This window comes from Xyrauchen texanus, chromosome 48, assembly GCF_025860055.1.
Source record: "Xyrauchen texanus isolate HMW12.3.18 chromosome 48, RBS_HiC_50CHRs, whole genome shotgun sequence".
NCBI classification, from domain to species: domain Eukaryota; kingdom Metazoa; phylum Chordata; class Actinopteri; order Cypriniformes; family Catostomidae; genus Xyrauchen; species Xyrauchen texanus.
The window spans coordinates 1843718-1904325 of record NC_068323.1 but is presented as its reverse complement, the minus strand read 5'-3'; the positions used below and the strand labels follow the sequence as shown (position 1 = coordinate 1904325).

General features: G+C 38.3%; 1 protein-coding gene across 1 annotated transcript; it reads left to right on the top strand.

Moving 5' to 3' along the window:
- The first annotated feature begins 9042 nt into the window (after positions 1 to 9042).
- Positions 9043 to 52658, top strand: LOC127640008 (NACHT, LRR and PYD domains-containing protein 3-like). Its single transcript, XM_052122381.1, has 15 exons — positions 9043 to 9092; positions 9420 to 9506; positions 13589 to 13666; positions 20453 to 20551; positions 27089 to 27173; positions 30087 to 30282; positions 30398 to 32222; positions 32966 to 33136; positions 38260 to 38430; positions 44712 to 44885; positions 45897 to 46070; positions 46574 to 46747; positions 47685 to 47837; positions 48777 to 48836; positions 52394 to 52658. Exons 2-14 carry the CDS (start codon positions 9484 to 9486, stop codon positions 48817 to 48819), a joined length of 3366 nt encoding a protein of 1121 aa, XP_051978341.1. The 5' UTR covers positions 9043 to 9092; positions 9420 to 9483; the 3' UTR covers positions 48820 to 48836; positions 52394 to 52658.
- Positions 52659 to 60608: the final 7950 nt, after the last annotated feature.

Genomic DNA, 60608 nt, shown 5'->3' with positions numbered 1-60608 from the left:
CCAACACTATCTAGTATTGCTATATTCCATCAATGCAACATATGGATCTCCATTCTCACATTGTGACTTTGTGAGCATTTTCTTGATGGTCTGGACTGTTCTTTCTGCTTGTCCATTAGACTGAGCATATCCCGAACTAGACGTTTTGTGCTCGAATTCCCAGTTTTCTGCAAAACATTTGAATTTGCGAATGGCATATTGAGTGTTGCATATGGCACATTGAGATACCATTTTCTCAATTTGAGCTGACATTCCTGGCCAATAAATGATGTCCCTTGCTCTTTCCTTACATTTCACCATGCCCAGATGTGACTCATGAATTCGGTCCAGCATTTCATTTCTCATTTTGTTTGGAATTGTGAGTTTTTTAGCTTTAAACATCAGTCCTGATGTGTAACTGAGTTCTTCTTTAAATGTCCAATATTTCTTTGTGAACTGAGCCTTTCTCAGCAGGCCATCCTTTCATGATGTAGTCTTTCAACATCTGTATTTCAGGATCATCAGCTGTTGCTTTTCTGAAGTCTTGAAGTTTCTTTTCAGATACAGGTAGCTCAGGTGTGACGCAGTTTACCTCCAACTCTTCTTCAAGCAGGTCCTCGATGTGTTCATCAAGGTATGCACGACTCAATGCATCTGCTATATGCATCTCTTTGCCCGGCTTTTATATTACTTTCAGATTGTACCTTTGCAGTCTGAGCAACATCCTTTGTAGTCTCAATGGTGTTTGGTGTAGTGGTTTTTGAAAATGCTCTCAAGTGGCTTGTGATCACTCTCTACATAAACTTCTCTGCCATATACATATTGGTGGAACTTTTCACATCCAGTATACGATAGCAAGTAGTTCCTTCTCAATTTGCGCATATCTACATTGATAGTCTTTGAGCTCTTGAGCCATATGCTACTGGTCTGTGATCTTCTAGCAAAACTGCACCCATTCATTTACAGCTGGCATCTACTGACAATGTTAACGGTTTGTTGACATCGTAGAATTTCAGTGTTGGTGCATTCGTTGTTTTGAGTTTCTGAAAACTTGTTTCTTGCTCTTCCCCAGATCCATTCAGCATCATTCTCCAGCAGCTGTCTAAGTGGAGCACTTACTTCTGACAAGTTGGGAATGAACTTGGCAAGATACTGCAACATACCCAGAAATCTTTGTTTGTCTTCTGGTGGAGATAATTGAACTACGGCTCTCACCTTCTCTTCATCTGGTTTCAGTCCTTCTGCTGTCAAAACATGACCGATATACTTAATCTGCGAAGTTCTGATCTGACACAATCCATAAAAGAATACCCTCTATTGCCAATTATTTGATTTCACATTATGTTCATCTGTTTAATAAAAGCAGTTGTAATGTAATATTTATTAGAAATTTTGTATTTTAGCACTGTTGTGTGAATGTTTTAGGAGGTCTTATTACAGGGTCTCATTCTAAAAAACTGCATCATGTTCTGACAGTGATAATTAACTCATTAGTTATTGCCATCTTTTCCAGATGTTTCCCGACTGCCCATCAACTTGACATGACTCACCTGCTCCAAAACTCAGTGGTTCCAGCTCCAATACAGGACACCTTTCAAATGTGTTATATGAGATTCTTTATTTTTCTGTTATGTCAGATTTATTTTAAGTTACAATGTCATGAAATAAAAGTGCAATACAACATTTCAACTTTAAATCAAGTTTGTTGTCCTTATTGCATGTCATAATATTGTATCAGTTGTCTGGGATGGATACTCCTTGTCAGGGTATTCAGTTCATATGTCACCAACACATGAAAGTCAAAAGAAGGCGAGGAAGACACTCTGCTTTATTATAATAATGTAATTGTGTTTATGAAGATGCTGTGTGAAGATGTTATGTCTGTATAGGAAGGAAATACATTTAAATGGGATTTCTTAACAGGCAACACATTTTTTATGTAATTTTCTTTCTACTCTATTTTATAAGAAATGTGTAGTTATAGAAAAGTGCATCCTAATAATAACATTTAGATTTTTTTTTTCTCCATAAATAATCAGTTTCAGTTTTCAGCCCAGTGTGTCCAAAATTGTTGGTTTCAGACAAGAATTTTCTTGTCAGTGCATCACTTCTTAAAAGCCTTTAATTATTATGAATTGAATGTTTTCGTTTGTTAGGGCTGAAAAACGAAATTCAAATTTTCACTTAAAAATTACCAAAATTCTAAATATTTTTGAATTTTAAAGACAACCTGGTCTCATAGAATCACATTACTATACTTACATTTGTGCAAAAATCACTTTTACATGCCTCATTGTACATATTGCTGCAGATTTCTGGGGAATTGAATACGAGAGTTGCTGCAAATTAATGATTTTATTCACATTCACTCAAATCAGATTAACACTTCATAAACACTTTTCATTCTGTTTCCCACACCAATACATCTTATTACATCGAAACATTTTTACTAAAACAAAATATTTGAAAAACTGTATATTTTAATGCTTGCATTTAATCACCGACTACATATAAACGCTTATTTAAATGTAATTAACTTGCACAGTGGCGCAACTGAAAGGGTGTTGGACTTTGAATCCTGAAGACTGGAGTTCATATCCAACAAAGCATTCGACTTAATCGCAAAATAGCACAGAAGTGCGTCAGCTATTGTTTGTTTCATCTCACATTTGCTTTTTATTCTCTCTTCATTTACTGACCCTCATGCCATCTCAGATGTGTATGATGCAAGGAGACGGACGATGCCAAGATTTATAGTTAAAAAGTAGGCCTAGTTCCAGTGCCTATAGAAGTCATAATACCTAGTCATCAAGATGTCAAAAATCCTTAATAAAGTCATCAAAAATGTTTAGCATTTGTCACATTACACCCTGGAAATGTATATAAATGCAATCTAACCTTTGTCCGATGTATTTACACATAACATTCAACATCAAAGTGAAAATAAAGTGAAAAATTCGGAACAATTATAAATTCATTGTAAAATACGTTGTTTAGATAAGTGATCAGCCCCCTAAGAGTAACAATTCAAACTTGCTCGTGTGCAACCAATTACCTTCCAGATCATATACCTGGCTAATAATGCCCCCACCTGACATCAATCATAGCAGATTTAATACCTTAGTATAAAACCTGCTTTTCCATGAGGATTCCATTACTAATAGTGAATGACAAGGAGGCACAGGTTAGGAGAAGGGTACAAAAACATTTCAACTATCCCTCTGAGTACCGTTCATGGCATTATTAAGAAGTGGAATGTGCATGTGTATAGCAGCTTTATGAACAGCCCACTTAGACTGGAAAAGCCATCTAAATGATATGTTAAGCGATCAATCACAGTTGGATTTGTCATTACAAGATGTTTAGGGGTGGGTTATCAGAGATGTCTCATACCATTATAAAAGACCGACAGGGGGTAAGAAATAATTTATATAATGGCGCAAGACTCTGGGAGCGATTGCACAGAAAACACATGGGGAAATTGCTAATTGTTTGGGTACAGCACAGAAAACCTTATTCCATAGAATTTCACAGACATCACTAAGTAAACAACGTAGAAAATGAAACTCTGCTCGTGGATATCCACTTTATTTTCAGCTCCGTGCCTCAAATGAAACTTTTGATTTCACACCTAGCAAACTTGGGCAAATCCTGCGGTTATTTCTGCCTCAAAAACACTTGTTGTATTCATGCAGAACCTTGTGAACACGACTCCCGGGTGGACTGAGGAAAAGTCATGTGTGCTTTTACTTGTGGAAGTTTCATTAAACCAGCCAATCGGATTTGCGCTGATTTGATCGAGAAAGCGTTTTCCCATTTTGTGTGGCATGTGCATCAGACACTTAGAAGACTGTCCGTGGGTGTGGCATCTGAGGCTGAGACTATTGAAAAGGGAAGCAAGAGGTCAAAGGCAACTTTGAAGGATTTACAGGCTGAGATGGATCGGTCTGTGCATGTGACAACAGTCACCCAAGCTTTACACAAAGCTGGCCTGTATGGATTCTGATGGCATGTGGCAAAAGGTTTTATGGTCAGATGAAACAAAAAATTGACTTCTTGGACTGAACTCCATGCACTATATTTGGATAAAACCAAACACACCACTCCGCCCAGAACATACTATACCTCCTGTGAAGCATGGTGGTGGCAACATTTTGTTGTGGGGGTGTTTTTTCTTCAGTGGGTACTGGGCCATTGGTCAGGATTGAAGAGCAAATTGATGCTGCCATGTACAGCCAAATTCTTTAGGAAAATGTTCTAAATCCAAAAGTAAAACTGTGGATGGACTTGAAGAGAGCACTTCATCGCCACTTACCCCACAATTCGACTGAACTCAAACAATTCTGCAAGAAAGAATGGGCAAATATTCCCCAGTCTTTGGTGCACAAATCTGGCAGAGACATATACAGACAAACTGATGGCTGTCATTACAGCAAAAGGTACAGTAGCTCTATGAAGTATAATATCCAGGTGTATGATCACGTTTCAAACCCTGTTGTCCTAGATTTCATCTTTTATAAATTCTTGGAACTGTGCCATTTTTTTTCATTACTTGAATATTTGTAAAGGCAAAGTTTGTAATTAAAGCTGGAAATTTACATTTATTTTTGAATGGGTTTTATTTTCAGGCTGTAATACCAAAGTGATATAGAGTAGATATTGTGCGAGTAGTTATAGTGCAAGATTTGTCAACTAAAGGCAATCATTTTGTGACAGCAATATGCTTTTGTGTAACAAATTAAGATCATGTAAATTAAGATAAGAGCCTTTAGCTCCTGCAACAGGGGGGGATTTTTTACACAAATATGTTCCTTTCACTTATTCCACAGTTATTAAAAAATCGTTTAATTTAATCACCTTAAACAAAACTGAAAATGATGAGTATTTTGTCTTAAAATGAATGTATTAATTTCAGAGATTTTCATTTGCTAAACAAATTTGCAATATTTTAAAATATATCTCAAACTCATCTGCTGAATGTCTTATTAACATTTGAGACACACTTGTTGACATGCGTCTTATAGACATTGCAGATCAGCAAACAACATATAATATCATATATGTCTGACATTCATGTCTTCCAGAGACTAAAATGTTCACGCTTCAAAAGGACGTCAGGGTGATGAAGATACGTGAGCAAACCAACTGAAGGGAAAAATATTTGTTGTTGAAAATTAAGTGCGTTTGAGAGTGTGTGTGTGTGTATATATATATATATATATATATATATATATATATATATATATATATATATATATATATATATATATATTCCATTTTTGCGTGTTTTCTGAAAAACGCGAAATCGAAAGTATTTTGTCTCTTTTGTCTAGGCCACGACGATGAAGAAACAACAACTTCATTACTCATAAACCACTGCCAACACTTTCTGTTCTTTTTATTTTGGTTTACATCATTCAAAATGTATTTATTTATGTATTTATTTTCCTTAATGTCGTTAATTTTTGGTGGTTGTTTTTTGATCATGCGAAATCGAAAGTAAAATATATTTCCGGTGTTGTGCTGAAGTCGGTGTCCTCTCTGAATGTGCGTCTAGAGGGCGCTGTTCAGTAAGTTGTCGTGTGAGAGTCATCACGTGACGCATTGAGGGGGAAACAGCAGGGTCACTATATCTCTCAGTACATTAGAGATGACTGAAATCTGTTACCTCTCTTTAATTTCTACTAAATGTGTCTTAATGTTCACCAAACTCATTCATTTGGATAAATGTTTCTGCTAAATTACTCATTAATGAAAATGATGTGAATATTCCAGGGTGAAGAGTTCATGGAAGAGTGGAATTATTTTTCCCTCATACATGTTAGTTTTTTCAAAGACATCTGGCATGTATACCTAACATTAATTGGTACAACTATACATTGTGCTTGTTTTGGTTATTTTACTTGAAAAACAGTCATAGTTTAAAGACTTTTAACAAGTATTTGTTTAACTTTTGAGGTTAGAGTCTCAGAATCAGAATGACACAAGATATGCTGTTAGACACACAGACACGTGCTTGAAGAAACACTATAATATATTTAAGAACAGATGACAGAAAGTTAGTCTTTGTACATGTCTGATGAGCTGTTTGTTTTGAGGCATACAGTCTCGTGAAACACACGTATGAAAAGGGTTCTCCATTATCTATATCTCAGTGATTATTATCATCATTAGAAATATTATGTTTACATTTAGAATTGTTTTTAGATCTTTATTTGTGTTAGTAATTTCCTTGTCATAGACGGATACTTGCATGATGGTAATTGAAAGGTGGTTATATATGTTTTGTGTTTTTTATTATTATTATTTTAATTGCTTTTTAATTTCGTTTGAAGTGCAATTTGAATTTAGAAATGTCTTTGGTTTAAGTTTTTAATTTTTTAAATAAATGAATTTATTTAACAATGCAAAATCACAAGGGTCTGTGTATCTCAGCGAGTATTGACACTGACTATCACACCTGGAGTCGTGAGTTTGAATCCAGGGCGTGCTGAGTGACTCCAGTCAGGTCTCCTTAGCAACCAAATTGGCCCAGTTGCTAGGGAGGTATTTTGGTCATGCCATGTTTATACCAAGCCATGTATATACTAAGTCAAGTTTATGTTCATGTTAATTGTTCATGTTTTATGATTAGTTTAGTTCATGTCTATAGTTAGGGACATATGTAATAAAATAAACTGCACTTGGGTTCTTCATCTTCACGTTATCTTGCCAGCTACTACGCTACACAGACGCGGAGGCAACTGAGATTAATCCTCTGCCACCTGGATTGAGGCGAGTCACTACGCCACCACGAGGACATAAAGTGAATTGGGCGTTCCAAATCGGGGAGAAAAAAAGCAAAATCACCGAAGCAAGAATATTTACTGATCCCTCAGCTGGGGGTTGACGAAGTTGAACAACACAATTTTAATTGCACTTAATTTATATTGTAAAGGTACAATATACATTTTAAATTAAAGTCAGCTGAGTAATTTCAGCAGTATTGTAGATGCCGTAAGCGCCCCCATTAGGGTACAAAGTGTTGTAGGGTATCTCGGTTCAGGTTTGGGGAATGTACAATTAATTTTAATGATCGTAATCAATGATTAATCATACGGTTTGAACTAGATAACAATACATACTAAATCGCCCCAAAAAGGGCTTATATAGTCCAAGAGTCTGCTTCAGATATATATAGATAATTAAACACAACGAATTACAATTAATTAGGAATATACATCGTATGCAGACAGGCTATATTAATTTTCAGAACACCTTAAGGGAATTGACCCGTATCGCAACTAACCAGTTCGTCCAGCAAACCGCTTTGCTAAATACTCTTGATCAATTCTCCAGAAGGTTTATTCTTAGTTATAAGCTTACTCATCAAAAGCACGTTAACTTACTTTGATAATATCAGCTCGTAGCTTAAAATCGCACATTAAAGAGGCTTTGCTTTATGACCAACAAACACAGACAATCAAGCGTATAATTGGGTTTAATAAAAGACACTAGGATATATCACAAACATTTAACATAGAATAAACAAAGTAAAACAGGAAGGAAAATAAAGAGATTACAGGGAGCAAACTTGTTACAACAGTTAAACCTTAAGAGCCATCCAGGAAGTTACACACTTTAACGCATTTGAATTTAGATGAAATAATACTTGCACAATGGACCTTTGTGTCGCTGAACAAGACTGCGTGTTTATTGTGCCCTCGTTGCGTCCGTGAGATGGAGGATTTCTCTTGGTGCTTCCCGAGTGTGGATCGCTCGCGGGAAATTCAAAGCATCTTAGGAGTGGGTGTTGTTGTTGCTGAGAGAGAGTCCTTTCACCCGGAGGGTATCGGACTGCTCCAGAAACATAAAGTGTTGAGCTTTGTCCGAAGACAAATAAAAGACTGAGATAAACGTCAAATAAAATAAAAGACATGTCTGACGAAAGAAAAGCAAGAGAGCTTGGAGAGAGAAGAGACAAAGGACAAGAGCAGGACAAAAGAGGTAAGAGAGCGATTCAATCCTCGATCCTGACTTTTAAAGTAGGGAGGTCACACCTCCTTTGGGAGGACTGACCCAATGAGGCTCCTCCGTTTTGGGCGCGAAATGGTTGCCTTTGTCCTGTCAAGGCTCGTCATTTGCATAATTTACGACCGGGTCAGGATCGTGGCTTGAAGCACTCAAAAGATGGAAAAACATAGCAGAATACATTTCTAACGTAACCTTATATTTATATTCAGCTAGGGCAAGTCGTAATTTAATTTGATACCAAGAAACGTGTATTTGGTACACTTAAAAGTGAAGATATATTCTTAGACTCTTTATATAAGCCCTCAGAGTTTAACTAACACAACTAACAATTTTAACTAGTTTGATGTCACATCAGAAATACACAAGCATACGGGGATAAACATATTTCCTTCAAAATAAGACATTTCTGGGTTTTAAATGGTAGGAACGCATTGTGTCTTTCAACTTTTCACATTCCTTTCTCATCTAAGGAGAGGGGTGTGGGGCGAGTAACATGTGTGGGGGGTTTTATAACCCTTCGCAACAATGTGTGCATTGCATTCAGAATCAATGAGTTCATGTTTCTCCGTCCATACTCTACAGTGTTCTTCTATACTTAATGCCATTGGCAATGAGGCAACATCTGAAGAGTTGAGCACCTTTCTGACCTATTTTATATTACTCAAGCTCATTTACCAGAGTCTTCCTCATTGATGTCAGCTGTAAAACATAATGAGGGCTGTCAATGTCAGTTTCCTGATGAACCTCCATCTAAACATGGTCATATACCACAGGAACAAATCTTTATAGGACAACACTGAAGAGATTAGACATCACCTGAATGAGTTTGATGAACATTGGACAACTTTGTTTAAATTAAAGAGGAGTGAGAGGGGTAAGCGATTTCGGTAACCTCTAACCTACTGTCAGATCTGGTGACCCTACTGTTTCTGAAGAAATCTGTTCTCATTAAACCGCCCTGCCCCCTCAACACACCTTTTGTTTGCGTCACTTGTCAGTACGTGGTGATGCTCACAGAGCACGAGCACCAGAAGCGTTCTCACATGAAAACTTAACAGTGACCTCTAGTCAAAGATTTAGATACGTCACCGGTTAAACAGGTAAACTTGCTTTTAACAGTCATACTATGCTTTCAGTGTTCAAGTTGAGATCGTTTGAGCTCTTTTGCTCTCATTGTAATCGTACAACATATTTAAAAGAAACTAGGACAAACATTAAGCGCAGTGTTGACCATCTTTATTTCCTGCATTGATTTGTGAAGTGAGAAGAATGTTATTTCACCCTCTGTAATGATCCATACTCAGTTTGGTTACACTACATGACACTGTAGTTGTTTTATTTTTGTTTTAATTGCTTGTTGCTTAACTCAACAATCTTTAGAATTGATCTATCATGTATTTAACTATGCAACATATTGTCTTCTCCAGGTCACACCTAAAGAGAAAGTGCAGCACATTGCTGAAGTAATGTTAGAGGAGTGAAGAAAGCAAGATGAGTCTCCCAGAGAAACAGAGGTGAGACCATGATTGTTTTTTAGGGTACAATGATGTCATGATACCAAAGTGTATGAAGATATCTTGTATGAGATCAAAGTGTGTAATTAAAGTGCGTTAATATTTCAGACATCAAACCTGATACATAAACTTCACTGCATTGCAACTGTGTGTGTGTACAAACCTTAAAGGGACAGTTCACGCAAAAATGCATTTTTATTTTCTCTCATGAAATTCTCTCATCATTTACTCATCCTCATGCCAGCCCAGATGTGTGTGACTTTCTATCTTCAGAACACAAATGAAGATGTTTAGAAGAATATTTCAGCTCCCATGGTCCATTCAATGCAAGTGAATGAGTACCACATTTTTGAATCTCCAAAAAGCACATAAAGGCAGCATAAAAGTAATCATTAAGACTCCAGTGGTTTAATCCATGTCATCAGAAGTGATGTGATAGGTGAGGGTGAGAAACAGATCAATATTTAAGTACTTTCTTACAATAAATCTACACTTTAACATTCTTCTTCTTTTGCTTTTGGCAGTACTCATTCTTCATACGTTTCGCCACCTAGTGAGCAGGGAGGAGAATTTATTGGAGAAAATGACATAAATATTGATCTGGTTTTTTACCCACACATATTATATTGCTTCAGAAGATATAAATGTAACCAACAGAGACTTATGGATTACTTTTATTCTGCCTTTATGTGATTTTTGGAGCTTAAACATTTTGGTACTCATTCACTTGCATTCAATGGACCAAATGAAACATTCTTCTAAAAATCTTAATTTGTGTTCTGAAGAAAGAAAGTCAAACACATCTGGGATGGCACGAGTGTGAATAAATTATGTCAGAATTTTCTGTTTTGGGCGATCTATTCTTTTAAGTTTCCAATTGTTAACATCATTAGTGTTCCCACACATCCTAAAAAACTGAATTTGGAATACAATTTTCCAGTCAAAAAAGTAGAAAAAATAATTCTGGAAAAATGTAAATATAATAGAAGAGTTTGACTGTGTTGCTAACAAGGTTTTTGCTACATGTATAAATACATGATAAAGATCGAGATTGGGAATAAGAGTCAAATACACATTTTGTCACTGTCGGTGGCTGCATATTTTGTGAAATGTTTTGCCTTGAAAAGAGTGGAAACTCTGATCATGAAATACATTATTTAACATTTAAGTATAAATTGTTTGGGATTTTGAGATAATTTGCCCTATTTTGATTAGATCTTTTGGACCCTAGCAACCCCAGACACAACTTAATAATTTATTTTAACAACTTAATACATTTTTTATATGCCAAATATGATTTTTTCAAAATTAAGATTTTCTCTCTGTGTTGAGAATTCAGTGGAAAGATCTGAAAATCATGTTGAAACCATCCTGCAGTTTTATTTCATTCATTCATTAAAAACAGTCTGAAACTCTGATAAACAGATATATCTGTGTTGCTTCAGACGCTGATGATGGTGTAAATCAAAAACATTTTGTTTCGTGCACTTTGGCACTTTTTGCAAACTCTTGATAAAAATTGTGAAAGATTGTTTCTATGGACATTATTTACCAGCTTTTGCTTTCCTTGTATTCAATAATGAAAGGAAATGCAGAAGTTGTCAGTATATGCAGAATATTTGGTACACTAATTGTGTAACTGATGGAGTTGGCCCAAAAAGACTGACATGCGAGGGGAAATACCCATTTTGTGAGGAACATGGGGATTGCACTTTGATATATGTGAATAACTCTGAAAATACAATTTATTTTGCTTTGATTTATCATGAAGAGAATTTACTGAAATCATTTAAAATAAAAAAACCTAGAGTAAGAAAGTAAGAAAGAGAGAAAGTGAGAGAGTAATTCAATCATGTGATGTTGGTGAGAAGGAGAGAAACACTTTGTAACACAGTTTCAGTAGATCAGCAGAGATAAACACACAGGAATAAAGTTCATGTACATAATCAGTTTTCTAGGGTCCAAAGTTCAATCGAGAGATGCAGGAAATAGTTTGTTTAACTTGTCACTGTTTAACTTGCACAGATAATAAAAGACAGTTTATATTGAAGCAAAAGAAACTGTGATTGGGGACATGATTTATGCAAGTGCCACTGCTGGTGGTGCAGAACTGATCAGAGGGCGTCCCAAAGGGAGAATTCATTTGTTTTGCAGAGTGATGGAGGGGTGTCTTATTAGGAATACTTCAATTTGATCTGAGAGCTCAGCGTTTGCTTTCATTCCAATGTGAGCTTGTCAAAGTTTACTCCATATAACTGACACATGCTTGCTACGACTGCTGTGAAACACTGGATGTTCTCTTCAGGAGTTTAGACCCATAAAGATGTCTTTATATTCCTTCAGACTCGAGTTATGCAAGTGCAACTGTTGACAGTGGGCAGTGCTTCGATTAGAGCAGTCAACAGGATTTTCTATGTGGCTTTTGTTTTTGTTCTTGGATTCTATCTCTTACAGTTGTTAAATACATTAATTTTAAATAGTGTGTAAATACTTTGAAGAAATATTCCAGCATAGGCCACTTAAAAAGTGCATCTTGTTTTATCAATATTTAGATGGCAGATCCCTTTAAAACAGTGGAAAGCATTCTGTTCAAATTCATCAGTGATTGATGTTACTCAGTATGGACTCTTGAGAGAGCGAGCATATTCAATTTTACACATGTACCACTTTGATTTCATCTTCTTTGATTCTGCACTCGCATAGCATCTGTTGCAACTATTCTGGGCCCCATTTACCAAAAGCATCGTAAGCTTAAGTTGATCGTAGAGACCAATGGTTTCTATGATCTAATTAGTCTTACAGTGCTTTTGGGAAACACAACCCTATCCAACTCTGCTGAAAATACAGGCTCATCCAGTATTCTGCTGCAATTACAGACATCTTCATCAGGAGCTGATTTGGGATTTCTATTACCCATGACTATAAATACGTTGAGACTTTGGGTGGGCGGGGCTTCCACTTTGTTTTGTGACCATGCTGCTAAAATGACTCATGCTACTTTTTTATGTTAAAAACTTCTTCCTTGATGTATTTACATTTTTAAAAACAAAAAATAATGATACACATTAGGGCTGCACGTTATGGAGGAAAAATGCGATATGCGATAAGTTGTTGGATAATGCAATATTCAATATGGAATACGATATTCCTTTAATGACGTCTTCGGAGTGCACGGAACATCAACAAATGACCGTCAATCCCAGTGATTGCAAAAATACATTCAAACTGTGCATAATATATACAGATTTATCACAAGCTATGTAGCAGATGTTAAAATTTATATTTAAATATTTGTATATGAATAAGCATACAAATGTAAATTTTACCATATTTTGGGATATCCTAATGTCTGTTTTGTGAAATTTTTACTCTAATTCATGTTCATACTGATTTCTTAATTAGTTAATTCAATCTGGGAATTTCCTCCCCTGTCTCCCCTCATCTTCACGAAGGTCGCGGAGGCTGCCCTTGCTCCGCTAAGGGAAGTGGGCGTACGCATACTAAACTACCTCGATGACTAGCTGATACTAGCACAATCTCGAGAGTTACTGTGTGCACACAGGGACCTAGTGCTCATGCACCGTTTGGGGCTTCGGGTAACCTGGGAAAAGAGCAAGCTCTCCCCGGTTCAGAGCATCTCTTTTCTCGGCATGGAGTTAGACACTGTTTCATTGATAGCATTAAATTCAACATTAAATGAAGGTGCAAAGGTGATGTAGAATCAACCTCAGATATCATTGTTGATTCACTGACATAAATAAAGATTTTTTAAATGTTCATGTCGTTTCAACAAAAGAGATGTAGAATCAATATCAAAGCATAACATTAATTAAATGACATTAACATTTATTTTTTAGTTTTTTTATCTTGTCATTGTTTCAATGGTTGCACACCATCCGGATATTGAACCAAAAGCCTAGAAACCATGTTTTCTCTGATTCTTTGGCCCATGCAGAGCCTAATCTCCCAACCATTGGTGTAAATGCTGTTTGCAGCTTTATTTATCCATTTGCATTGCTACATTTTCAAATGAGACTGAGGGTATCTGCTGTAGGTAAATTGTTTTTCCTTTTTGCACTCAGTGTTGTGTCTTTGAAGAGTGATCATTCGAAAGGTGGAGTACCGAACTTCAGTGAGGAAACACCATCAGCTACCAAAAGGTATTTCATGCATTTCTAATTATTTGTAATATGCACACTGTTAATTCCTTTTTTGAAATGTGTAATTTTCTTAACAGTTTCTCAAACATGGAGGCTACGTTGAGTCACTGCGTGTGTCAGAATTTAAATCAGTACTACAATTTACTTGTCTTTTGAATTATCACCTGTAGAATTTACTACAATCATTAAAAATTCCAATAGCATTACCAGAATAAGTCATTCAGATGATGTGGTTGAGAGGAAAGAGAAAAACCCTTGAAACTCAGTTTACACAGTCAGCAGATAAAATGTAGTGTTACTTTAAACAAGTTTATGGAAGGCTGAAATAAACACTGGATTATTGTGGAGAATTTGTTTGTCTATGGGTGTCTACGCTTGGTCCCCATATGTTTTTACTGATCGGATTTCTATCCATTTGAATAAGCACATTCCATTTACACTTGGCCACATTTACACTACACACATTTCTGAAAAATTAATATAATTAGATCTTAAAGTTCCACGCTATATGAGAGGAGTTCACTTCTGTGATTATGCTAATGCCTGAAGATGTGGTTTATTATTTGATTCCAAGTGACTTTGCCCTGCGCATGCACATTGTATTTTTGCCGTAAGGGCTTGTCATAGTTCAGATATGTCCATGCATTTCAGCTGCACTCAGAAATGACAATAAAATTCTGTCTCTCCTACAACATGCATCCATATTTTTATTTATTCGATATTCTGTATTGCACTACGCAAGCCCAATGCAAATACTCTGTAGCAGCTGTAATGTTTTATATTTTCCCTATGCTGAGTGCTGACGTTTGGTTGACGTTGGGGAAGTAAATTTTGCATATGTGGCTTGAACTGCCAGATGCATTTATACTTGACCGAGTTTAGAATGGAATGTGTCTCAAACCACCTCTTATGTATGAAGATTAGAGGTGGGGGATAAAATCGATTCAGCAATGCATCGCGATTCGTACTCTAACGATTCTGAATCGATCAGTTTAATCATGGTAATGCATTGGTGCGTGCCAAAGACAGATGTAGAAACAAAGACGCGAGTTAAGTGAATACACTAAAGTCAAGTGCACAAACACGACTGTTTGCAGACCAGCTGTATCAAACACATGCCCGAATGAATCTACGATCTCGAAATTCTTTCACAAAACCACACACATAGCAACGGGAGAGTTTATTTGTGATAAGCCAACAAACAACATGAAAGATGAGCTCACACCCATTATTTCACTGATTTGCACACAAAGGGGGAAAATACAGAAGAAAAGAATTATGCGGCAGCGGTTCGGAAGATGTTGGTGATATTTTCATTTGATTTTTTTTTTCCCCAATGCCTTTCTCTACTCTTGTGCACTCTTCATTTCATTGGCTTTTACGTTATTGCTGGTCATTGCCGGTCACTCGCTTGTCAGGACAGTGTGCACACCTGATGATAAATGTTTGAAGAAAATGCATCGAGAATCGTTTTATAATCAAATCGTAATCGAATTGTGAGACAAGTAAAGATTCACATCTCTAATGAAGATGCTAATTACTTTGAGATCTCAGGCCTGGATGAAGGTAAACTACCTTCAGCTAAACCTTGCCAAGACTGAAATCCTTGTGATTTCAGCCAACCCGTCTGTTGATCACAACCTCCACTCATCTTGGTTCAACTACACTAACACTAGTCCAAGCCTCAGACGACACACCCACAGTCCATGTTCTACATCTGATGCAAATGGCACACAAAACTGGATAACGCTTTCTTGATCAACTCAGTGCAAATCTGATTGGCTAGTTCAATGGAATTTCTGTGATCAGTCCATCTGGAAGCCGATTAGTGTTCACAAATTTCTGCATTGATGCAATGAACACTTTTGAGTACAAAATAATCACATAATTTGCCCAAGTTTGCCAGTTAATGAAATCAAACCTTTTAAAGATATTCAGAGTTTTGTTTGAGACTTTCTACATTTGTTTTCTATGCAGTCGATCAAAGATGCTCGTTTGCCATTTATATAAATTATTTCTTCCCCCTATCTGTCTTTTATGATGGCATGTTACATCTCTGATAACCCCACACCTAACCACCCCATAAGGACAAAATGACTGATTGTTGCTTAACATAAGCCACTACAGATGGCCCAGAATCCAGCAACGGGTCTGGTCTTCAGCATGTAAATATTTGTATGGGGGAAAAGTGCACGTCTTCCCCTCAGGGAGCTGCCTGCACACTTACCTGTTTGTACCTGTCAACACACGGGAAAAACTGGCTCAAAATGAGATTATAAAATCTCACAAAGGTATTGGGTGTTGCCCAGCCCGCTGCTCTACAGATGTCTGCTAGAGAGGCGCCGTTGGCTAGTACCCAGGAGGATGCCACACTCGTAGTGGAGTGTGCTCGTAGTCCCAAAGGAGATGGTACGCCCTCGGCCTGCAATGGCATCCATGATCCAGTGGGCAGTGCTCTGTTTGGAGACAGTCTTCCCTTTCCACTGTCCACCAAAAAGCTGCTCAAAGCATCTAAAGCTGTCCGTATGGTCCATGTAGATAAGCAAAGTGCACACCGGACACAGCAATGACAAGGCTGGGTATGCCTCCTCCCAGGGCAGCGCTTGCAGGCTCACCACCTGTTGCCTAAAAAGGGTTGTGGGAACCTTGGGCACGGTCGGCGTCTCAAGACCACGCGAGAACATGCTGGACCGAACTCCAGGCAGATGTCGCTGACAGAAAATGCCTGTAGATCCCAGCCCTCTTGATGAACGTGAGCGCAGTCAGGTGGGCCGTCTTCAACGAGAGAGTCTTTAACTCAAATTACTATAGAGCTCAAACGGGGCTCTCCACAGACCCAGCAGGACCACGGAGAGATCCCAAAAAATAATGAGGCTTGGCCTAGGAGGATTCAGGTCGTGCTTATCCAGGGACATAATGTCCACCGCGCCGTGGTGTGTGGCTATAGCGGCCACAACACCTTCAATGTGGAGGGGGAAAGCCGCCCCTCCAGCCTCTCCTGCAGGTAGGAAAGCACCGACCCGACTGCATATCTATGGGGGTCTTCACCTTTGGAAGAACACTAATTCATGAACAAATGCCACTTCAAGGCATACAGCTACCTCAAAGAGTGAGCCCTGGTCTGAGTGATAGTGTCCACCACCACCGGTGTTAGGCCACTTAGGTCTTCCATGTACCAGCCAGGGGCCAGAGATGGAGATTCCAGAGGTCTGGGAATGGGTGCCAGATGGGTGCCATCCCTGAGAGAGGATGTCCACCCTAAGGGGAACTCACAAGGGAGGGGCTTTCACAAGGAGCTTGAGCTCCGAGAACCAAGTCTGGGTGGGCCACCAGGATGACCTGTTCCTCGTCCTCCCTGACTTGCACAAAGTATGTACAAGCAGGCTCACTGGGGGAATGCATACATGCACATCCCCCGGGGCCAGATGTGTGCCAGCGCGTCTGTGCCAAGGGGAGCCTCGGCCATGGCATACCAGAGTGGGCAGTGGTAGGATTCCCGGGAAGGAAACTGGTCTACCTGCGCTTCGCCGTATCGACTCCAAATCAGCTGGAACACCTGGAGGTGGAGTCTCCACTCTCCCCTGAGCATCACCTGCTGTGACAGCGTGTCCGCTGTGCGGTTGAGGTCGCCCGGGATGTGAGTGGCCCATAACAACTTCTGTCGCTGCTGACTACAGAGGAGGATATGGAGGGCGAGTTGTGACATGCGACGCGAGAGTAAATCGCCTTGGTGGTTTATATACGCTACTGCCGCCATGTTGTCCATCTGGACCAACACATGGGTTCAGGTCTACCGCTGTGAATCATTAATGATGCTGGACAGATGACAGAATGCGCTTCTGAGTCAGCATCTTGAACGGGAGTCTGTGCAGGGTTCGGTTCAGCACTCGCAGGTCCAAGATTGACTTGCAAACCACCGCCTTTCTTTGGCAAGATAAAGTAGGGGCTATAGAATCCCTTCTTCATCTCTGCTGGAGGGACAGGCTCTATCGCATCATTCACACAGGGCAGCTGTTTCTCACCCCTCACTGAGGCGAAACGGATGTTGCTGAACCCGGGCGGGCACCTGGCAAACTGAATCACAAACCTCCAATCACATGCCTCCAAACTCCGAACGATGGGCACCAAGGGGACGATCGCATTTGACGTACTTGCGGATGGTGCCTCGCTTCGGGGAGAAGGAAATGCCACGTCGAGGAGCCTTGCAAGGAGACTCGTGGCTGTGCTGAGGGAAACGTCAAAGCACTTACATCCCTCCGCATACCCACAATAAGGCAGGTCAGCGACAGGGGAGGAGGCTGGGCGACCTCGTGGCTCATCTCAAATGCCTGACTGTTGGTGTGTGTGTGTGTGCTGCGAAGGCTGGGAGCCCGAGTTCATACATCAGAGAACATTTGGTGCTTCAGCTCTGCCTCTGCACTTTTATTATTCCCTTCCAACTCCACAAGTTCTCGTTCTTTCGATTTTTGGATGAATGAGGCATACTGTATGATCTGACCCCTAAGCACCACCTAAAATGCCTCCCAAGGCACAAACATAGAGGATACTGAGGACCAGTTGATCTCCATATAAACATTGATTTCAGCCTTTAACATTTGTTGAAATTCAGGATTTTTCAAAAGGGATACATTAAAGCACCAACTATATGATTTATTTTTCTCCATATGTAGCACACCTCACAAGGGTGTGATCTGAGACTAAGATGTTTCCAATTGAACAATCAACAAAATATTATATGAGGGACTTAGATATGAAACAATCTATTCTATAATAAATCTTTTGGACTGATGAAAAAATGTATAGTCCTCACCAGATGGGTGCAAGACCAAGATTTTTACACATCCTGTGAACTGTCCATGTTGCTTTAGGGGGCTTGCACTCTTTTGCTTCACTATGATCAAGGACTGAGTCCATCAAAAGATTCAAGTCTGCTCCCAATATTATATCATGAGGTGTGCCAGCGGCTTGCAACATCCCTTCAAGATCTATAAAAAATCCCTGATTATCAATGTTAGGTGCGTAAATATTAGACAAAATCAACATTTGCTCCTGAATTTCTGCTAAAACAATAATGACTCTTCCTAATTTATCTTTAATCTGTTTGAGACATTTGAATTGTAGATGCTTACTTATCAATATAATGACTACCCTGCTCTTACTTGAGCCAGCATTTAAGAACAAATGTACACCCCATATCTTCCCAAAATTTTCAGCTTCCTGCAGGGAAATATGCATTTCTTGAAGAAACACTATATCATATTTCTTAAGTATGCATTATCCTGCGTCCATGTATGCTTGTGAGATTCCCAGCAGCAACTTTGCCACAGGATTGCTCAAGTCCAGTGTTTGTGTACAAACATTTGTAAAACAGAATTAGACAACAGAAGATAATCTATAAAACAGATTCCAGCCAGTAAGCGAAATAGACACACGCACAAAAAACACGTAGATTCATCCACTTAACTGTCTCAAAGGTTTGTTCCTCCACAAAACAAGCTCCAGGTGCTAGCGGAACCAGCACAAAAAAAGGGCTGTTCAGTTCTTTGGGTAATCAAACTGTCCTGTAAAAAATTTTCCACAACCAACTCCAGCCAACAGGAGGCACAAGCACCCAAAACTAGAAGATTTATTCACAAGCTGTCCTGAAGAAATTATACTACACAAAACAAATTCAAGCTACTTGGTGAAACCAGCACAAAAATGAAAAAGGCACTTAGATTCCTCAAACAGTCAATTGTATGTTTAATGAGCCAGTGCCCCTCACTGGATGTTTTTTTTTTTGTTTGTTTTTGGCACCATTCTGAATCAAATCTAGACTGTTGTGTGTGAAAATCCCAGGAGATCAGCAGTTACAGAAATACTCAAACCAGCCCACCTGGCACCAACAATCATGTCACAGTCCAAATCACTGAGATCACATTTTTACCCCTTTCTGATGGTTGATGTGAACATTAACTGAAGCTCCTGACCCATATCGGCATGATTTTATGCACTGCACTGCTGCCACATGATTTGCTGATTAGATACATTTATGGATGATTTTTGGTGCCACACAGGCTTGTTTGAGTATTTCTGTAACTGCTGATCTCCTGGGATTTTAACGCCTCTAGAATTTACTCCAAATGCTGCCAAAATAAAAAAAACATCCAGCAGGGGCAGTTCTGTGGACAGAAATGTCTTGTTGATGAGAGGTCAACAGAGAATGGCCAGACTAGTTCAAACTGACAAAGTCTACGGTAACTCAGATAACCACTCTGTACAACTGTGGTGAGAAGAATATCATCTCTAAATGCTATTCTGAGATGTGGGTTGTCGCTGTTTTCGTGGCATGGGGGGAACCTACACAATAGGTGATTTTTAATGTTGTGGCTGATCATTGTGTAATGCATGTCGGTGGGGCCCAAAACATTCAAGTTTCAATAAGAACATAATGGTAATCTTGAATAATTTATTGAATTTCTTCTAAAGCATTATGATCTGTTTTGGGTAAGAAACAGACCAAAGTATAACTCCTTTTTCACTATAAATCTTGAAATGTGCAGTCTCCTGGGAGTGATCATGATTTGAAGCTTGTTTACACTCCCTCACATTCAACGCATAAGCAGTTTGCTGTACACATGCTCTGTTTATGTTCATGGGCTGTATTCATGCGTAAAGCATGAGGAAGTGCAATCGAGCTTGATATCATGATAAATAGCATTTGCAACACTGAATCTCTTCAAATGAGATTGATGCACACTACTTTCTGTAGTAATTTTTTTTTCTCTGCTTTTTGTGTCATTAAAGACCAGGTTCACTTGTATTCAGTTCTGTGTCTCTGAAGAGTGACCATTCAAAAGGTGGAGTACCGAACTTCAGTGAGAAAAAACCTTCGGCTACCAAAAGGTATTTCATGTGTTTCTTATTGTTTGTCTAATGTAGACTGTGTTAGAAAGCATAGACTTGCAGCCCACACTTATTCACAGTGGGTTTGTCAAATATTTATCATAGTATTGAAAACATTACAATTAATTTAGCTTTTGATTTATCATCATTTTCCTGAGATCAATTTCAAAAGTAGTAGCCTTATTTGAATTCACAATTAATTCATATTTGGACAGGCACTGGCTTGTTGACCGTGGTATGCGTGAGCTCTGGTTCGCTGAACATAGAAGGCATAGCCATGGGAGGTTCTGGGGACAGAGCCATGGAAGGCGGAGGCTGGAGAGCAGGAGCCTTTCCTCTTCTCCTCCTCCTCCTCCTCCGGACGGACGAGGCTGATAACACTGGCTCGCTGACCGTGGCAGGCGTGGGCTCTGGCTCGCTGACCGTGGCAGGCGTGGGCTCAGGCTCGCTGACCTTGGCAGGCGTGGGCTCAGGCTCGCTGACCGTGGCTGGCATGGGCTCTGGCTCGCTGACCGTGCCTGGCGAGGGCTCTGGCTCGCTGACCGTGGCTGGCGTGGGCTCTGGCTCGCTGACCGTGGCAGGCGTGAACTGGGGAGCGGAAGCCTTTCCTCTCCTCCTCTTCCGGGTGGACGAGGCTGGCAGCGCTGGCTCGTTGACCAAGGCAGGCGTGGGGGTTGGCTCGCTGGCAGGCATGAAGGGAGGAGCCATGGATGACTGGGGGGGTAACCACTGTGGGAGGAGAGGCAGGGTCCTCCTCAACGACGCCCACAGTGAACGGCGAGCCGCAGGCAAGCAGAGTCTCCTCCACAAATTCAAGGAGCTCCGGTGGCAACCGCTCCTTGAGCGAACTGTTCAGGTTAGCCCTGAAGAAAACCACCAGGGTGTCACGAACACCGCTCCCTCGCTCCGCCCCCTCGAGCTTCCTCGCTCGTTTTGCTCCCTCGGGCTTCCACGCCCGTTTTCCTCGCTCGAGCTTGCACGCTCGTTTTTGCTCCTACGAGCTCACATGCTCGTACACTATCTCCCCCCTCGGGCTCACATGCCCACTCCCAATCGCCAGAACATTATGTACACCTGCATTCGTCTCAATCACCACATCATTGTTTACACCTGCACTCGCCTCTATAAATACCACAGCAAATTCATCTCACTCCTGTTGGTTATTGTGTTTAGTTTCCCGTATCTTTGCCCCCCGCTAGTCTCGTCTAGTTTTGTACTCCTCTAGTTTACCCCTTAGCTTGCTAGCTCCAGTGTTCCCCTAGTTCCCCTGTCTTTTTGCTCCCGCTATTCCCATCTAGTTGTGTCTGATTCCCGGCTTCGACCTCCCGCTCTCGTTGACCACTCTCTCCCGGATTTGCCCCTTTTCTATACTTTAATTCCCCGGCTTTTGACCCTACGCTTCCCTCGACAACTCTTCTCTGGATTTGCCCTGTTTGTACTTTTGCCTGCACTGCTATTAAATAAAAGCAGTTTCATCCGACATTGTGACTGTCTCATCTTGTGTGTGTGTGTGCGGGTTACACAGGGAGGAGTCCGGGAAGTCCGCGACATTCGCCAGCTCGAGGAAATCGCGAATGTGGTCCTCCACAGGACGGTCCCCTAGCATGAGGCTAAGCAGATGACAGTTAGCTTGAAGAACCGCTAGATCCATTATCGGTCGATCGTTCTGTAACGTTAGTAGGAGGCAGACGAGGAGTGCGGATCTAAATGCGGTTTTATTAATCAAAGTGAAAACAAATCAGACAGGAACAAAGGAAACGTCCTCGATGGGGAAAAATGAAATGAAAACATGAAAACATAAAAAGGGTACATGAACAGGGTAAACTAGGCAAGACATCCACTTCCAAACATCCACAAACAACGATCGACCGAGACTGAACAAAGAACCAGGGTTTAAATACAGGGACACGATGATGACAAAATGACAATCAGGTGAGAACAATAACACGGTGCTGGTTGTGGGCCAGGAATCATGGGAATTGTAATTTATAACAGTGACACGAGAAACACGGGGCAGACAACCAGGAATCGTAACACCATGCTTTTGCCCAATGATTTACTGCCGACCATTCTGATGGAAAAAACTGTTCTAGAAAGGGTGTTCACACTTGAATCCTCTAAAAAGAACTAAACTACTGTAAATAAATAAATAAATAATACAGTTAAACAGAGGGGGTGACATCACAATCACATTTCCTCTGGCTGCTTTGTAAAAAAAATCTATTTTTGCAGAATTGATTTTGTTCAGCAACATTGGAGGGTTTTTTAACATGAACTGCCCGTTAAAGGTCCTGCCACAGCATCTCAATTGGGTTCAAGTCAGGACTTTGTCTAGGCCTCTCCAAAAAAAATTTAGCTTCTTTTGAGCCATTCAGAGGTGGACTTACTCCTATGCTTTGGATTATTGTCTTGCTGCATAATCCAGTTGCACTTGAGCTTCAACACATGGACTGATGACCAGATGTTCTCCTTTAGATGTTCTTGTAGAGAGCAGAATTCATGTTTCCCTCAATTATTGCAAGTCGCCCTGAAGCAGCAACGTATCCCCACACCATCACACTACCACCACCATGCTTGACCGTAGGTATTATGGTATTTTTGTGGAATTCTGTGTTTGATTTACGCCAGATGTAACAGGACCCCAAACAGTTCCACTTTCAACTCATCAGTCCACAGAACATTCTAGTATCTAATGAATAAGTACTAGTATCTAATGAATAAGTACTGGTATCTAATGAATAAGTACTAGTATCTAATGAATAAGTACTGGTATCTAAAGAATAAGTTATAGTATCTAATGAATAAGTACTTGTATCTAATGAATAAGTACTGGTATCTATTGAATAAGTACTAGTATCTAATGAATAAGTACTGGTATCTAATGAATAAGTACTGGTATCTATTGAATAAGTACTGGTATCTAAAGAATAAGTACTAGTATCTAATGAATAAGTACTTGTATCTAATGAATAAGTAATGGTTTCTAATGAATAAGTACTGGTATATAAAGAATAAGTACTGGTATATAAAGAATAAGTACTAGTATCTAATGAATAAGTACTTGTATCTAATGAATAAGTAATGAATAAGTACTGGTATCTAAAGAATAAGTACTGGTATCTATTGAATAAGTACTGGTATCTAATGAATAAGTACTAGTATCTATTGAATAAGTACTTGTATCTAATGAATAAGTAATGGTTTCTAATGAATAAGTACTGGTATCTAATGAATAAGTACTGGTATCTATTGAATAAGTAATGGTTTCTAATGAATAAGTACTGGTATCTAATGAATAAGTACTGGTATCTATTGAATAAGTACTGGTATATAAAGAATAAGTACTGGTATATAAAGAATAAGTACTGGTATATAAAGAATAAGTACTAGTATCTATTGAATAAGTACTAGTATCTATTGAATAAGTACTAGTATCTAATGAATAAGTACTGGTATCTAATGAATAAGTACTAGTATCTATTGAATAAGTACTAGTATCTAATGAATAAGTACTGGTATCTATTGAATCAGTACTGGTATCTATTGAATAAGTACTGGTATCTAATGAACAAGTACTAGTATCTATTGAATAAGTACTAGTATCTATTGAATAAGTACTGGTATCTAAAGAATAAGTACTAGTATCTAATGAATAAGTACTGGTATCTAATTAATAAGTACTAGTATCTAATGAATAAGTACTGGTATCTAATGAATAAGTACTAGTATCTAATGAATAAGTACTAGTATCTAATGAATAAGTACTTGTATCTAATGAATAAGTACTAGTATCTAATGAATAAGTACTAGTATCTAATGAATAAGTACTAGTATCTAATGAATAAGTACTGGTATCTAATGAATAAGTACTAGTATCTAATGAATAAGTACTGGTATCTAATGAATAAGTACTAGTATCTAATGAATAAGTACTAGTATCTAATGAATAAGTACTGGTATCTAATGAATAAGTACGGGTATCTAATGAATAAGTACGGGTATCTAATGAATAAGTACTGGTATCTAATGAATAAGTACTTGTATCTAATGAATAAGTACGGGTATCTAATGAATAAGTATGGGTATCTAATGAATAAGTACTAGTATCTAATGAATAAGTACTGGTATCTATTGAATATATATATATATATATTATATATTATATATTGTTTATGATACATTGCACAATACATTTACTTTTATTTACATTTATTAATTTGACAGACGCTTTTATCCAAAGCGACTTACAAAAGAGGAGAACATAAGCAAATCATCAGGAGACAGTGGTACAAAAGTGCTATATTACAAAGTTTCACTATATTTATTTATTTTTTAGTTTTTTTGTGACTGGTTAAGTGCTTATGGAAAAGATGTGTTTTAAGTCGTTTTTTGAAGACCGGGAGTGAGTCAGCTTGACGGTTGGAGTTGGGAAGGTCATTCCACCAACTCAGTATGAGGAAGCCGAAAGTCCGGGAAAAAGTTTGGTGCCTCTTTGTGTTGGTACAACAAGGTGACGTTCCTTAGCCGACCACCGGCTTCTAGTGGGTGTGTAGTTCTGCAGAAATTATTTTAGGTATGCTGGAGCAGACCCAGTGATTGTTCTGTATGCCAGCATAAGAGTCTTGAATTTTATCTGTGCATCAACAGGCAGCCAGTGGAGAGAGACAAAGAGGGGTACAACATGTTTTCTCTTTGGTTCATTAAAGACCAGACATGCTGCTGCATTGTGGATCATTTGCAGGGGTCTAATTGCACATGAAGGACGGCCTGCAATGAGACCGTTACAGTAGTCCAGTCTAGTTATGACAAGTGACTGAACAAGCAGTTGTGTGGCATGTTCAGATAAGAAGGGTCTTATCTTCCTGATATTGTAGAGTCTAAATCTACATGATCATGCTGTCTTTGAGATGTGGTCTGTGAAATTTAGATTGTTATCGATGGTTACCCTAGATTTCTGACCGTTTTGGAAGGCTGTATTACTGTATTAATTAATTAATTACTGTAGTTGCACCCAGCTGCACGGTGATGTTGTGTTCAACAGCAGGGTTGGCTGGAAAGACCAGGAGTTTGGTTTTGGCTGGGTTAAGTTGCAATTAGGATTGCAGCAGTATACCGGTTTCACGGTATACCACGGTTTTAAAATTGATGGTTATCATAACATGTACATTTGCTTATCAACAGTATTGAGAAAAAAATGCAACTGGACAGAGAATCTCACATGCGCGTGTGCATCTCCTTTCCTTTTGTCTGCCTGTCAGACTCGTCAACTTGCATCACACACACACACACACACACAAATGCAGGGGAGAAAATGTCAGAGAGAAGTTACTGTGAGTTAAAGCAGTGTTTCTCAACTAGTCTATTTGGACTGGGTCGCGGACAAAAATGTGGCGAAGATATCTGCTGTCAGTGATTTGTCAGGTGGTGGCGGGGAGGGCAAATAAGTGTGTTGAATGTTCTAAACAAGCTGCGAGTGTCTGTGGTGGTGTTGATCCTGTTTTTGTAATAGGATGTTTTTTGCAGATTTAATGTTAACATATAAAGTTGAAAGCAGAGACTGATACTTACTTCTGCTGGATTGTTAGATTTCCGCCATCTCCTCTCATCTGCCCTGAGATCAGTCCGATGTTCACAAAGGACGTCAGACAGTCAAGGGCTGTGTGGTGTTGTTTGTTTTTTACCTGAAATTGTTGTGACTTTTCCAGTGCATTGAGCTAAAGTGACTGCGGTGTTTCTGAACTACTGCTTTCATGTTGTTGGTTTATATTTACTGTTCATGCTAGTCAATTTGCTCATTAGTGTTAATGACATGCACTACTACTGTTGTACATATTTCAGCTGTCATATACAAATTTGATTGGTTTTGTTATCTAATGCAATTCTATTTTCTGGATTTCATGCTCATTTCAAAGACTCTTTTGCATGATTTATGACATAATCTATTGCTAGAGGAAACCTCCCTTAATTTAATAGAGCTGGGTTTAAGAAGAAATGCTTGAGACAGTTATAAAGCAATGCTGCACCGAATGCCGTAACCACACCTGATGATTTATGTGATATCATGAAAGAACACGTGTGCTCTGCAGAATATTCAGCATGAGCCCTTAATAATGCGTTTTGTCAATGCTTTGTTTATATTAGATTCCTGCAAAGAATATCATGTATAAACATACATTTGCACCACATCTCTACGCATGAGCGCAAGGTATTTTAGAATATGATTGAGAAAGTTATCGGATTCAAATGTTTACATGGCTAATATTTTTCTTTTAATCCGATTATTTTAGGTCTACACCACTGCTTTCAGTCTGATGGAAATTTAATTCAGATTCAGCTCAGTTGGATCATTTTTGCTATTTGAGCTGTCAGTCAGATTATAAACTGATTATTTGATTGCATGTAAACGTGAACAATATTTACTAAACTGCTGTTTTTTCTTGTTTTTTTTTTCTGTGTTAAAAGTCAAATATTATGTATGGAAATGTTGTATTAAATTTGTATTTACTGATAACAGTTTATAATGTATTTTGCTAACAGGGTTCAGTGTGATACATCAGACTCATGCTTGAAGATTCACAGACGGCGCCAGGATTTCAAAGGAAATATCCTTTCGATCTTCAAGGTAGGAAAATATTATTTTCATTTCACATTTTGCAGCAGATATAAAAATAGACTTAATAATTCTGTTTATAAAAAGATATCTCATATTTAAAGGTTGGTTGTAAGTGTAAAAATGTTATGGTCAACATAAGTGAGTGTCACTGCACTCTGACAAGTGACTCAAGAAACCTGCACGTCGAGGGGTCGGGCTGTTTAATGTGAACACATTTCTTAAACTGCTACGACAAGTGATCCATATAGCATTGTGTGTTTTACTTTTAATATTGGTTTTCTTAATTATTTGTAGTATTCAGTTTTTTTATTGTTTGTTTGTGCATAAAATACATTTATTTGTATTATTTTCTTTAGTCTTTGTATTAAATCTAATCACAACACTTTGGTGATTTATCCACATTGGTCTATGAAAAGCAGGTACACCAATGCTGACAGTGAAATACAAGTCACCACCTCGAGTCTTGCTGCACAGAGCTGCATTTCTGTCGGCACGAAACGAGGCGAGCCCGTCTAGCTGAATGGCGGCATCTGGAACTCTGTCGCTGAGCCACGTCTCCGTGAAAACAAAGACGCAGCAGTCTCTAAACTCACGTTGCATAGCATCCTGGAGTTGGATGTAGTCCAGTTTATTGTCCAGGGAGCAAACATTTGAGAGCAGGATAGATGGGAGAGCCGGCAGGCTAGGTTTTGTTTATAGCCTAGCATGGACCCCCGCCCTCTTGCCGTGCTTCCTCGCACACCGCTTACGATGTCCTCTCCCCCAGCCACCGGCATCAGGCAATGCCGAGAACTGGAGGCCTGGTCTCCGCAGCAAGCCGAGTTTGCGTAGCTTCTCCTGCAGATCATCATGCAGCTTGGTTGTTGCATGAGTCTTATATTTGAGCAGTGTCTGGCGATGGTAAACATGAACACCGGTTGCTCCGATGTCCACGTGCCGTAAATGTCGGGCTAAGTAACAAAAATAGCACCATTTTGGATCCGGAGTGGCCGCTACGTGCTACTATGCCGCCATCTTGGATCAACAATCTTTTACAGAACAAATAAACATATGGAAGTCTATATACAGGGCTGTATATATATGCTGGGCAAAGGAAATTGTTTTCATTCATACAGCTTGAGTAAATAGTCCACCAAACAGCACCTAATAAACACCCAATATGCTCAAAATTATTTTGAAGTTTGTACAATACTGAACTCAAAAGTTAAACAAATACTTTACTGTTTTTCAGTAAAATAACCACTGAAAACAAGCACAATGTAAAGTTATTCTTTTTTGGTAATGATTGAACCCATTCATTTTAGGTATACATGCCAGATGTCTTTGTAAAATCTAACATGTATAAGGAAAAATAATTCCACTCTTCCATGAACTCTCTTCACCCTGGAATATTCACATCATTTTCATTAATGAGTAATTTAGCAGAAACATTTATTGTTAGACATCACCTGAATGAGTTTGGTGAACATTAGACACATTTAGCTGAAATTAAAGAGGAGTAACAGATTTCAGTCATCTCTAATGTACTGTGAGATCTGGTGACTGTACTGTTTCTCTATACTTTGTCATATACAACAGGAATAAATCTTTTAGTGGATAACATTGAAGAGATTAAACATCACCTGAATGAGTTTGGTAAACATTACACGCACTGTAGTTGAAATTAAAGAGGGGTATCAGATTTTGGCATCCTCTTATATCAATATAATTTAATATTCCACTGTCAGCATTGGTGTACCTGCTTTTCATAGACCAATGTGGATAAATCACTGTAAGTGTTGTGAATAGATGTAAGACGAAGAACAAAGACAATAATACAAATATTACAAATAAATATATTTCATGCACAAACCCAATAAAAAAACTGAATAATACAAGTAATTAAGAACAACAATATTAAAAGACAAAACACAATAATCGTATTAATTAGTTTGTCGTAGCATGTGACTAAGAAATCTGTTTGCATTAAATAGCCCCGCCTCCTCGACGCGCATGTTTCTCGCATCACTTGTCAGTGCCCGGTGACGCTCATTGAGCACAAGCACCAAATGCTTCCTCACGCAAACTTACTGAATGAACATCAGCCTAGTCACAGATTTCGATATGTCACCGATTTCGGCTCCGCTTGCCGTTGTGTTTAGATTTAATTCATTGATATTAAGAATAAATCCTATAAATTCAATATGCACTGTCGAAGTATGTGACAATTAATTACAGTTTTAAAAGCAGTTGTAAAACATTTTTACAACTTTTGTACCAGATGTGAAGGGAGAGGAGAATTTATTCTTGTGTGATTCGACACATGATTTTCACAGAATTCTCCTGTGAATCCTCGCTCCTTATAAAGCTTCCTCTGTTCTTGTCTTAAAAATGTTTTTCTTATAAACATGCATGAGATGAATGTATTTTTGCTACATTTTGCATTTTAAAATAACTTCAACTGTTAAAAACGCATCTCAAGGCACCTGCGTTCTTCATTATTCATTGCGCTGTATCTTGCTTTTAGTTCAAGAATACTTTTGCTCTGAACCGTGTTCAGAAATTAACAAGGGCTCAGGGCAAAAATATCACAGAAGATTGTAAATTGTAAATGTGGTGGCAAATAAAACCTTTAACATGCCATACCACCCCCCGCTCTGCCACCTTTTTCAACTGTACTGAATTTGCATACGTGTATAAAAGTATTTCTCTGTTTGTTTGAGCCCAACACAACAACACTGACTCTGCCAATGGCATGAATTTGGGGCAGAACTTGTTTGATCAATGGAAGACGGGAGTATTTGAAAAACCTGTAATTTGAGCAATTCAATATGGTGGCAGAAATCACGCACTTCAGCTTTAAATTAAACCAACATTTTATTATGTGTATAGAAGATTTATTTACATTTTGTTGTTCTTTTTTTCTCCTTGCTTTAATTATAGGATCTTGAGAATAAAATAATCACATTTCTGAAGAATGAGCTTGAAAGGATGAAGAAAATAATAAAAAGGGAAAACACACAATACTTTGTGAAGGACTTAAAGGAGGACAGAAACAATATCAGAGAAGCGGCTCTTGATATCATACTCTACTTCCTGAGAAGTATGAAACAAGATGAACTTGCTGATACTCTAGAAGGTAAGTAGCTCATGACATTACAATGTGCCATATTGTTGCTTGTGAAATGTAGGAGATTAAAGTACTATCAATATATCTGTTTACACTGTGTTGTTGATCTTCTGTATGTGTTTAGACGAGCTGGTCTTCATTTATCAACAAAAACTCAAATCAAACCTGAAGAAGAAGTATCAATGTGTGCTTGAAGGAATTGCAAAGCATGGTGACTCCACACTTTTAAACAAAATCTACACAGATCTCTATATCACTCAGGGTAGTAGTGAACAGGTCAATACTGAACATGAGGTAAGACAGATTGAGAAAGCATCCAGGCAAACTGAATCACCAGAGATACAGATTAAGTGCACAAGTTTGTTCAAACCACCCGGCCAAGACAAGGAAATAAGAACTGTACTAACAAAAGGAGTTGCTGGTATCGGAAAATCCATCTCTGTGCAAAAGTTTGTTCTGGACTGGGCCGAAGGAAATGAAAATCAGGATATCAGCTTCATATTTCCTCTTCCTTTCCGAGAGATGAACTTAAAGGAGAATGATAGACAAAGTTTGATGGGCCTTATCAGTCAGTTTTTCCCAGAGACAAAAGGTCTGAACCTCGCAAGAAATGATAAATTCAAAGTCCTTTTCGTCCTTGACGGATTGGATGAATGTCGACTTCCTCTGAAGTTTGAGGGTAATGAGACTTGTCGTGATGTCACATCTCCGGCCACTCTGGATGTTCTTCTAACCAATCTCATCAAGGGAAATCTTCTTCCTTCTGCTCACATCTGGATAACCACCAGACCAGCAGCAGCCAGTAAGATTCCTCCTGAGTATATTGACCTGGTGGCAGAGGTGCGAGGGTTTGATGACCCACAAAAGGAGGAGTACTTCAAGAAAAGGTTCACGGATGTAAATCTGGCCAACACAATCATTGATCACATAAAAAAATCAAAGAGCCTCTTTATCATGTGCCACATCCCAGTCTTCTGCTGGATATCAGCCACTGTGCTCCAAAACATTTTGGAGAAGAAAAGAAATAATAAGAGCAATCAGGCTGATGACGTCTCCAAAACACTGCTGGAGTCTGATGATTTTCCTAAGACTTTGACACAAATGTACACACACTTTTTCCGCTTTCAGATCCAGCAGAGCAGTCAAAAATATGATGGAAAATACTCCCCAGATATTTCCTGGAATAAAGAGGCGATCCGTTCTCTGGGGAAACTGGCATTTAATCAGCTGGAAAGAAACAACCTGATTTTCTATGGTACAGACCTGGAGGACTGTGGTATTGACCTCTCCAAGGCATCCATGTACTCTGGGATGTGTACTCAGATCTTTAAGGAGGAAACGGGGATTGTTCTTGGTACCACATACTGCTTTGTTCACATGAGCATTCAAGAGTTTATGGCGGCTCTTTATGCTCATCTGATTCTGGACACAAACAAGAAAAGTGCATTTTTCCAAGACAGCACAGAACAAGAAAACAAAAGTCAAACAATGATTGATTTGCTCAAGACTGCAGTGGACAAGGCACTCATGAGTGACAATGGACACCTGGACCTTTTCCTTCGCTTCCTTCTCGGTCTGTCTCTGGAGTCCAATCGGTCACTCTTACAAGGTCTGTTGACACAACAAGACAGCAATGAGCAGAGCAAAACTGAAATAGTTGAGTACATCAAGCAGAAATTTGAAGATAATGCATCTCCAGAGAGATCCATCAATCTGTTCTTCTGTCTGAATGAACTGAATGACCAAACTCTGGTGAAGGAGATTCATAATCATCTTAGAAAAGGAAGTCTCTCATCTGCTGACCTCTCACCTGCTCAGTGGTCAGCTCTGGCCTTTGTGCTTCTGACATCAGAGGAGGAGCTGGAGGAGTTTGATCTTCAGAAATTCAAGAAATCAGATGAGTGTCTCTGTAGATTAGTGCAAGTTGTCAAAACCTCCAAAAGAGCTTTGTAAGTAATTTAATATTGAAGTCACATTTTTACAATCAACTGAAAAAAAAACAAACATTTATTGATATCCCTCAATGGTTAATATTATTTATATAATATACCAAATTGAATCATTTGATAAACAGATGCCAAAATTAGTGTATTTCGTGTGATGAGTTATTAAAACTGTTGTATGGTGGAATTGTAACAATATCTTTGTATTTAAAGGACACAATCTAGTGCAATTCAATTGTAATGCTACAAATCGCTTATGTTTAGATTTATATGTATGTATTGTGTATAAAAATGATGTTCTAAAGCAAAGAAGAGAAAGAGAAAGCAGAGAAAAGATGTACAGCATCACATTTTAGATCATATTCAGCACATTATAAAGGACATGTAAAGTACGGTTTTAACCCAACTTAAATGCTCGAATCATTAACCCTCAGGATCTTTACCTCAAGATACTTTTACAAACTACAGTCAAGTCTAGCTAAAATCCTCCTTTAATTGGAGAGACAAACAACTCTTCAGATATTTAACTCATTGTCAATCTTATTTCTTTATCTAGTAAATGTGTTAATGAATCAGTATATACTGATGTATGGGGTTTTAAGAGCTGTTGCAATGATGGGTTATCCCACTTTCCTCAAAGTTTACTTTCTGTTTGTGTAAAAAAATTATATTAAATATATTTTCTACTTCTATTTAGATAAATATTGTATATATTCAATGTAATAAAGTCTTTTGACTTTCCCTTGTAGGCTAAATGATTGTGACCTTACAGACAAAAGCTGTTTAGCACTGTCTACAGTTCTCAGATCAGATACCAATCTGAAAGAGCTGAACATGAACAATAATAATCTGCAGGATTCAGGAGTGAAGCTGCTCTGTGCTGGACTGGAGAGTAAAAAATGTAAATTGCAGAAACTGAGGTAGGTTGTGTAACAAAAGACAAAATGTTGTAAATGTAAACAACTAAAAATGTCAGTTAGGTGTAATTGTGAAATTTATTACAAAATGTGTGTAAATTAGCGCCACACTGGTATATGTATCCGTGCCTAAATAAACATATACAAGCATTTGGTTTGTACACACAATGACACAAATGGTTGCATACACATATTTGGCATACACGGCATAAACATATTTTGGAGCATGTGGGATTGAATGGAACCTATATTAAGACTGATTATAGAAGTGATTATAGAGATTATAGAGGTGTTTACAGATGAGTGACATCTAAGAATGCATTAATAAAACATGATCTTGCTTTAGTTTAGATTTTAGCATTATATATAATGTCCTTGTGGGATTATGTTTTCACTGTAATAATTACTAGAAATTTTTCCAAACCTCTCTTCTTATTGACAAATTCATCCAGATCTGACAAGACTCTTTTACATGGTTGTCCCTATGCATGAGGGACATGAAGATTTAATGATAAATGATAGTCCCAGATGAGTGACATCTAAGATGTTGTCACAGGTTCCTTGGTAGAAATCCGGAGCATGTCTCCGGGCTGGTAGAAAAGTCTACTTGAATGTACTGACACATGATAGTATGCTGAATATGTACAGTATATGAGCTTGTTTTCAAATATATGGAGAGGTGGGTAGTAACATGTTACATTTACTTGAGAAACTTGTTTGGGGAAAATGTACTTTTAGAGTAGGTTTAAAAGTAGGTACTTTTTACTCTCACTCAAGTCAATTTCTAATTATATTTTTTTTCTTTTACTTTACAATTTGTGGCGTTACTTTCGTTACATTACTGGGTTTAATTTGAATGTATGTGTAATTTATTGAATGGTGCTTTTACGAGAGAGGAAGTTCACAGCTGCCCACGCTGAGCCGGCGTCACAGACTGTCACTCAAGTCATCAGTGCTGCAGCATCAAACTCTTCAAAGTGAAACACGTTCTTCACTCCACACAGTGAAAAAAAGAATAGTTCTGTAATGCAATGCCTTCATTTAAAACCAAGACAAGTGGATATTTCAATATTAAAGTCACAGCACCAACTTCAGGCAGCATGCTGAGGTACATTTTGGCTCTAATTCAAACGCCGGCTTGGGATGGTCATATTCAGGGTGATTCTGTAACTGGACTCTTATGACATCAGTTTTTAAGTGTACATTTTTAAATCAGTGCAGCAATATATCAGTGTGCTTTGTCCCGCATGTCATAAGCAGTATTTATGCATTTACTCCGTGCCCTTGCGGGGGTACTGTAAACTATCACAGCTACATCAGGTGGATTAACTGCATAAATCAAGTTCATTCAAGTTAAGCGTATATCACTGCCATTCACGTGATCGACAACTGGAGTGTGAACAGACAACATTTCTGCGCATTCACAGCCTGGGGCGCACGCGTGTGAGATGTGTGGGCACAATGCAATCGTGGCGACGAGTGGCTGTGTCCGCAATCATTCACTATTTCCTATATAGTGAATGCAGTTAGTACACTATATCTCAGCAGTAAGTGAACGAAATGAGTGAATTCGGAAGAGAGTGTTGGAGCTCTTGGGCTGGTGCAGAAACAATGTCACATATTAAATTAAACATATTTAAAATACTTGGGCCTTATTTGTTATTCTTGTGGGAAATTAACCATCATCGAGTGTACTTGAAATTTACACTTGAAAGTAATGAGAGAGTGCATTGTGGGTAAGAATGAGTGAACAAAAATAGGGAACGAGTGGCTCACTTAGAATTCAGACACTCCTCGAATTAGTGCACTATATAGTGGATAGGATGCGGTTTCAGACACAGTGAGTATTCCACGCTCAAAGTTGGTGCCCTATGTAGGTCGTGTACTCTGCATTTAGAGAGCAGGATCTAAATACTTACGACACTGAAAACTGTAACTACACTGAAACAAGAATCCACACAGGACTTTAAAAGCTATGAAATAGTGAAAGAATGCATTAATAAAACATGATCTTGCTTTAGTTTAGATGTTAGCATTATATATAATGTCCTTGTGGGATTATGTTTTCACTGTAATAATTACTAGAAATGTTTCCAAACCTTTCTTCTTATTGACAAATTCATCCAGATCTGACAAGACCCTTTAAAGGGATAGTTCACCCAAAAATTACAATTGTCATTATTTACTCATCCTCATGCAACCCCAGATGTGTGTGACTTTCTTTATTCTGCTGAATACAAATGAAGATTTTTAGAAGAATTTCTCAGCTCTGTAGGTCCATAAAATAATCCATAAAACTCTAGTGGTTAAATCAGTATCTTCAGAAACGATGTGATATGAGATACGTGGATGAGAAAAAGATAACTTTCACATTCTTGTGTTTTTGGTGATTCGCATTCTTCTCTACATATCGCCCCCTGCTGTCTAGCAAAAATTACAAATAATGATCTGTTTCTCACCAACACCTATCATATCACTTCTGAAGACATGGATTAAACCACTGGAGTCTTATGGATTACTTTTATACTGCCTTTATGTGCTTTTAGGAGCATAAAAATGTTGGCCTACAGAGCTAAAATATTAATTTGTGTTCTGCAGAAGAAAGGATGTCATACACATCTGGGATGGCATAAGGGTGAGTAAATGATGAGGGAATTTCCATTTTTGGGTAAACTATCCCTTTAAAGGGATAGTTCAGCCAGAATTTAATATTCTGTTATCCTCATGTTGTTCCAAACCAGTGTGAGGCTTTGTATTATCTAGAACACAAAATATGTTAGACAGAATGTTAGGGACTGACATTCTCAGTCACCATTCACTTTCTATATATATGGACACAATTCAGCAGAGGGAATTAAGTCATGCTTACACAGAGACTTGCCGTCTACTGCATCGTGGTGGGCCGTGATGGCGGTGACATACACCTTTAGGGTGAAAGGGACAGCTTCCCCTCCAACCTCTCCTGCAGAAATAAAAGCACTGACCTAACTGCGCACCTCTGTGGAAGACCTTCAGCCCGGGAAGAACACCAATTCGCAAACAGGCGCCAGTTTAGGGCATAAAGGTGTCTGGTGGAAGGGACTCTGGGCCAGGGAGAGGCTGTCGTGAGAAGCGTAAGGTCCGAGAACCAAGTCCGAGTGGGCCAATACGGAGCCACTAGGGTGACTTGCTCCTCGTCCTCACTGACCTTGCACAGCACCTGTGCAAGAAGGCACTTGCACCTGTGCAAGAAGGCTCACTGGGGGGAAATGCGTACTTGCAGAGCTAACGTCTCGGACTCTCAGGAGCGCCTGGGAGACTTCCGGGTCCTCGAGGGGGGGTCCATGAGACAGGGGGCGTGCGCCTCCTGCGGGGTGCTTGACACTGGGGCTGAGAGCTGGGCCCGGGTTGAGGCGGAGCAGGGTGTTTCTTAGCCGCAGGGGGATGCCCTCGGCAAGCAGATGGGGCATGGCCCATGGCGGCAGGCTTGCGGTGGGGCATGATGTGAGATATGGCCTCCGTCTGTAGACCGCAGAGAACTGCTTGGCGAAGTCCTCGACGGTGTCGCCGAAGAGGCCGAACTGGGAGACAGGGGTGTTGAGGAAGCGAGCTTTGTCGGCTGTGCTGCACCCGCTGCCATCCCCAGATTGCCTCCAGCGCCAGCCGCATAGTCCTCAATCCTGTGGGAAGAAGGAATGAAAACAAGCCGTGACCACAACGTTGCCATGGTCATGCTCTCGCAGTGAGAGCATGAACCATAAAACAAATGCAGCCTTGGTGTGACAACTAGGCGTTGTATTACGATTTCAATGGTGGAGAATCTATTAAGACAAATAATCTAGTTATTTGTAATTTATCTAATTTATAATGGTTGTCGAACATGACTAATTCAGTTATACATTTAATTACCTAATACGGTACAATAAGGACGTTTTAATTTATTTCATAGCTCACATATTTCAAGACCCTAAATTCCCTTCTAAATTTAGCATACCAAATATCCTTACATATACTGGTGTGAGAATGAGGGCAATTTAAAGCTCACTTCTAAATGTCATATTTCCTTTATTCCCTACACTGGGCAAAGTCACTTGGAATCAAATAATATATTATATCTTTTGAATTCACTGGCAGGAATTATTATAATCATGGAAGTGAACTCTGTTTTATTTGCATGTAGCATGGGAATTTAAGATTCAGATTAAGATCTGATTTATATATCGCATTTATATCTGATTTGATCAAGTGTATATGGAATCAGCTTTTTCAATCAGATAGCAATCCAATAAGTAAAAGTGATTGAGTGTAAATGGGCCCTTTAAGTCTGAGTGTCTATTTTGTCTATTGTGGAAAACAATTTGATATTTTAAAGAAATGTAAGTGCAGTGTAGTTCTAGCAGGAAGACTTGCAGCTGTATATCATCGCAGCATTAGTTAGGTAACTCCTAGCCAATAATGCATCAGCTATATGTATGCTTATAATAACATTGCTGTTTCAGTGTGCCATCTCTTCGGACCACCAGATGGGGCTGACGCAAAAGAGAGACATTATATTTGTTTCAAATTCATCAAATAAATGTCATCCTAACTTTACTCAATTCTGCAAGTCTTTCTGATAGAACAACAGTTCTTGTGGTAAGGTGTGTAAAAAAAAAGACTCCGAAGATAATGAAAGAGAATCAGAGAAAGCTACCTGCAGGCCTCCAGATAGCTATGTGTAAGCAATAACCGTTTATGTTGGTGTTTTTAAATAGAAAACCAAGCCATAAGACTTTGATAGAAAAGTGGGAAAAAAAGCTGCAGAATGGCAGCAATATAACTTGCCTTTATTAACACCAGACCACCATGCTGTCTTAGCACAGTATTGAATCCCATATATTGTTAATTAGCTAAACAAGATCTAATGTGGGGTCCAGCTGTAGAAACTGACCGTGTTTACAAGGTCTGCCTTGTTAAAAGGAATTATCAGTGAACAGTTTTTTTAACCACCATCAAGACTTGTCTAATAAAGACCATTATTTTTCACATTAGGGGAGTTTATTGTACATTTGCAAAGCTTTATCTAATAATTCAGTCTAGTAGTTTAGAATGTAAGATAGTAGTTTAGAACATTGAGAAGATTTTCTAACATCTCATTTTATTTTCAGGCTCAGTAAGTGTGAGTTAACAGAGGAAAGCTGTTCAGCTCTAGCTACAGTTCTCAGATCAGACTCCAGCAGTCTCCAAGAGCTTGACCTGAGCAATAATAATCTGCAGGATTCAGGAGTGAAGATGCTCTCTGTTGGACTACAAAATAACTGTACACTGGAGATACTCAGGTGAGTGCCATTTGACAGGACAAATAAAAATTCAGCAATTCAAATTCATTCAGTCGAAATTAGAAATACAGAGTTCCCTATTTTTAGTCATGCAAAATGCAAAATGTATTTAATAAATGAAGTGTAAAGAATCTGAAGCCATTATTTGATTGCATGGCCCTAATTGTATTAAATTTAGTAATTCATCAATTCAACTAACCTTACAAAAAACTGTCATGGTTACTGATGTAACCTCCATTCCCTGATGGAGGGAACGAGATGTTGTGTCGATGAGTTGACATTAAGGTTCACTCTTGGGAGCCCAGACATCTCTAATCTTTGAGAAAAGGCCAATGAGATTTGGCGTGTGGAATTTGCATGCCACTCCCCCGGACATACGGGTATAAAAGGAGTGCCGCTTGTAAAAACACACTCAGGTTTCGCACTGAGAAGCTGAGCCAAAGACCCGGCCATTTCAGCGGTTCAGTGTTGTGGTAAGAGGGACACAATGTCTCATTCCCTCCATCAGGGAATGGAGGTTACATCAGTAACCATGACGTTCCCTATCTGTCACTCACTCGACATTGTGTCGATGAGTTGACACTAGGGGTCTCAATGGAAAATGCCACAAGAGCTGAACCGAGTTACGCAGACTGGCAATGCGAGACAGGCAGAACTCTGTGTGCCTCGTAGCCAGCGCAGCATGCCATTGTATAACTACCCCCAAACACTCTGGCAGGCATGAAGTGGTCCCTTACACCTTGGGGAGTGGCTAAATGCTCAGAAGTTTAAGGACAGGCTGGCACAGCCATAGCCACCTCTCTATTGTTCTCCCCAGAAAAGGAACAATATCATTCAGCTGGGGGCCATATAAAGGCCATGTTGGGTGGTGTCCCTCCAAAGAGGAGGACACCGCAGAGACCACACCCGGCCCTGGGGGGGGCTTCATAGTGGAATACCATGACACGGTCTTACCGGGTCGAAGCTGAAGCACGTCGTGCGGAGCGGCACCGAGGTAGGTCCTACACAAGGAGGAGAGGAGTTAATACAAACAAGGTAAACCCCTGGGGGGGGGTTAACCTCCTCATGCCTCTCAGGAAATTGATGTCCAAATCGTGCTTCCCTAAATACTTACTGTCCCCTGCATCATGATGTGCTGATATAGCAGCCAAATACAGCCAAATACGTCCCTAAAACTTCTCTTGCAGGAAGGAAAGCACTGATCCTACTGTGCATCTCTGGGGGTCTTCGCCTCAGAATGAACACCACTTAGTGAAAAACTTTTGTTTAATCCCCGTGGAGCTGACTTTTCTTTCTTTGTTTGTTTTTCTGTTCTGAAAACCCATGTCTGTTATTAATACAATAAAAAGAAGCACGTCTTCTCGTTGGCCAACATCAACCTCAGGCACTCTGAGAACTTAAACGACAGGATGAACAGGACAGACTCACATTATTTTTGTATTTGTTTTTTTTATCTGCCGGGATTAATATAAAATGTTTTTTTTTTTACTGGCCGTTTTGGTAAAAGATGCTATAATCTTTACCGGCTCAGGAACACGCAGTCCACAAAAAGTCTGGAAAAACTTCCAGCAAGAATAAAGGTAATGTGTCTTTTAAAATTATTGAGAAACTCGAGTGTTCCTCTCCATTACGCTGTTTGTTGTAAGGACAAATGTGATAAAACATGTCACATGACACTACATTTTTGCATTAATGCCATTAAAAACCTTAAACCTTCAAATTAAAAATATTATTTCGACACTTTGAATTTCCATCAGCTTTATTTTGATGCCCTAAAACATTTTTTCACAAAAAATCCTTGGATGGAAATGTAGTTTTTGGCACGGAACAAAAAAAACTCCATAAGATGTTGGTTACACTACACACTGCTCTCTCCCACCTGGAAAAAAGGAACACATATGTGAGAATGCTGTTTGTAAACTACAGCTCAGCATTCAACACCATAGTGCCCTCCAAGCTTGATGAGAAACTCCGGGCTCTGGGCTTAAACAGCTCGCTGTGCAGCTGGTTCCTGGATCAGGTGGTTAGAATGGGCAGCAACATCTCATTCCTGACCCTCAACACTGGAGCCCCGCAGGGCTGTGTTCTCATCCCACTCCTGTATTCCCTGTACACACATGACTGTGTGGCAACACATAGCTCCAATGCCATCATTAAGTTTGCTGATGATACAATGGTGTTAGGTCTGATCACTGACAATGATGAAACAGCCTACAGAGAGGAGGTGCACACTCTGACACGCTGGTGTCAGGAGGACAATCTCTCCCTCAATGTCAGTAAAACCAAGGAGCTTGTAGTGGACTTCAGGAGGAAAGATGGAGAACACAGCCCCATCACCATTAATGGAGCACCGGTGGAGAGAGTCAGCAGTTTCAAGTTCCTCGGTGTCCACATCACTGAGGAACTCACATGGTCCGTCCACACTGAGGCCGTTGTGAAGAAGGCTCACCAGTGCCTCTTCTTCCTGAGATGGCTGAGGAAGTTTGGAATGAACCACCACATCCTCAGACGGTTCTACACCAGCACTGTAGAGAGCATCCTGACTGGCTGCATCACCGCCTGGTACGGCAATAGCACCGCCCACAACCGCAAAGCCATGCAAATTGTGGTGCGAACTGCCAGACACATCATTGGAGGTGAGCTTCCCTCCCTCCAGGACATATAACAGGCGGCACATCAGGACCCACACCAGCTGACTACATGACAGCTTCTTCCCCCAAGCAATCAGACTTATGAACACTTGATCTCTCACAATCAATATATCAATAAATTGTATTTCTTACAATACTACTGTATATTTATTATACACTTTATATGTTTTTTTATTGTATGTGTATTCTATATTACATGTATTTTTGTGTGTATTGTTTACTGTACATTGTATATTATTATTGTATTGTGTAATTATGTGTACATTTGATATGTAAATTGTGTTGTGTAAATGTTGTTTACTGTAATTGGTATATGTCTTGTCACTGTCATGGCTGATATGTTGCTCGGAACTGCACACAAGAATTTCACCTACTGTTGCACTTGTGTACATAGTAGTGTGACAATAAAGTGATTTGATTTGATTTGTTAATGGAGAAAAAAAGCTCATACATTCTCACCACTAAAGTGTAAGGCACAGGCTACGAAAAGTTTTTTTATATGTATATTCATGTGTTGGAACACAAAAAGCTTGGGTGGTGGGAACTTCTGGATTTTATTTGAAATGTTTTAACAGAAGAATACACGACAGTAGATACTGAAACTGTATGCTTGGCACTTATAGTATATTTTGCTTCATAAGCAGTTGTTATTTCTGTGTGTGTGTGAAAATTAGTGGTGCACTAATCAGGAAATTTGAGGTCGATACCGATCTCCAATTTATTTATTTATTTTTGTACCCTTTGCCATTTTGCAAGATAAAGTGCATCCGGAGTATTCACAGCACTTCACTTTTTCCACATTTTGTTATGTTACAGCCTTATTCCAAAATTGATTAAATTAATAATTTTATGTTTGTGTGAAATCTTTGCAAATTTATTAAAAAAAAAAAAAACGAAAAAAAAATCACATGTACATAAGTATTCACAGCCTTTGCTCAATACTTTGTTCAAGCACCTTTGGCACCAAATACAGCCTCAAGTCTTTTTGAGTATGAAGCTACAAGCTTGGCACACCTATTTTTAGGCAGTTTCTCCCATTCTTCTTTGCAGAACCTCTCAAGCTTCATCAGGTTGGATGGGGAGCGTCGGTGCGCAGCCATTTTCAGATCTCTCCAGAGATGTTCAATCGGGTTCAATTCTGGGCTCTGGCTGGGCCACTCAAGGACATTCACAGAGTTGTCCCGTAGCCAGTCCTTTGTTATCTTGGCTGTGTGCTTAGAGTCGTTGTCCTGTTGGAAGATGAACCTTCACCCCAGTCTGAGGTCCAGAGCGCTCTGGAGCAGGTTTTCATCAAAGATGTCTCTGTACATTGCTGCATTCATCTTTCCCTCAATCCTGACTAGTCTCCCAGTTCCTGTCACTGAAAAACATCACCACAGCATGATGCTGCCACCACCATGCTTCACTGTAGGGATGGGATTGGCCAGGTGATGAGCGGTGCATGGTTTCCTCCAGACATGACGCTTGCCATTCAGGCCAAAGAGTTCAATCTTTGTTTCATCAGACCAGAAAATTTAGTTTCTCATGGTCTGAGAATCCTCCAGGTGCCTTTTACTGAGGAGTGGATTCCGTCTGGCCACTCTACCATACAGGCCTGATTGGTGGAGTGCTGCAGAGATGGTTGTTCTTCTGGAAGGTTCTCCTCTCTCCACAGATCATCTCAAGGATGATCAGTGGAAACAGGATGCACCTGAGCTCAATTTTTGTGTCATGGCAAATTCTGTGAATACTTATGTACATGTGATTTTTTTTTTTGTAAATTTGCAACAATTTCAAACAAACTTCTTTGACGTTGTCATTATGGGGTATTGTTTATAGAATTTTTAGGAAAATAATGAATTTAATCAATTTTGGAATAAGGCTGTAACATAACAAAATGTGGAAAAAGTGAAGCGCTGTGAATACTTTCTGGATGCACTGTATATGCTGCATTTATGTTTATGTTCCACACAGTAAAATTACGGTAACACAAAAAGGTTTCATTTGTTAACATTATTTAACAACATTAGTTAACATGGACTAATGAACTTAATGTTACAACATATACTTATAATTTTTTTAAATCAATAGTTGTATTAGCAACCAGTAAAAACCATGAGAACATCACAGCAGAGATACTTATCTAGTATTTGTTTACTGTCTTTGGCGTTTTGTTGCAACACAAATCAATAAGTATTATGCAAATGCGTGAAGACATGTCGTTATTGAAGTTTAAACAGTTACATATGTTATTAGTGATATTGTGACCAACATTAATCTGATTCAAATTGGGGTCCTCACAGAATAGCTGATGATGAAATATTGAGAGCACCTGGAGAGCAGCATGTTTGACACGATAGCATTCATGCCAACGAGAGTAAAGTTTAAAGCGCTCATTTACTTGCTGTAGGTTTAGTATCAGGGCAGCGCTGCTGCTAAATAGTGCTACAGGAAATACTGTCAGTATTTCAGTATGGTGTTCCATCTGCATCAGCGGAAAGATTATCGTAAATGGAACTGGATGTTAATATTTTAGACTACTAGATCAAGATAAAAAAAGGCTGCCTGAAAAACATTTATACAAATTAAATATAGACCAGTTCAAGCATATATCCCTACAATTTGTGGATGGAAAAATATTGGTCAGTATGGTTTCTGCCATCATGTGGCATTAGTTTAAGAAATGGACCATTATCATTATTGAACATCCTCTAAACCTTTCAGTAAATTATGATTCTCCAGTGTGCTCATTTGTTTCAGTATGATAGACAGGTACACACCTTTACCTAACAGGCACATTTAACCCTGTAAAGCCTGACATATTAAAGAATTGTCAGAAAATCTTTTTTTTTTTACATTAAACTGTTTTTAGTACCATTTAAACAAAATATAAAAAGAAATCATAAAAAAGTTCACATGCTCTTTTTATGTATAATATTTGATACATTAGCCTTTAAAGGTCATTATACACCTGAGGCCCAGCAATTAATTTTTGTGTCGGACATATTTGACATATTTTAATGTTTTCTTGGCCTGTACATGCTACAGTGGTAAATCTTGGGGTATTATCAGAGGACTTCCTGGGCTTTTCAGAAAGACCTCATTTTGTTTGGCCATGACATCCTCCTCTCCTACGTGTATAAATATGAATTAAAATTTATCACAGTTCAATTCAACTATTTCTATCATATGTATTTTATGCACCAAACTCTATACTGACATTTAAAAAATAGAAATTGTAAAACATTTTCACTGGGTCTCAGGAAATTATGGTAAGATGACATCATAATAGCTTGTATTGTAAAATAATGAGATTTGTATAATGACAGAGCAGACTGCATATATGAAAATACACATAAATATTATTTCACACTTTAAGTATATCTTATAAAAAGTATATGTCAGCTGTCATTTAAAATAGATTGACATAAACATTGAAACCACATTTTAATCCACATATAACCACCAGATTGTGCCATAATCTTGAGAAACTTGCATGCCATACGTCATTTGGCTCATCGTTTTGAACAGAGTGTGAAACGGGAGCTGTCAAACTTTGTGTATCATATTTGATACACTGTGTTATAGGGTTAAAGCCACACATTCATTTTTATTTTACGCACAGATATTGACAGGGTTTTATTTTTGCAGACTTTCGAACTGCAGTATTACTGAAGAAGGATATAAAGCTCTGTCTTCAGCTCTGCTATCAAATCCTTCACACCTGATAGAGTTGGATCTCAGAGGAAATGACCCTGGAGAATCAGGAGTGAAACTGCTCTATGATTTACTACAGGATACAAACTGTAAACTTAAAATACTGAGGTGAGCCATAAAATATTATAAAATGAATTGTATGCAGACTTATTATTTATATATTTACTATTTCAGTAATACAGTAATTTACACAATCTTTTGTTCAATCAAAGTTGAGCAATATATTTTCCACACTCACTGAGCATTTTATTAGTTACACCTACTTATTTATGTGATTATCTCATCAGCCAATCATGTGGCAGCAGTGCAATGCTTAAAATCTTGCAGATACAAGTCAAGAGCTTCAGTTAATTTTCACATCAACCATCAGAATGGGGATAAAATGTGATCTTAGTGATTTGGACCGTGGCATGATTGTTGGTGCCAAATGGGCTGGTTTGAGTATATCTTTAATTGTTGATCTCCTGGGATTTTTACATACAGCAGCCTGTAGTGTTTACTCAGAATGGCACTAAAACAAAATAAAAACAGCTCAGCTTTCTGTTCTTGGCAGACAGAAGTGGAACCTGGTCTTCTACTGTTGTAGCCCATCTGCCTCAAAGCTTGACATGTTGATTATTCTGAGATGTTATTCTGCTCACTACAATTGTACAGAGTTATTATGAGTTACCATAGCATTTCTGTCAGCTCAAACCATTCTGACCATTGTCCGTTGTCCTCTCTCATCAACAAGGCGTTTCCGTCTTCAGAACTGCCACTCGCTGGATGTTTTTTGTTTTTCTTACCATTCTCTATGTGTGAAAAAACAAAAATCGCAGGAGATACAGAAATACTCCAACCAGACTGTCTGGCACCAACAATCATGCAATGGTCGAAATCCCTAAAATCTATTTTTTTCCCATTCTGATTGTGATGTGAACATTAACTGAAGCTCCTGACCCTTATCTGCTTGATTTTATGCATTGCACTGCATCCACACAATTTGCTGATTAGATAATCGCATTAATAAGTAGGTGTACAGGTGTACTTAATAAAGTGCTTGGTGAGTGTAGATTTTTCATTACACCAAGTTTAGTTGAGAATTAAATGTAATACTGCTGTAACTTCCCTTCTCTACAGGTTGTTAAAAAGTCCTTCTGCAGAAGAAGCCTGTCAGTATTTGACTAAAGAGTTTGGTAAAAATCCTTTACTCCTGAGAGATTGGAATCTGAATGGATATAAACTTGGAGACTCAAAAGTGAAGCAGATCGCTGCTCTACTGGAAGATAAACACTGTAAACTCAACAAACTTCTGTGAGTATTTTAAGTGGTTTTATATTTTGTTTTTAAAACATAACTTATGGAATATTACCTTCATGTATTGTGGGAACATTGGCTATGTACATATAAATGTCAGTGATACCTTTTATATACAGTATATTAGCGATGTATTCATATGAAACTGTAATGTGTTACACCAGCTATAGTAACAGCAAATGAACTGAAAGGTTGATTAGCTGCTTAGATTAATGATGTATTTATGGTACAAATAGAAAACATTATAAGCTGTAGTGTTTTAGCAGCTTATGATCAGATTAGAATTAAAATTTGATAACTTCACCTTACTTTGTTACTGCATTTTTTCTGATCCCATATTTTTTAAGCAGTTATTCTCAATATTGTAAACATTATCAGGCTTCAGTACTCTGCAACTTAAGTATTTTAACTTTAGCATTTAACTTTACAGAGTAAATTGTTTGTTTCTTCTCTCTGTCGTTTCTCTCTCTCTCTCTCTCTCTCTCTCTCTCTCAATGTAGGTTACGAGATTGTGAAATGACAGATGAAGGTTGTTCTGCTCTGACTTCAGCTTTGTGTTCAAATCTTTCACACCTGAGACATCTGAACCTGAGTGGGAATAAACTAAAGAACACAGGATTGAATCACATATGTGATCTACTGAACGATTCACACTGTAAACTGGAGAAACTGATGTGAGTAATGTTCAATTACAAGCAGGGATGAACCAACATTACATTCTGTCTGATACAGAGTAACAATTATCAATAATAATTGTCATGTAATGGCCAATAACTGATGATAATTAGTTGAATAAGTTTATTAGAGCAGGGGATTTCAAACATTTTGATGCCAAGAACCCACAAATATGATGATCCCCTTGTGATCTATTTTCATGTATAATATACCCTTCATACTGTGCAAGAATAAGAGTAAGTGTGATATATAAACAATATGTTCTTTGCTAAATTGTATATTTTAATTTTATATTGTCAATGTACTAAAGCCAAAATAAATTATTAAAATATGATCTGGAATACAATTACTTTATATGTAGTCGACCCCATATCTTTTTTCTACCCCCTATTAGTGAAATGGTACATGTATAAATGGATAAATTAACAAGCATAACTCACAGCGGGGAAAAAAAAACACAAGTAAACATTGTTGTAAGCTTTGAAATTAAATTATATTTGATTCATAAACAGAGTTATTCATGATAAAATTTTTATTCATCCTGTCTCTTTAAATGTCAGATGAATGGCAAATGTCATCTAAATCTTACTGTAATCTAATATTAGGTAGAAAAATGACTCTATAATAAAACATAAGATCCATCGATAAATATCCAATAACTAATACAGATAAATAAATAAAAACAGTCAACATAAACTAATAACTGATAAAGTGCTGAAGTATCATTGCATCTCTATCTATGAGAAGGAAAGAAATTAAGAATTTGTTTTGGTATTTCGGTGCCTAAAATCACTCAGAAATAGTCGAAACCAAGACACATGATCATTAAGTGCTTGAGTTCACATATTTTGGGAAATGTTTTAAAGTTATTGCATGTTTTGTGATTGATTGATTAAAGATAATCTCTTCTCTATTTATGTGTTTGTCTCTTTCTAGTCTATATAATTGTGAAATCACAGATGTTGCTTCTTTGACTGAGGTGAAAACAGTGCGGTCTTTAAAGAAACTTGATCTGAGAAGAAACAAAATTAAACAATCATCAGGGGAGAAGCTCTGTGAAGTGCTGAAAAACTCAGACTGTGAACTGGAGTGAGTAAACATTTCTCTTCATTGTATTAAATAGAGCATCATTGCATATTGAAAGTCTCTTATATTTGTTTACAGAAATGATCATTAATTATTGCACATTTACTGAAAATGTTCTGACCAAAATCAGACTCTCAGACTGATCAGTCCTGTGACAGATGGGTTTGACTCAACTAGTGTTGTCAAAAGTACCGACTTCGGTACCAAGTCGGTACTGAAATTAAAAAAATGTGACGCTTTAAGCGCTGTTGAGCGGAATCGTAAACACCTCTGATTGGCCATTGTGTTCTCGCGCTCATCAGATATGTCTGTGATTGGCTACAATGATCAACGCACGGGAGCGTTTGAGAGTACACGGAAGTGTTTGAAAGTTTTTTTAAAAACGGAGTGGGAGCTTTTGAAAGCACAAGCAGCAGTCTATCAGCGGACCGGTCCTGCTTTCAAACGCTCCCGTGTGTATCTGTGCAAGCGCTGTGTGAAGAGCGCCATTGATGTATATTTACATGTTTTGAAGCGCTGATCATTGTAGCCAATCACAGACATATCCGATGAGCGCGAGAACTCAATGGCCAATCAGAAGTGTTTACGATTCCGCTCAACAGCGCTCAAAGCGTCACATTTTTAAAATTTCAGTACCGACTTGGTACCGAAGTTGGTACTTTTGACAACACCAGACTCAACTATATTCAGATAAAATACACATTTGCCTGAACTATTCAAAAAGTCTTTTCCCATTTCAGTGTTGTGAAAGTTACTGCATTCTGCGTTTGGAGGTCTAATGTCCAAACAGAAGTTAAATTAAAAGTATGGAGGGGTGGTCAAATATTCTGATGAATGAACACAGAAGGGATACATCAAGAACTACATGATTAATAATTAAAGTTGACCTTAAATTCATATTTAACATTAAATAAATGGTTCTGTTTAATATTAATAATACAGACTAGACAGCGAAGATTGGATGCGAGCTGTGACCAACACATGAGGGAGCCTCTAAAGGAGGTGAGGAAGACACTCTGCTTTATTATAATAATGTAATATTCATGTTTATGAGGACTCTGTGTGAAGATGTGCTATCTGTATATCAAAATCTAACATTTATATTATTTATTCAAATTAAACAGTGAACAGTTGTGTGTCAGAATCTGTACTTTTGTGTAAGACGTTGACAATGACAAACATTTCTTGGATGCAAGTACTCTTAAAAGCCTTTGACTTGTGAATTGTAGTCTGTGTTTTTATTGATTAGGGCTGAAAAACTAAATTTCAATTTTTCACTTAAATATTACCAACATTTTAATTGTATTCTAATTAAATGAACATTTTAATGACATCATTTCAGGAAGGAGAAAAAATCTTCTAGACATCTGATTTTTAATTCGATGTAGTCTCCTGTAACCAAAAGAGGGCTCAACAAATCAATATAAACAATCAGTACCGTGTACTGTAGCTATTGAACACTGTTAACAAACGTGTGTAAAATCTCTAAATCTTTAGCCAGTTCATATTCTCAAATTTTAAATAAAAAGTCAAATGAGAAAAGAAACGATTGTTTCACAGAAGTCTGTACTGGTGTCATGTTAAACTACCACAGACTCCAGCTGTATAATACCAGCAGTACCAGTGTTTTTCATTTAACACAACTGTGTGTACTGTACCTAATGCTTTTACAGCAAGACACAACGACCATTTACTCAAAACACTTTTTTGTGTCCATCTTCTTATATGAAGGCCTAAAGCCCCGTACACACATGCAGCGACTTTATCTCTATTCTTTGCACTGTGAGGTCACTAGTGTGCGTTCCTACTGCTGTCGCTATAACGTTATTGGTGGAATGCACGTCTGACCATGTCTTTTAAAAACCAGATCACAGATGAGGTAAAACTAGAATATCACTCTAATTTGACATGGATTCAAAAGGGAGAGTGTTTTATGCTCAATATCATATCATTAATAAGATGAACGATCTATTAATGAATCAAACTCACTCAGACTGCCGACAGTTCCTTTTCCATGCATCATTTGTATTATATCATGCATGTGTTTAAAAATGAATCGTACAGAACAATGAAATCACAGAAACATCACAACGCTGCTCCGTCTAGTCCGCACTCGACTCCATTATCTCAAAAGAGACGGGTGACGTGAGCTCCACTGACACAGACTCACTCCTCTCGGTTGTTACTCACGAAAGTCAATCCTCATTTTCATTCTCAACTTTGTGTCATTCGCCACACCCACATCTAGTCACCAGAGGTCACTGTCACTTGTGTCGCCAGCTCTCATCAAACAATGAATTAGGTCGCTGGAAGTCACTAAATGTGTGTTCGGAGCATAAACATGCACTAGACGGACATCTTACATCTTTTGTGCTGCATCAGTGTCTTGTGAAGGAGCGCTTCTTTTCTTTTTTAAACTGTTGATTCAGTTAATCTCAAACAGCATTTGTGTCATAATGTTGATTACCGCAGTTTATTTAGATTCATCCCTCCTTTTCTTTAATAAAAAAAAGTCAATGGGGCCCATTTCTGGAGGTTTAAAGGCAGAAATATGAAGCTCATGATTTTATAAAAATACTTACATTAATTCTTCTGTTAAAACTCTTGTATTATTTGAGCTGTAAAGTAGTTTAAATTTTAGGGTTTGTTGACATTGCATTGTCATGGAACAATTAAAATGAGCTATTATACACAGATGTGGTTAATAAGTGATTTAATGACAGTAAAATCATGTTAACACACATATTGTTTATGTCTTGTGTCTATACTTTTGAAACAGTATTTTAATGTTTACAGATTAAACCCCATTGACTTGCATTGTAAGTGTCTCACTGGAACACACATTTGTGCTTTTATCTTTTGCGGCCCGCGTTATGATATCATCATCAGAAATATATTTATCAGCAGCAGATCAAATCACGAGGATTTATGCTAGTTCTGTACAGCACATTAGAGAGGGAATTCAACTGCAAGAGGATGTTACAAATAAAACACAAATCATATCGGAGCATGGCTGATGTTATGAGAGCGACGGTCGGTCTGCGCATGCGTTTATACACAGTACATGCGCTCACGAGCGGTCTGTCAATCAAACATGCACGCTCGCAATCTCACTTCAACACGGCGTGAATCTGTCCAATCTCTTGAATATCTCATCAGATATATGTGGTCGTCATGACAACATTATTTATAGCTAAACAAAACAGTTTTTCTGCAGTAACGGCGTTGAGACGCCTTCACGCACATTATTTTTAGTGAACTACTTCGACGCTAAACGCTAAAGGGGTGAACAAATCTTTATGACATGTTTTGATATATGGTTTTTGAACGCATGTCTGGTGAGTGTGATGTTGAACACTCATCTGTTTGTTAGTTGACAATCACAGTGACAACAGAACTGATCTATATCAGAAAATCAAACTGTTACACCCCTTATGTTTAAAATAATGACTAAAAGAGAGAGTTCACCCAAAAATACCATCCCAGATGTGTGTGACTTTCTTTCTTCAGCAGAACACAAATGAAGAGTTTTAGAAGAATATTTCTGCTCTGTAGGTCCATACAATGAAAGTGAACTTTGACGCTCCAAAAAAGCACAAAAAGGCAGCATAAAAGTAATATATACACAACTCCAGTGGTTTAATCCATGTATTCAGAAGTGATATGATAGGTGTGGGTGAATCTCTACTTTCACTGGCATTTGGAGATTTATAGTAAAATAAAAAAATTACTAAAAAAAAGGCAAAGGATTTATAAATTGAATAATCATTTGTCTTCAACAGAAGAAAGTCAGAAATACACATCTGGGATGGCATGAAGTTGGGTAAATTATGAGAGAATTTACATTTTTAGACGAACTATCCTGTTAACTAACATACCAACATCCTTACTATAAAAATGTTTACTATATATATAGATAAAATATATCATAAAAATTAAGAGTGTGGCCCTCGAGGGTACAGGGATCCAGCATTGCACCTCCTGACCTTTCTGAAGTTGAGTACATTTACATTTACATTTATGCATTTGGTAGACGCTTTTATCCAAAGCGACTTACAGAGCCCTTATTACAGGGACAATCCCCCCGGAGCAACCTGGAGTTAAGTGCCTTACTCAAGGACACAATGGTGGTGCCTGTGGGGTTCGAACCATTGACCTTCTGATTAACAGTTGTGTGCATTAGCCCACTACGCCACCACCACTCCATAAGATGTCATAGATGACATTTTAACTTTTAAATGTGCATTTTTGTCTTACATTCAACAAATTTTGAATTGTAATTTGACATTTAATATTTTGGCATTAATTTTTATGCTGTTACGTACATAATGTACTTTTTATAGCAAACTTAAACTTCTTCAAATAACTTTAAAAATATTTCTCAATAGGAAATGAAAACACTTAATTCATCAGATTATACCAGCTTTTATGTGACTGTATTATTTATCATTATTTAATAATTATTGCTATTATTCTCCCGGCATACAGGTAATGCACACAGACTGGAAGAAGCTCGTCTTTCATACATTGATCATATTGTTTCTCTTTTGCATTTACAGATGTTACAGATGAAGAACGCTCTCATCAGAGCACAGATGTGTCCGATCAGAAGGGGACTACAGTATAAATCATATTCTGATGTTGAGATTAAACTGCTCTGATTGTATGTGAAAATCTATATTAGCCTAACAGTATTTTTTTATGTTTTAATCATCGGGATTCAGTTTAATAACTTGTTTGACTGACATGTACTTTTAATCTAGACTTTAAATCTCTTTGCAGTCTTCAGATGAAACTGAGAGCACAAGTTCAATAAATATTCATGAAATCATCTCGGCTGTTTTCAGTATTATTGTTGTCTGCTGTTTGACAAAAAGTTCCTTTTTAATTTAGATTCAGATTTTGAATGATTCGTGTAAAATAACATAATAACAATAAGTTTGGAAACATTTTCCTCTTAATAATAATTCTTCAGTTTATTTGTCATAAAGGGAGCAATTATTAATAATTAATGGTGAATCTGAGGAGAATAAAGGAGCAACACAACAGCACTGTACGTAATGAATCTGACTGAAATGATCGTTGAGGATCTGAGAGATAACAGTTACTTACAGGTAAATCCAGTCAGGTAACCAAATCACATGTGAAATGACCATAAAGCACCTGTGAATCAGTGTCAAATATATGACTAACTGATCTTCAAATAACATGTCCGATAAAATCAGACTGATTCATATCAAACAAGGTTGTGCTGATCGACTGTCAGTGATTTTATATTCATATGTCCATAACCTCCCCGCCTTTCGCCCAATGTTAGCTGGGATAGGCTCCAGCCCCCCGCGACCCTGTACACAGGATAAGCGGTTGACGATGGATGGATGGATGGATGTCCATAACCTAAACTCACCTCAACTCACAAAACCAAAAGGCAAAATGTGTTTTTTATGAGAGAGAGATTTGTCTGTGATATTTAAAGAGGTTTAGTTGGTCTACAGGTGTATCTGGATGTCCAGTTGTGTAGAAACTGGAACAAAAACTAAAAACTCTTCTGATCAAAGATTGTTTAGCTCGAGACGGTACACTTGCATTAAAATGAAAGGGAGAAAAAGTAACACCCAATATGGTGGGTGAAGAAACAGAGTTCCCGCTTTACAGGCAGAGGTGAAGTCAAAACCCCCTAAGACCAAGACTAAGACCTATCCCCAAAGACCTGCCTGTCCAAGAACCAGGTAGTACATTTTAATGAACCAATGATACTGAATTTATAATGTTCAACAATTTTGTTTAAACACCTTTTCATTTATTTGACTTAAAGTAAATGAAATGGGTTTAAATACTTATATGCATCAAAAGTGAATGTGTCACCAACTCCTTGTTGAATCTGCCTCACCAATGGTGAAGCTGACATTGTTGGAGGCTTGACAAAATGTCAGAATGAATAAGAAGTGATATGAGTGAGGGGGTATTTATGATCACTTTCTAGAAATAATATACTCATATTCACATAATCCAAATAGTGGATAGGTTGGGATTGCATTTACCATTCCAAAGAAGAAATAGATATCTGATCCGTTATCAGTGTACACTGCTGAACTTATGGAGATAATGATAGCAATACAATGTATATGTGAGATAAATCTACAACATGCATTAATATGCTCAGACTCAAGTTCTGCTCTGGTAAGTCTTGATGTTCGGCAATCTGAAACAAGGTAAGATATTATATTGCAAATTCTTCATCTTTTATAGACGTTACAGCGGTTAAGAGTGAAGATACAGTTTGTGTGAGTCTCTGCACATGTGGGAGTGAAGGAGAATGGGGAGGCGGATAGATTGGCAAAGCAAGCAATGGAAGGGAATACAGTGGAAATGGAGGTCTCACATGGTAGGTCAGATATCAAGTCATTAATAAAAAGAAGATATATCAGAGATGGCAACAATATTGGATACAGAACCTAAAGGCATCCATACTTAATAGTGGGAAGGGGAAGGAACTCTGGGAGGAGCAGGAGAGATGAAAATATAATATTGAGATTGGGACATACTGGACTTATCAATAGTATGCAGTTCATATTAAAGCATCTTGACTTTGTGAATGGTGTGGAGTCAGAGAAACAGTAGAACATGTCATTATGTATTGTAGGAAGTATAGTGCGGAAAGAGAACTGTTACTGATGAGGGGAAAAGGAGAACAAAAAATTACATAAAAAATGTTTTTTTAATCCAGAAACTAGAAGGGGGCATTTTTGAGTATTGCTTAGGGTTCCTAGAAAGCACTGGTTTTACTGGGCAGATTTAAGTGATGGGAGTATTTTAAAGATAAAGATATTGATGGATAAATAAAAACTGTACTAGAGTCACATTTACAATTAGTTTTATTCCTCTTCTCCAATTTGTCACAGTATAAATCTCTGGTTGAGGTGTTGCATATATTATCTGGCAACCCTTAGCTTATAAAAAATTGTGGATGTGCGATAGGTCCCAAAGCCAGATGAATGAAATATCTAATAAAAAACATTAATATTAAATGGACTCACAGGCAGTAGTTTGCCCTGGTCTGCAATTACACACAGGGTGCTGTAAGGTTTGTTTGGGGGTGATAAGCACCCTCATGCACCCCCACAGAACCGGGCCTGAGTTGATCTTGTTATAAAGAGGTTTATATTGATATACAGATGTCCACTAAATAAAAAATCTCCAAATATACACATTAGTTTTATTTAAAAATCAAGGTTGTGTACTGGTTTCTTTCATATAACATTGCAATATATTTCATAATGCATATTTAACATTTTGGTAAATTAAAGTAATAATTGTGTAAAAAGAATTAAATACACATATGCAAAACATGGGCCTACTGTAAAAATATTGAGAATGAGTAGAGAAGCGTTAGACTCTTGCTTTTGAGTCCATTCATCATTGAAACTTTCACTTACACATTTACTGAAGTGAACTTGAGGTGACTTGATGCTCCTCTGCCATCTCCTGGTGCAGACTGGTGTTGCATCATCGGTTGAAGCTGTTGCTATGCAACAATTTTCCATCACACATGTGCATTTTATTGGATTATAAGTTTGATTCAAAGTCAAATACTGACAGACTACAGTATGGATCTGGAAAGCAGCTGTCCGATGTGCTGAAGTTCAGTGGTCATTCAAATTAATATATCAGTCCATTTCCCCGAGAGGAATCGATTCCAAGTTTAGAGTCTATTCTCGATTCCCAATGCCTTGCAATGGAATATTTTTGGAATCGATTTCGTTCAGAACTGCCACATCGTTCATATGCATTGTTTTCTGTCTTTGTAGAGGATTTGTTGTGGACAACACCTGTGAATCAGAAGAGACATCAGTGAATCTCAGTCTGTCGGTGATAAAGTCTCTGTCGGGTTTCGTCTTGTTTAGCTCTCTCTCTCTCTCTCTCTCTCTCTCTCTCTCTCTCTCTCTCTCTCTCTCTCTCGATCAGTCTGGGTGCGGTTCAGAGAAGACAAACGTTAATGGACTGATTGGAGCAGATTCATCTAAATAATCTCCACTGATCACCCATTTTTTATTCAACTCTATAGAAAAATGAACTCTTTTATTCCTGCATTGTTTTTCTCACTATACTTGGTCGGTAAGTGTTTGATTTCTGTTAGATTATGTAACACTTTCATTTTCACTTCTTACAAACTAAGCAGAACATGTACAATGAACCTGTTGTTCTATTATTTCATTGTAATTATAGCATTTTTAGAACACAAAATTACTTTATACAGATATACTGCAGAGAGTAAAGGAATGTGTATGAAGTTTTGTAGTCGAACATAAGTTATCTTAAGAAATAGCTCTTTCAAATCATTTTTTTTTTTTGGACAATTAGCCATAACTCGTGTTTAAAATAGTTGCATTGTGTTTAAGGTGTGCATTGGGTCTTTAGCAATTATTATAACGTTTAATTTTTTTTGTAAGTGTTTTGGTGTGTGTTAATCATGATTGATCATCACTCAAATTCTTAATAAAAATACTTTAAGATTTATACATTTTCTATCCACTAGAAATCTCACAAAGGAATCTCACTAGGTTTGTTTATTTATTTATTTAATATATATATAGGTGTGTGTGTTGTCACTGTTGAATAACGGAAGAGAAGCTACTGTGTGATATAGATCACATCTTTTGCATTATCCCGGCAAAAGCGACCCTGCATCAACTTTAGTAAAAGTGCTTAGTGTGTCCTAATCTGCAGACGCAGCATTTAGTGTCTGTATAAGTACTCAATGAGTTTGTTTGCTCTCATGTGGATGCACTGAGCAGTCTAGATACTGAGCCATGGGGAGCAGAAAAGAACCATCAAAAGACCTGCATAACAAGGTCCAAAGCCTTGAATATGCCAGTCAGTACTGTTCAATCACTTATTAAGAAGTTGAAAATTCAGGGATCTCTTGATACCAAGCCAAGGTCAGGTAGACCAAGAAAGATTTCAGCCACAACTGCCAAAAGAATTGTTCGGGATACAAAGAAAAACCCCACAGGTAACCTCGGGAGAAATACAGGCTGTTCTGGAAAGACTGTGTGGTTGTTCCAAGGAGCACAATACGACGATACTTGAACAAATTTGAGCTGCATGGTCGAGTTCCAGAAAGAAGCCTTTATTGCGCCAAAGCCATAAAAAAGCCCTGTTACAATATGCCCGACAACACCTTGGCACGCCTCACAGCTTCTGGCTGAGCTTCTGAGCTTTAAAGGCACTGGGAATCTTGTGAAAATTTATGGCAAGATGAATGCAGCATGTTATCAGAAAATACTGGCAGTCAATTTGCGTTCACAAAAGCTGCGCATGGGATGCTCTTGGACGTTCCAGCATGACAATGACCCTAAACACAAGGCCAAGTTGACCCTCCAGTGGTTATAGCAGAATAAGGTGAAGGTTCTGGAGAGGACATCACAGTTTCCTGACCTTAATATCATCGAGCCACTCTGGGGAGATCTCAAACATGCGGTTCATGCAAGACAACCAAAGACTTTGCATGATCTGGAGGCATTTTGCCAAGACGAATGGGCAGCAATGCCACCTGCAAGAATTTGGGGCCTCATAGACAACTATTACAAAAGACTGCACGCTGTCATTGATGCTAAAGGGGGCAATACACAGTATTAAGAACTAAGGGTCGGCAGACTTTTGAATAGGGGGCATTTCATTTTTTTATTTGTTGCCATGTTGTGTTTTATGATTGTGCCATTCTGTTATAACCTACAGTTGAATATGAATCCCATAAGAAATAAAGAAATGTGTTTTGCCTGCTCACTCATGTTTTCTTTAAAAATGGTACATATATTACCAATTCGCCAAGGTGATGCAAAATTTTGAGCACAATTGAACATCTCCGCTTTATACAGAGCACCCGCACTATTTTCAGAAGCACCCTCTGTGATTTTGATCTGGATCCAGCCCTGGTCCAGAGACCCCAGTTACTGAACTACAGTAATTACATTCACCAAATACACTGTATATAGATATATAAAAACACAGACCTTAACAAAAACGAGTCCTAATTTTAATTTCAGCAATCTAAGCCATTGCCATTTTTCTCAATCAAACTTTCTTGCGTGGCAAGCTTGTAAATTCGCCCCTCAATAATGCTTTCTGCAACGATTGTCATGTTCAAGAGCCGCTAGATGTGGGCATTGGGCACAGCATTGACCCCTCAACTAAACTTGTGTGAAATTAGGCTATTATTGCTGTTTTTTCTGTAGATCTATAGATATAGATAGTGATTTGGCCTTTATACCTCAGTATGTGATGAATTTTCAATAATTCAACAATGGCTAAGACAGAGAGCACTCTGAAGTGCCCAGCACATACAGACTATGTATTTATTTAATTAAATCACAGCTTTACGGAGATTAATAATCACAGTGGACCATGGAGAAAACTGCTTATCTGGAGGTGTGAAACCACCATAAAAAAAACACAGAAATGCCCAAATAAAAGCTAAATTTAAATGGATGCATGTGTTGGGTGCATAAAATGTTCTGAAAATTGTGCCTTGAAAAGAGGTGGAATCCTGTAAAGAGAATATTGCATTGCTCCTTGATCAAGTTCGGTGACAGCAGTGAAGAAAAACACTCAAGAAAGATACAACACTTTAATCAGTGTTGACAGTATAGATAGTATTTCATCTCTAACTGTCCCTCTTCTTTCTGCAGGGGGGTTTGGTGTTGAGACAGATGAAGTGAAGTCAGTGACTGAGGGAGATTCTGTCACTCTAAACATTGATTACACTGGAATTAAATATATTCTGATACAGTGGTTTGCGCCTCAGCACCTTTATATCGCTCGAATAGATGGAGATGACAATAAAGTTTCATATGGTGACGATAAGATGTTCAGAGACAGAGTGCAACTGGATCAGACTGGATCTCTCACGATCAGAAACATCCGAATCAAACACTCTGGTCAATATGAAGTAGAGATCAGCAGCAGCAGAGGAACCTCATACCAGAAATATAATCTTACTGTCCGTGGTGAGTGTGTTAAGTCTTTTAATCCAGTAATTACTGTGTGTACATTCTCCTTTAACAGTTTATATGCTCTGATGTTTGCTGTGGTTCTCGCTCTCGTTGGGCATGTGGTGAGTTGTGAGTGGATGCCATGGAGAAGCCTCCACATGCGCTAGGTCTCTGCGGTAACGTGCTCAACAAGCCACGTGATAAGATGTGCAGATTGACGGTCTCAGACGCGGAGGCAACTGAGGTTTGTCCTCTGCCACCTGGAGAAAAGGGGACAAAAAAAGAGTTTTAATGACTTCAAGCTAAGTGTGTGTGTATATATATATAAATATATATATACTGTATATATATATATGTGTGTGTTTGTGTGTGTGTACATGCAACTCATACCAGATATGAGTATAGGTACAGGTTTGGTTTGTTTCCACTAGACTATTGGAGTGCAAAAAAGCCACACTGTGTGAGCAGGTGCTGTTTACACCTAGTAAGAGCAAATAGTCCTTGGTTCAGATATGGCATTTAACAAAATATTACTACTAATCAGTGGTGTAAACTATGCAAGTTAATTGTGAAGGTGATAGCAATAGCAGTCAAAAAGAAAAATCTGATCATGCCATAAATAACTTGCAATTGAAACAATAAATCGAAATAGTCCGATTTTAGAAAAATGTCAACAAAGACTATATGTTTTAAGTAAATTTAGCCTGTGTGGAATTGTGCTTGTAGATTCTCCAGGAGTGTCTCGTGAACAGACAGAAGAACTGAAGACACTGTCACTGATGGAGGGCGATCCCGTCACTCTATACACTGATGTTTATAAAACACATGGAGATGAGCTAATACTGTGGAGGTTTGGATCTGAAGGCTCTCTCATAGCTAAATGTGATCTTGAGGACAATAATATCTCATTATCTGATGATGCCGATGAGAGATTCAGTGGCAGACTGCAGCTGGATCAGACTGGATCTCTCACCATCACAAACAGCAGAATCACCGACACTGGACTTTATCAACTACAGATCACCAACAACAGAGAGACCAAATACAGGAGATTCAGTCTTAATGTCAGTGGTGAGTAGATCGACTCTTAGTTAATTAGTTAGTTAGACTTTATTTGTTTCTGTAGGGAAATTTGGTTTGCAGCATACTAACATGGTATTTCATCACAAAGTCATCAATGGACATTCACATACAAATATTCTTACCGTGCAACTTGCAACAAATTAAGATAGGATTGCCAGACCAGCTGGACATCCCATCTGTTTTTGCATTACCCATTTAAAAACTTAATGGCTTGGAGAACAAATGATAATTTGGAACAGTTTTTAGTAAATTGGGGAGGGCAGTACCATCGACCAGATGGCAAGAGTTCAAATGAAGAGACAAGGGGATGCCACTTGTCACCCACAATGTCATTTGCCTTGTTTATCACTCTCTTTTTGTAGATTCATTCCATACTTGTAAACGTTATCCGTAACAGTTTACTGGCCGTTGTTACAGATTTTGTCTTTTTCTGTGTGTGTGTGTGTTTATAATAATGGTGATAAAATGCTTGGTGGAGGGGGAAAATAACCACATTGGTTGTATAGATATGGATGGTGATAGCATGGCAAAGAAGTCACAAAAATAAATCATGGTAAACGAGATGGAGTTTAACACAGTTCACAAATGTTCAAAACACAAAATCGAGTAGAGCGTACATTTGAGCCAGGGCTTGACTTTAAGTATTGTTGTGCTTGTCCTCCGAAGTAAATTGGTCATTCACTTGTCAGAGTAATAAAAG

Excerpts from the sequence above, each read along its gene's own strand:
- LOC127640008 (XM_052122381.1), top strand. The coding sequence starts at position 9,484 with ATGAGTCTCCCAGAGAAACAGAG. Across the intron at positions 30,283-30,397 it reads ACTTGCTGATACTCTAGAAG|ACGAGCTGGTCTTCATTTAT; the intron begins GTAAGTAGCTCA and ends GTATGTGTTTAG. Across the intron at positions 46,071-46,573 it reads TGTAAACTCAACAAACTTCT|GTTACGAGATTGTGAAATGA; the intron begins GTGAGTATTTTA and ends CTCTCAATGTAG.